At 42.9% G+C, this 71,577-nt stretch overlaps 2 protein-coding genes, 1 long non-coding RNA gene and 1 other non-coding gene across 5 annotated transcripts in view; 1 reads left to right on the top strand and 3 right to left on the bottom strand.

The window, feature by feature from the left end:
* The window catches only part of LTA4H (leukotriene A4 hydrolase), a 32,644-nt gene extending 11,673 nt beyond the window's left edge, over positions 1 to 20,971 (bottom strand). The window contains exons 1-11 of one of the 2 annotated variants that reach the window (XM_061125605.1): positions 20,728 to 20,971; positions 15,795 to 15,925; positions 13,882 to 14,002; positions 11,551 to 11,619; positions 8,726 to 8,830; positions 7,664 to 7,716; positions 4,722 to 4,794; positions 4,313 to 4,453; positions 3,309 to 3,332; positions 886 to 956; positions 331 to 442 (exon numbers count right to left, since the gene is read on the bottom strand). In XM_061125605.1, coding sequence (XP_060981588.1) covers positions 331 to 442; positions 886 to 956; positions 3,309 to 3,332; positions 4,313 to 4,453; positions 4,722 to 4,794; positions 7,664 to 7,716; positions 8,726 to 8,830; positions 11,551 to 11,619; positions 13,882 to 14,002; positions 15,795 to 15,925; positions 20,728 to 20,886 — 1,059 coding nt within the window. In that variant the 5' untranslated portion in view covers positions 20,887 to 20,971. The remainder of the gene's footprint in view (positions 1 to 330; positions 443 to 885; positions 957 to 3,308; positions 3,333 to 4,312; positions 4,454 to 4,721; positions 4,795 to 7,663; positions 7,717 to 8,725; positions 8,831 to 11,550; positions 11,620 to 13,881; positions 14,003 to 15,794; positions 15,926 to 20,727) is intronic. The other variant, XM_061125604.1, reaches the window with a different exon arrangement.
* A 402-nt stretch (positions 20,972 to 21,373) lies between these two features.
* TRNAD-GUC (transfer RNA aspartic acid (anticodon GUC)) lies at positions 21,374 to 21,445 on the top strand. The gene has a single exon. It is a non-coding gene; the product is annotated as a tRNA-Asp (tRNA).
* A 4,637-nt stretch (positions 21,446 to 26,082) lies between these two features.
* Positions 26,083 to 53,192, bottom strand: LOC133043133 (histone deacetylase 1-like). The gene is made up of 3 exons (XM_061123988.1): positions 53,107 to 53,192; positions 52,701 to 52,773; positions 26,083 to 27,957 (listed from the first exon to the last, which is right to left on the bottom strand). The coding sequence occupies exons 1-3, from the start codon at positions 53,190 to 53,192 to the stop codon at positions 26,518 to 26,520; spliced, it is 1,599 nt and encodes a 532-aa protein (XP_060979971.1). The 3' UTR covers positions 26,083 to 26,517.
* Positions 53,193 to 55,395: 2,203 nt separating this feature from the next.
* LOC133043367 (uncharacterized) lies at positions 55,396 to 56,263 on the bottom strand. Its single transcript, XR_009689693.1, has 3 exons — positions 56,214 to 56,263; positions 55,982 to 56,048; positions 55,396 to 55,753 (listed from the first exon to the last, which is right to left on the bottom strand). It is a non-coding gene; the product is annotated as an uncharacterized LOC133043367 (long non-coding RNA).
* Between the last annotated feature and the right edge of the window lie 15,314 nt (positions 56,264 to 71,577).

Here is a 71,577-nt window from a genome sequence, read left to right as displayed (position 1 = left end):
TAACATGTGACAAGAGAACATAATACCAGCATCTGCTTGCTTTCCCACACCAGTAAAAATGACTTTCTCATTGCCATTTAGTACAGTGTAAAGTAAAGCTGCCTTACAAACTGAATCTTTGAGTTTCACTTACACAACCTGGGATGGATGCTTTTATTTTTTATTTTTTCTGTCTTGATCATAATTTAATTTGAATCACTGTCCACGAGCATAAGTTAATACTGCTGTGTGTCTTATTTTGCATATATTTCCTACAGAAACATATCTATTTTCTTTTTTCTTCATTTATTTTTATTAGTTGGAGGCTAATTAGAAGTAGGACTCATTTACCGAATTCTGGAGTTCTCCCCATCCGCCCAGAGCGTGAAAATGTCTAAACTTTTCACCAAATAGTCGTCCACAAATGTGGCGTTCCAAGTATACGGTATGTCCTTCATTTAACCTGAAAAAAATTGAAGAATAAAAACACAGGCATGGCTGAGGAAAAAAGGCATGTGATCAACAAGATATTTTCTTTGTGGCGTTTCTACAGAGCAGGGCAATTGTATAGTGTGAAGACTCCGGCCTAAGCGGAGCGCTCTGCGAGGCCTCCTTGCATTCAGTTCCGAGCAGTGCGAAGCCCAGCCCAGAAGATGGCAGGGGGGAGTAAAGCCACGGCTCTGGTTTTATGTGTCCCTCTGTTAAAATGTGACCACGCCACGAACTAAATAGCATCGGCTGAAAACCTCTATTCTATCTGACACTGTGACAAATATTACAGAACTGAAAAAAAAAAACCCTATAAAGAGATGATAACAAAGACATACACATAATCCAGACAGGTGGAAGGCAGGGAAAGAAAGAAAAATCAAGAACCAATAAATAAGGAATAATAATAAATCTTACCAAAAGTGATCCCAAGTTTTGTTGGTCACTAGATTTCCTGTCCAACTATGAGATATTTCATGTGCTATAACCTAAAGGAAATAATGGAAGTGATTATCTTAACCTAAAATAATTCATTATGTAAGCATTCTACTTTTTTCAATTCCATGTTGTTCAGTTTATTTCATTTTCCCCCCACATTTTCAGTTTTTTTAACATTAGCTGAGGTTATTCAAGGAATTATTCAGTTCAGCAAAAAAACAAAAAACACAATTTAGCCAAACATAAAGTATTGTAGAGTTTAAAAAATAGAAATTAAACATTATTTTAAAATACTAAATAGATACATCACTCCATTAGAAAATATTTCATAAATATATGAAGAGGTCAAACCATAAAATGTTGTTAGCTCAGTTCAGTTCAGTCGCTCAGTCGTGTCTGACTCTTTGTGACCCCATGAACCGCAGCACATCAGGCCTCTCTCTCTATCACCAGCTCCCAGAGTCCACCCAAACCTATGTCCATCGAGTTGGTGATGCCGTCCAAGCATCTCATCCTCCGTCGTCCCCTTCTCCTCCTGCCCCCAATCCCTCCCAGCATCAGGGTCTTTTCCAATGAGTCAACTCTTCGCATGAGGTGGCCAAAGTATTGGAGTTTCAGCTTCAGCATCAGTCCTTCCAATGAACACCCAGGACTGATCTCCTTTAGGATGGACTGGTTGGATCTCCTTGCTGTCCAAGGGACTCTCAAGAGTCTTCTCCAACACCACAGTTCAAAAGCATCAATTTTCCAGCACTCAGCTTTCTTTATAGTCCAACTCTCATATCCATACATGACCACTGGAAAAACCATAACCTTGACTAGATGAAACTTTGTTGGCAAAATAATGTCTCTGCTTTTTAATATACTGTCTAGGTTGGTCATAACTTTCCTTCCAAGGAGTAAGTGTCTTTTAATTTCATGGCTGCAATCATCATCTGCAGTGATTTTGGAGCCCAGAAAAATAAACTCAGCCACTGATTCCACTGTTTCTCCATCTATTTCCCATGAAGTGATGGGATCAGATGCCATGATCTTAGTTTTCTGAATGTTGAGCTGTAAGCCAACTTTTTCACTCTCCTCTTCCACTTTCATCAAGAGGCTCTTTAGTTCTGCTTCGCTTCCTGCCATAAGGGTGGTGTCATCTGCATGTCTGAGGTTATTGATATTTCTCCCGGCAATCTTGATTCCAGCTTGTGCTTCTTCCAGCCCAGCGTTTCTCATGATGTACTCTGCATATAAGTTAAATGAGCAGGGTGACAATATACAGCCTTGATGTACTCCTTTTCCCATATGGAACCAGTCTGCTGGGCCATGTCCAGTTCTAACTGTTGCTTCCTTACCTGCATACAGGTTTCTCACTTGAGAAACCTGTATTTCCATCTCTTTCAGAATTTTCCACAGTTTACTGTGATCCACACAGTCAAAGGCTTTGGCACAGTCAATAAAGCAGAAATAGATGTTTTTCTGGAACTCTCTTGCTTTTTCAATGATTCAGCAGATGTTGGCAATTTGATCTCTGGTTCCTCTACCTTTTCTAAAACCAGCTTGAACATCTGGAAGTTCACGGTTCACGTATTGCTAAAGCCTGGCTTGGAGAATTTTGAGCATTACATTACTAGCGTGTGAGATGAGTGCAATTGTGTGGTAGTTTGAGCGTTCTTTGGAATTGCCTTTCTTAGGGACCGGGATGAAAACTGACCTTTTCCAGTCCTGTGACCACTGCTGAGTTTTCCAAATTTGCTGGCATATTGAGTGCAACCCTTTCACAGCATCATCTTTCAGGATTTGAAATAGCTCAACTGGAATTCCGTCACCTCCATTAGCTTTGTTCGTAGTGATGCTTCCCAAGGCCCACTTGACTTCACATTCCAGGATGTCTGGCTCTAGGTGAGTGATCACACCATCATGATTATCTGGGTCGTGAAGATCTTTTTTGTACAGTTCTTCTGTGTATTCTTGCCACCTGTTCTTAATATCTTCTGCTTCTGTTAGGTCCATACCATTTCTGTCCTTTATTGAGCCCATCTTTGCATGAAATGTTCCTTTGGTATCTCTAATTTTCTTGAAGAGATCTCTAGTCTTTCCCATGCTATTGTTTTCCTCTATTTCTTTGCATTGATTGCTGAGGAAGGCTTTCTTATCTCTCCTTGCTATTCTTTGGACCTCTGCATTCAAATGGGTATATCTTTCCTTTTCTTCTTTGCTTTTCGCTTCCCTTCTTTTCACAGCAGTGTAGTATATGGCTGATACATGTTGAGGTTTGACAGAAAACAACAAAATTCTGTAAAGCAATTTTCCTTCAATTAAAAAATAAATTAATTTTTAAAAAGCTGGATGGTTTCAGAAAAAAAAAAAAAACAGTGTAGTAATGTCTTGCAACAAGATAATACATTTTAACTTACATTGGAGAGTGACTTGTCACCAGCCTAAAAAAATAAAGAAAATTACCTTAGTATTTCAGAAATCAAATTACAGACTATATCTAAATGACAGCCTATGTCAAGACATATTCTTGCATTTATGGTTCACTGTATTTCTGCTATTGTACTCCAAATAGTTCAAATGCAACATGTATTGAGGAAATTTTTTAAAAATGCAGGACTAGAAAATAGCATTATTCTTTCTCTCCTTAATCTTGGGATTTTTCCCAATACCAGGAAGCAAGTACACTTGTCTCTAATTTCCCAGAAACATTTGTCCTCTTCCATTTTTTAAAATGTACCCTTATTTTCTTTCATTCTCTCCTTAATACCCACAGTATATTTAAGAAAATTTTGTAGTGTCCTGTGTCTACTATGGTGTGTTTTATTTATTTAGTTGCCAATCCATAACTCACTTGGTTCTAGGAAGGATTTAAAGTAGCTTGCTTGCTTGCTAAGTCACTTCAGTCATGTCCGATTCTGTGTGACCCCATAGACGTCAGCCCACCAGGCTCCCCTGTCCCTGGGATTCTCCAGGCAAGAACACTGGAGTGGGCTGCCATTTCCTTCTCCGTTAAAGTAGCTTACAAAGGCATGTAAAATATAGCTATATACTATGGGCTAATTCTTCCCTAGTCATGGTAAATGGAGTTTTGTTTTGCTTTTAACCAGAACCTACATGTCAAGTGTAAATGGTATTGTTTCTTTCTCTGGATACACAATCCATCAATAGATTGTTATTACACAACCCTCCAGTCCCAGCATCCCAAAGCACCTTGAACTTATATTATTTTCTCCCAAATGGCAAAGTTAGAAGTTGATATGATGATAGTAACTACAATAAACAATAAAATCAGAAACAAAAATTACATAAATGAGAAAAGACTTAAAAAAAAAAACAAGATTATTAGGAGCCGAAGTTTCTTCTTATCTAGGTTTATGTTTGAGGCAAATTCAACTTCAGGTGAAGAAAAATTTACACTCACCAGCAGAGTAGGAGTCACAAAAGTGAGGCATGGGTTTTCCATGCCGCCATAGGGAAAGGACGGCGGCAGGACCAGCAGATCATACTGCCCCCAGATATATGGGCCTCCCAGATCTTCTGCAATTTTAAGCATAGATTCAGTCTGGAAAATGAATGCAGAGATCTTTGTGCATCTTAATCACTGCGATAATAAATTTCTTAAAAGTATACATTGCTTTCTATGAAGGCTATGAGTTAATGATGCTATTTTAAATGAAAATGATACCCAAAAAATGCATCAACTGCAAACTCACATAAAATAAGATACACTATTCAACTCTTTTACCATATTACTTAAAACCATTCATTTCATACTCAAATTCTTAAATCTACTATCACTGTTATTAAAAAAGGGTAACTTTATGACCAACCTCAGAAAATTCATAAGCAGACTTCTCCACCTGCTCTTTCTCAGACCATACCAACGTCCTTGGGCCAATCTGCCTGCAAAAGGAAAAGGCTCAATAAAAATGAAATTCAGGGCAAATTACTCACCTGGTTCTAGGAAAGATTTAAAGTGTCTGCACACAAATCCTGACAGGAGTATGATTTACCACATGCTTATGGGGAGGAGGTGAGGCTAAGTGGTTTTTCTTTTTTTTTTTTTTTTCCTAAGTTACAAACCTCCTGTTGTACATGCGGCAGTAAATCTGCTTGTCTGTAAAGGGATGCAGTTTGAGCCACGTGAAAACCTAGACGCTACGCGCCCCCAAAGGTTAGCTCACCGGCTTGAGTAAGACCCTTAGGGATCTAGTTTTTTCCCTCAGTCTTACAACTGTAGAAACCCAGTCACAGCTCAATAAGAGATTATTCTAGAACAAGAGTGGATGTAAACTCTGTTATGCACTTAAAGGATGATCGCTTTCATAGAAGAAGAAACAAATAGAAAGAGAAGGAAATCCTGTCAAAGGCTGTAACACGGAGGAACCTTAAGGATATCACGCCAGATACAATAAGGCAGTTACTGACGGACACATACTCTGTGATTCCATTTATGAGGTGTCTAAAGTAGTCAAGCTCAGTGAAACAGAAAACAGAGCAGTGGTTACCAGGGACTGGGAGGAGGCGGAAATGGAGGTGTTGTTTAAAGGGTACAGAGGTTCCATTTTTCAAGATGAAAAGGTTTTGCAGATTTGTTTCATAATGACACAAGTGACTACTGAACTATACATTAAAGTTAGTTATTGTAATTTTGTGTTTTTCTTTTAAAACCACAATTTAAATAAAAGCAAGAAACAAATATAACTATATATCACATATAGGACTAGAACTCAAAAAAATTTTTTTTCATCTAAATTTCATCTTAAAAATTGTATGCAATGCAAACTCCAAACAGTAAGACTTTGCCTTGATATTCTTCCCCAGAAAGGCAGTGGATTCTAGGGCAGTGCCTCTCAAGCATCTATGTGCACACAGTTATTTGGACAGCTTATGCAAATACAAAGTTTGATGTAGTAGGTCTGGGATAGGACCCAAGGACTTGTATTTCTTTCTCCTTTTTAAAAATATTTATCTATTTGGCTGTGCCAGGCCATAGTTGCAGTATGTAGGATCCAGTTCCTCAACCAGGGATTGAACCCAGGCCCCCTGCATTGGGGAAACAGAGTCTTTGCCACTGGACCACCAAGGAAGTCCTTGGCATTTCTAACTCACTCCCGGGAGATTCCAAAGCTATTGGTCTGTAGACCACTGTGAGTAGAAATGGTAACCAGTGCTATGCAATATAAATTAACGAGAGCTGCAAATGTGAGCCACATGTGTAATTTTAAATTGCCTAGTAACCACTTTTTTTTTAAAAAAAGGCAAAATGAAGAGGGTGAAATCGATTTTAATGCTATATTTTGTTTAACCCAATATATCAAAAATATTATCATTTTGACATGTAATCAAGCATAAAAGATTATTAGTAAAATATTTTCCATTCTTTTTTTTCATATTAAGTCTTTAGAAATCCAGTGTATAGTTTCTACTTTCAGCACATCAAGCCTCATGTGGTTAGTGGCTGCCCCTCCAGACAGCAGAGTTCTAAGCTACAGGGGCTCCAGCATCAGATGGCCTAGGATGGGTCCCAGCTCTGATATTTTCTAGCTCTGCTACGCTGAGCCAGTCATTTAAACTCACTGAGTTTTTTTTATTGTAAAATGAGAAAGAGTAATTGTACTCATTTCACAGAGTTGTGAGGATTCAAGAGGATGATACATTGGAAAGTGAAAATGAAAGTCACTCAGTTGTGTCTGACTCTGTGATCCCATGGCCTATACAGTCCATGGAACTCTCCAGGCCAGAACACTGGAGGGGGTAGCCTTTCCCTTCTCCAGGGGATCTTTCCAGCCCAGGGATCGAACCCAGCTCTCCCTCATTGCAGGCAGATTCTTTACCAGCTGAGCCACAAGGGAAGCCTGACGCATTGGAGCTGGTACCTAATGAGACCTGCTAATTGGCAACTGCTATGACAATGATGATAATTATTATTTAATGAGTGCCTCCTATATGTCAGGAGCTTTACATATGTTGGGTCTATCAATCCTCACAAAAATCCTTTGAAGTACATATGATTATTTCTAGGTTTTAGGTGACAAAGATAAAACCCCAAAACCTTCAGCATCCTCTGAAGTGAGATGTGGGTATGTCTTGGTGAGTACTCATCCTGATGCTCACAGATGCTCATCCTGAGAAGTGAGCTACCCAAGGACGTTCATAGTTAACTTCAAGAGCTGGACCAGAAGCTGTGTTTGCCTGACATGTCCACCACGTCTACATTTCTGGCAATTTAAAGAATGTGATTACTATACAGCCATTCTTAGTTTTCAGTTGTTTAGAAATAAGAACAAAGAAGAAATTAAGAAAAGGGCACTCTAGCTGCTGGTAAAACTTTAACAAAATATCTTATATTTCTGTAATATTCCTAGGCTTCCAAGTGCTTTAAAATAGTTTATTTCATTTGTTGCACATAATCACGAAATGAGGTAGGAAGGGGGATGTTGTAATTTGAAGGATGAAAAAACGGAGGTTATGAGGATTGACTTGTTTAAACTTGTTTTAGACTCCAGATTAACAGTAAGAGTATGCTCATTCTCGAATACTTGGAAATCCCAAGGGGTGACTGGTAAAGATCTTTTAATTTAAAATTAATTTGTGATTCACATTTCATGATTAGATTTGAACATTTCATGATTAGATTTGAATATTTCTAGAGCTTTCAGCTTGTTATCTTGAGAAACACAAAAATGATCTAACAATAAATCCTGACAGAGGGTCAAGACACCTAAGATTTGATCTTTGTGTATACTTCAAAATGTGTTCAAAAGCTCACCTGCTTTCTAAAGCTCCAACAACCAAAGCAATCAGGTAGCAGGGGATTGGAACCTGAAGGGGCAAACAAGACACACAGCACATGCTCGAATTAGTGATTAAGAATGTTAACAAAATAAGACAATTCATATTCAAAAGAAAGTTTCCTTTCAAATCTCCAAACATTAGTGTAGATTACTTTCTTTTGGTACTTCTCAAATGGTTCCCATTTTTGAGGGGTCTAGCAGTTCAAAATTGCAATATAAAAACATTTCAAAACATCTATTTCCCTTTTATCATATTAGGAAGGAAAGCTTCTGAAATGTGAAACATAGGACTGCACAGTATTACAAGGTACATCTTAAGCATTTCACAAAAATTAACATGTAAGAAGGCAACTGTGCTTTCCTCTTTGTTTTCTCCTTTTTTCTTGAATTAAAAAACTTCATTTTAAATTGCTTTTTTGAAATCACTCCTGGCATATTTGAGAGACATACAAAATAATCCAGCAATGAAAGGATGCTAAAGGTTTTAGAATCCCAGAAGCTGGGGTGGGGGCAAAATTGTCCACTGTGATTCAGTTATAAGTTCTGCTAAGGAGGATGATTTTAAAAAGCATTAATGTACACACACACACACAGAGACACACACACAGAATTCATTAAAAGTCAAAGATAGAAGTCAAACTACCAGCTACCTAGGAATTGTAACTTAATGGACTATAACTGTTTTTTGGTCTAAGATAGCTCTTCCATCTGTGAACACTATGCCAACATATACCCACAGTTTGGTATCAGGGCAGGTCAAAGTAACTTAGAAACAAGAAACCTGCTACTGACTGAGATGAGCAAAAATGGCATTAGACATACCCCCACCATACCTACCCAGCACCTTCCTTCTTCAATACAACGTTGCAAGCAGAACTAAATACTTCAAAAGAGCAAAAGAAAAAGAAATAAAAAAAAGCAGAAGCTGCTTTCTAAATTCTGAAATATTTCAAAAGCCATTTTGCTTTTCACATGGGAAGAAGCTATTTGGAGTTCACCACCAACTAAAACACAAAATCTAGACCCTAAGATCTTACTTTTTGGCTGAATCTGTAAATTTTCCTGCTCGGGTCTTCTGGGTCAGGTGCTTCTCCATCACGAATGGCACTCATAAGTGCCACCAGTTCTTTGGGGACAGACACCTAATCAAGAAGAAAAGTCATTACCAGTTATAAATAAAATGTTCTATGTAAAATAACCTCTTCCGCCTTCTTGACTCTTGATCCAGTAGACTATGAACCCAATACAGTCATATGTATCAGTTTTATAAACAGAATTAGCAATATGTAAAACTGGCTTCTTTAAAAATGAATGTGAAATATCAACCTATTCATTCACCTATTCATATTGAAAGCATTTGGTAGAAACTAGATTAAAATCCCAGCTCCGCCATTTACTAACTGCGTGGACTTGGGTAAATAACCCTCCATTTCCTAAATCAAATGAGGGTCATACTTCATAGAATTGTTGTGAGGAATAAATAACCTAAATTTATGTTACTTACAAAGAACATACATTATTTATTTTAATCATTTACTTTTATTATGTTAATAATTTTTTTGACCACACCTGGCAATGGCAGTCACCAGGCCTGATCCCCTCTATACCCTCGGGAGAGATTCAAAAGGATGCTATCCTCACTTTAGAACAGAGAATTCAATTCTGAAAAATGTAATACTTAAAACATAAACTTAAGAGTTACAAAATTCTACTTTTAAAATATCTGAATTAATCCCTGCACTTCTGGCTGGGCTGGGCTTTCTCTAGTTACGTTCGGTGGGGGCTACTCCCCGGCCGCAGTGTGCGGGACTCATCCCGGTGGCTTCTCTTGTTGCGCGGCTCAGACTCCAGGCAGCAGGCTTCCGCATTTGCAGCATGCAGGCCCAGCGGCCCTGGCGCAGGCTCAGCTGCCACGTGGCATGTGGGATCTCCCCCGACCAGGGATCGAACCCGTGTCGCCTGCGCTGGCAGGAGGATTCTTATCCGCTGTGTCACCAAGGAAGTCCCAAATTCCACCTTTTTAAGGGTTTTGAGTGTAAGGAACTTAAACGTATTGCTGAGAAAGGTGAAATAATTTTCTCTGGAACCTTGTATGGAGAAGATCCTTATGAAGCAAACCTATGGTCACTGACGTGTGTACCCTAGCTCCATGATTCTGAAAGTGTTACTTCTAGTGAATGCCAGAATAAAGGACCATCCCCTGAGTATTAGTGACTTGGCAAGCACCCATTCCAATTCTGGACTTTCTTGTTCTGTCCGCACGTAGTAGTGTTAGTCGCTCAGTTGTGTCCGACTCTTTGTGACCCTGTGAACTATAGCCCACCAGCCTTCTCTGTCCATAGGATTCTCCAGGCAAGAGTGCTGGAGTGGGTTGCCATTCCCTTCTTCAGGGGATCTTCCCGGCCCAGGGATCGAACCCTGGCCCAGCCCTCAAAGCTGTTACTGCGGCAAGCACAGAATCAGGAGCTCCAGAACCAGTGCTGCTATAGCCCCAGATCCTGGAGCTAAGAGCCTAGAGACTACTGTGGTTCCACTTCCTCCCTTCATTTAGGCAGTGATATGTCATACAGATGAGAAAGCTGACGTAGTGAGGTCACAAGACTTGCCCAAGGTCATGCAGTTATTCAGCAGTGGAGAAGAGCCCAGATCCTGGGATTCTTGGCCTGCAACTGTAGTTTCTGCAGCGTTATGCTCAGGGTGGTTTTGTGGTGGGACAATGTGGGAATCAAGAAGTTTCCATAAATACTAGATAGTCATCAGTTCCACGTGCCTGGTCTGAGTAAGTCTAGCCTCTGGGATAGTATTTATTAATTATAGTCCACCTTTTCATAAAAGGGTTAGCAGTGCCTACAACAAGTTGGAAATGCATACAAATAAGTCTGTAATATACGCCCATTAGGATACCTAGATAGATATTTACATGGCTAGTTCCCAGGCGGTGCTAGTGGTAAAGAACTCACCGGCAATGCAGGAGACAGAAGGGATGTGGGTTTAATCCTTGGGTCGGAAAACCCCCTGGAGGAGGAAATGGCAACCCATTCCAGTATTTTTCTCTGGGAAATCCCATGGACAGAGGAGCCTGGTGGGCTATGGTCCATGGGGTTGCAAAGAGTAGGACATAACTGAAGCAAAATGCACAAAGTGCATTTATAGAGCATTTAATCGGACAAACTTTTTCACAGTTAAAGAGTTGCTCCCAAATCCCTGTTTTTAGGGCTAGACTTCTTTGTGTGTGTGTAATTTTATTTATTTTGGGCTGCACCTGGTCTTGGCTGCTGCGTAGGTTTTTTCTCTAGTTGTGGCAAGTGGGGGTTACTGTTGGTCGCAGTGTGCGGTCTTCCCACTGCCGTGGCTTCTCTTGCTGCTGAGCACTGGTCTAGTTGCGGCTCCCAGCTCTAGAGCAGAGGCTCAATAGCTGTGGCACATGGGCCTGGTCGCTCTGCAGCATGTGGGGTCTTCCCGGAGCAGGGATCGAACCCTGTACTGGCAGGTGGATTCTTCATCAGGAAAGCCTCTGAATTTTTTTAAAATCAGAATGATACTCATCTCCCTTTTTTACATTTATGTTTGAAACTGCCTTTGGGACAGAGGTTCAAAATGAGATCCATCTTTCTAACATATTTCAGGCAGAATTTAATTAACTAATTAAACTACTGTTAGCTAAAAAAAAATTTATTATCTCTGCTTATCATTATTGACTTATTTGGTTCATTTTGGAAAGATAATCTGTGTTCATGGATTGGAAGAATTAATATTGCTAAAACGTCCATACTACCCAAAGCAATCTACAGATTTAGTGTAGTCCCTATCAAAATACTCATACAGAACAATTAATTCAGCTAATAATTTCAGTAATAGTTACCTCTGCGCTGTAGGTTAATTTCACGGAAGGAGTGTCCTGGCAAGGAAGAATAGCTCTACAGTGGATGGCCTGGGAGAGAGAGGGAAAAAAGAAACAGCTGTTTCCCTGACTCATAAATCAAGTCATTAAGAAGTCATTACAATTGCAGCATTTTTCTTAGATGCGTTCTTTTTAAAAGTAAAAATGTCTCACATTTCTTCAGCTCTTTTCAAGTAGCAAAAGTAGATCTGTGGATAAAAAAAATCTAATTTCCCCTTTTAATGTATGCCCCGCCCTCACATTTCAGTTGGCGCGTGAAGAAACGTTAAACAATGATTCTGGAGCAACAGTAGTTCCCAGTGAGAAGTCGTTAGGTACCCTGTCGAAAAAGGGCTCTTTTGTGAAGTAAATTTGAGAACCATGGCATGTTACGTGCCTGTCTGGGAGAGTCACCAGGAACATTAGCCTTCTGAAGGCTCTAAAAAGACCTAGAGTAAGAAACATGTTCAAATTCTTATACTTATTTCAACATAAAACCCACTTTCTTTTGGTTAATTATTAAAGTCTAATGGGACACCAGTTTTCTGAGAAACACAGCTTGGACAATGTGGTTAAGGTCTTGACATTTTGATCTTGTGGCAAACTTTAAAGTAAATACTAGGAAGACAGGAGGGGGAAAGAAAAGTCTCTTTTAACACCATCTAGACATATCCATTCATCTAATATGTAGAGCGTTTCTTTGCTTCTGCATCCATCTGTCATAATGATCAATTCCATCAAGAAGAATGACCAGAGTACCTACGATTTCATACCCTGGCCTGTTGTCAGATAAGTCTGCATCTATTGCTGGTGAGCAAAGGGAACCCAACCTCACTGAGCTTGAAGGAACACTGACACTCACCTCTCTCTCTGAGGTTGTTATAAATCCCAGACACACTTCACACCTCTGCAAACTTCCTTCTATCCTCCAGACACCAGCTCTTTCCACTTCAGATCTAATACATTCTCCAAAGATACAGGAGTCCAAGTGACCTCACCTCTAGTTGGATTAAGCAGAACTAGAAGAACCAGATAGTCTGCTCTCCCCAAACAAGGTTCTAAGACCATGCATTTAGGGTTCCTTAAAGGTCCCTGGTTATGTGACTCCGCAATGCCAGGGGTGAGGTTTATGTGTATGTCACTGGATAAGACCAAACCCAGGAAAATATGCATAGAGAGCGGCTATAAGCAAACTCATCGAACAAAATCATGTCTATGTGCTTCCTATCAACTGTAGTAATTTAACTGAAATCGCTTTCCTCCATTTCGAAAACTGCTTCCAATAAGAAATGGAATAAGATGTTCAAAATTCACATTCTTGTGACTCACAGATCTTGCATTTCTTGCTAACTTTAGTTTACAGACATTCCATAATAATTACTGACAAAAATCAGATAAGAAATGGAGTGTATAATTGGTACATTCTTGCCTAGAACATGGTATCTCTTCCAGATTAGTGAACTAAGGGTCTCTTAGACAAAAAACAAAACTTCAACTGGCAATAAAAAGTAAACATTGCCAGCATTGCCTCCTTTCTGATAGACTTGTTTTCAAATGTGAGCCTACCATAGTGTCTTACACAGAGGAATATTTAAAGGATTAAATATGCAAAGTACCTTACACAATGCTTGGAAATAAAGTCAATGTTTAATGAAGTAAATCCTTTTAATTGTAAACTATTTGATTGCTAAAAGAATTAGTTTTGTTTCTTTCAGAAGTTTGACACTTATTACTCTTGTGACACTATCTCTAATTATGTTGTTTATTTTTAGTTTTTAAACAGAAAACAGATGTAGTCTAAATCATATCATCTTAAAGGTACATTAATATATATACATAATGTATACATTTGTAAACGTGTAAGAAAAATCCGGAGGCTACAGACCAACTCAGTTGTTATCTCTGGACAATAGTGTCTGGAGAGGAATGGGAAATCTGATCCTTCCCTTTATTGTTAAGCAGTTTTCATAACCAGTACATATTTTGTTTAACAGTGTTTTCCTTTCATTTTAAGACCATTTATTGAGTGCCCACTCTATGCCAAGTTCTATGGTAGGTGCTGAGGATGTGAATATATTAATAAATATGACCTAGATAGTCCAGTCTAGGTAGACATGTTTCAATGAAAGGAAGTTTCTTTTTAAAAGTAATATATGAATGTATTAATGGTGAGAGATATAAATGAAAATGTGTGGTCTTTATAAGATAAAATACTATCTTAGGTAAGACCCCAGTATCCGTAAGACCACTGTCCACTTTGCTTCATTCAGTTGCATGAGCTGGGAATAATAAACCATCCCAAGGCCTTTTTACCTGGCACTGACTGAAGAGATAGGGGTGCTCTTTGCCAGAAGTTTGTTCAGGAGTGAGCCACTGAAGAGCAGAAGATTTTGGAGATGTCTCGAAAGAAATCTCTATAACAATTTCTTGATTTCTATATGAGAGGAACAAATACATTAGTAGTATACAATTCAATCTAACTAAAATTTTAATTCATAGTACATAAATAACATGATATACACCAAATAATATAAACAGAATTTTATGAGGTCTCATTACTGCTTGAGAGTAAGTTCTAGGAATGTTTGCCTTGCATGTTCTTACCTGAATGTCAGCCTGTGAGTCTTTTTTCCTACATGGTAACTGCTTATGAAGATGTAAGAGGAACTGATATTAGGTGAACACCCCAGCTTTTTTCTGTGACACCAGGAAAGCTTTTACAGTGGTGGGGAGGCAGAAGAAATGACTTTGGAATGCTGATGCCCACTGCAGGGGTGGCAGAGCGCCACACAGGGCCATGCTAGCTTGCAAACTGTGACCCGAAGAGTTAAGTCAAGAACTCGAGAGTGAATGTCTGTTAAACCTATGATAAGACCATATGTGTTTGTATTTAATCTCTTCATCCTAGTAATTAGTTTTTATTGCATTTTACAAAAGTATTAGCCTGTGGTGGACTGGAACTAACAAAAACTGGGTCCTTCACCCAGATAGATTGAACAGCATTGTTAACGAGGAAACAGCAAGAGCCCTGGAGACCAGTGGCTGAACTTGAGTCCTGACTCTGCCACTGACTGTGAACTTGGCTGTGCTGTGAACTCCAGCAAATTATCTGACCTTCCCAAGCCACAGCTGCTTCATCTGCGGAATATGGTTAATGACATACCTCACAAATTACGTGCGTTTCCTTTCTTTTTCTTAAACGGGAAGAGAAGATAAGAGAACATTGGCTGCTGCAAGGTGGGACTAGATTGACTTTGTTCCATGCCAATGGTTTTCCACCATTTATTCCCTCCCCAACATACCAAGGAGTGGGATATACTCCCAATAGGACAGCTCTGGCTAACTTTCTTGAACAAGTTACCTTCTCTCTCTGAGGTTCCCTTTCCTCATTTGTCACTTGTATTAATCGAATAACAATGACAAACACATAACCATTTCACCTAACCATTTCTACATACTAATCTCGGGATAAGCGTGCAGATATACTCTTTAATCCTTACAGTGCATGCGAGCTAAGTTACTTCAGTCATGTCCCTTTGTGACCCCATGGACTGTAGCCCACCAGGCTCCTCTGTCCATGGGATTCTCCAAGCAAGAATACTGGAGTGGGTGGCCATGCCCTCCTCCAGGGGATCGTTTCATCCCAGGGATCGAACCTGCATCTCTTACATCTCCTGCATTAGCAGGCAGGTTCTGTACCAGTAGGGCCACCTGGGAAGCCCAAATCCTTAGAGTAACCCTTTGTAAAATGTAGATCATGCCACAAAGGGTTACTATAGGGATGAGAAGAAAGAATACACCTACAGCACTTATCCCAAGATTAGTACATAGAAATGGTTGTATGTTTGTCATTGTTATTCCATTAATAAAACTGGGCAGCCTCTGGCGAGCAGGTGAAAAACACACAGCTTGTAAGAGCTTCCCAGGTGACCCTGAAGTGCTTCCTTAAGGCATTCCCACCATCACTCTAGGTATTACTAACATGATGAGTGAAGAAGTAACAGTTATCAAGTCCTATTTTTGAGTATTTTACAGTGAATTTCTTTAGTAACTTAGGAATATATAATTTTCACTATAAGCTTCGATCTGAACAGCAGATTGGTAGGAGGGGTGTACCAATTACTACATACACACAAACTAAAAATAGGAAATGAAATAAAAAACTAAAATGAAAATATATATTCCCCTTATTTGGCCATAAAAGAGAAAGATGAGAATATCCATACTTGCACAGAGCAATAGGAAGAGAGATTTCCATTGGTGATCCTTTGTAACTTTGTCTTTCTCCAAGAGTATATTTGACTTCTTGTCCATTGATAACCACTTTTTCTATTGTGAGGTCCTTTGTATCCAGAACCTAGAAATAAATCAGTATTTTTAGATGATGAGAAAATTGTTTTATGCACTGGAAAAAACTAAATGTTAGTTACAATCTTACCACAATTTCAGTTTAGAACTAGTTTCTTTAAAACAGTAAGATACAGAGTGAAAGATAGGAAATAAAGGAGTTGACAGTTAGCATAGGTCCCAATCCACGTTCTCTAAACTTCCCCTCTACCATCTGAGCTACCAGGGAAGCCCTGGCATTAAGTAAAAGTCAGATCTAAATGAAAATGCCTTTGCTTCTATCTCCTAAAACTTAACTTCTATACTTTGAAAAAGCTTATCTATAACTTGTTCTTTCATCATGACTCCTCAATATATATTACCTTGTATTTCTTCCTAGAATTCATATAGTCCTACTGCTCTGTACTACTTTCATAGACCCCAAAATTAAAACAAATCTTGGTGCTTATTAGGCAAATAAGCAGACTGTACATCACTAGACGTACAACTAGAGATGTGTACACTAGATGTATCACTAGACTGTATCACACTAGACTGTATCACTAGATGTGTATCTAGACAAAGTCCAACCTGGTTGCGGCAACTGTGACCAAATGGCCCTACAGAGCAGTGGTCCCCAACCTTCCTGGCACCAGGGACTGGTGTCACAGAAGACAATTTTTCTATGAACCAGGGGGGTTGGGGGGATGGTTTCAGGATGATTCATGTACATTACATTTATTGTGTACTTTATTATTATTACATCAGCTCCACCTCAGATTATCAGGCATCAGACCCCAGAAGTTGGGGACTCCTGTTACTGGGAGATTGGGAGTGCATATCTACTTGCCAGGCAGATTACCTGCTTTGGGCAGGAAGGGAGTGGCAACAAGTGTCTGAGGATTTTCCACCCCAATATTCCTCTGTCTAAGCCCTAGAACCCATACCTTTTCATTATCTCTCAACTAATCTCTCGTTCTAATATCTAGAACCTTCCTGTGCCACAAGCCTGTTTCCAAACAACTTAAACCAGCTTCCCATATTAATTTTAAAACTTCACTCAATCCTTCTGCCCCCTCTGATAACTATTCTACTTTTCTCCTTCCTTCCTTAAACTCCAAGGGTTATCTATGGCTGCTGTTTCCACTTCCTCATCAATCTATCCTCCCTTTCTCCTCTTCAATCTGACTTCTAGTTTTTGTGCCACAGAAAGGGCAGTCCTGGTCAACAGGTCTCTTCTGTTCAGTAACCTGGACCTCTGCTGCTAATGGCCCCAGTGGACCGTACCATCTGTTTGAAGCCCTTTCCTTAGCTGCTTTGACTTCACACATCAATGATTCTCCTCTTTGTCTAATGCTTTTTTCCTCCCCCTCCTTTCTAACTACAAAATCTAGATATGTCCCCATGCACTAGCCTTGGGCTTTCAGTTTACTTACCATATTCTTCAATCCCTAGTTCTTGCTCATTCTCACATCTTCACCTGGAACCCCTGTGCAGGTGACTACCCATCTTTCGCAGCTGTCTCCCCTCCCCAGGACTTCAGCAGGTATTTCTAACTGCCTGGTTAACATTTCCAGGGGAAATAGCATCTCATATTCAATAGGCTTCTGAAGATTTTAAAAACAAAGCCACCCTTCTGTACCCTAAGTTTGCTCTCTATTCCGATGATGGAACTCCTCAACTTACCTAAGGTTCGAAACATTCAAATAATCCACAATTGGTCCCACTCCCCAATCCTGCATAGCCAATTAACAAGTTTTTCATTCACACTGTCCTCATACTTTTTTTTTTTCCTCCTACCACCACCCTAGGTCAGTTCCTGGACTTTCAGAACTGCTCACTATCTAACTTTCCTACCTCTGACATCTTTCCCTTGAAATCTGGCCTAGAATAGCATGGGAAATTAGACTGCCAAGAAACAGTCACTTTCCAGTTACCTCTTTTTTGGATCAGTTAACTGGGTGATAAGTTGAGGAAATTTCAAAATTTTATTCTTATCTAGAGTCAAGCATTTTTGGCTGGGAAGAAATTTCCATCCTGGTTTTATTATCTTTTCTCTTTCTTTTTCTTTGTTTTTTAAGAGCAGCCAAATTTATTATGAGTACCATCAGTTTTCCTTCCAATGGCAATTATTATTTTGGAGTACTCTCTCTTTTTGGGGAGTCCCTCAGTGGTTGCTCTTACTCTAAATTGAATTATCTTCCCACTCTTGCATATTCAGAAATACTGGATTTTATAGCTTAAGAACAATAAAGGTACTCCTCTGCTCATATTCCAGTACTTGTTTCTGAATATCTGATTTGTTGTAAAAACTGAATGGGAGTATATTATGTATATAAACTACTTATGTTTACACTACTTTTATAACCATAACAGTTTCCCTGATGGCTCAGCTGGTAAAGAATCCGCCTGCAATATGGGAGACCTGGGTTCGATCCCTGAGTTGGGAAGATCCCCTGGAGAAGGGAAAGGATATCCACTCCAGCATTCTGGCCTGGAGAATCCCATGGACTATACAGTCCATAGGGTCACAAAGAGCCAAACATGACTGAGTGACTTTCACTTCACTATAACCATAAGGGTGAATCATTTGGGTCATTTCCCAGTGGAACATATTCTATTTTCTGTATTCCCTAAACTTTTCAAATCTGTTCTGAATCAGAAGACTGTTTTAACTATTTTTCTGTGAAACCTTTTCTGTATCCTCTGTGTTTGTTATAGCAGCTGGCCCAGCTCTCCAACAGCACTGACTGTGCCACATTACAAGGATTTGTTTTATCCATTAGACTGAGGGCTCTTCAAAAGAAAAAGAATGTTACTTAGGCTTGCATTCCCAGGGTTTAACACAGTGCCAGAGAAACTGTAGGTGCCAATTAATGCACGAAACAAGTCCTGGACCAAGAGAAAACAGGAAATGCAATGTTTAAGCTGTGTATCTCAAGTCCTAACCTCAGCTAGCACTCCCAAATTACTTAAGAAATTCCCCTTCAAATTTCACTGATAAATGTTATTAAGCAATTGATCAAAAATAGAAATAAGAAGGAAAAACAAAGGAAACTGGATAGTTGGCTAGTTGGAATTAGCAATTTAAAAATCTTCTCTTGAGATATGCAGAATGTAAAAAAACAGGCAGGTTTTTAGACTGGAACTTTGTTTTTTTACTGTAGTCAACTTTTATTTTATTTTTTTCCATTTATTTGAACAGATGTAAAATTTAAGCATCCTAACTCTAGCTTACTCATGGAACAGAGGTAAAGGTTTAATTTTTATAAATAGGATTGCAAGGTCATATTAAGCAGTGGCAAACTATCAAAATTCACTTTCTTTTACTAAAAGGAGAGATTGCATTCAAAGAGGACTTCAGTTCAGCCGATCCTGCCTGGGCAAAGCTGTCTGCAATAATAAATGATAGCCTGGTATTTCAAGCAGACAAAGTGCAGCCTATAAGGAAATAGTTGTGATCTTGCTTATAGTACTTTGATTTATTTATTTCCTTATAGTACTTCTGGGGACTACAAATCAATACATAGAGGAGTCCACCGATTTTTCAAACCAGAATTAGTCTAGGAAAATGGTAAGTAACAAAGGTAAGAAAGTTAGGTGCTTTATTGGTTCATATCAATGAACTCAAAATACAGGTCTATTACTCAAGCAGGCAAAAGTCATAAAAGCCACCAACTCTTATCTAAACTTACTAATAAGCCCAATCAGTGGATTCCACTGATTTCCCCCTATCAAGCTTACAACATACCTTCTCTGTTGCTTATTGCTGGGTTGTAGTAACTAACACCACGCTATGCAATATATGTGGCTAGTTTTCTTGTTCCTTTTATTTGTAAAAATCCTTATCTTGGAAATTCAAATACTATCAGACAGCTTGAGTAAGAACACTGAAAATAGGCTATGTTGTACAGATAAAAGAACAACACTCCACGAAGCTAAACACGTTTTTCATCATTCTGGTGGCTAGAGAGCTTGGAGAAGTCCTTATTTTCTAAGAAAGTGCAATATTACTTGCTGCTGGGAACCAACTATTAATCAATTGTATTGAGACATCCTTATAAAGCTTGAATGTCCCCCCCCTCCTTAAATTTTTCTCAGAGAAGAGTGATAAGAAGCAAAGGTAGGAAGAACCATGAATCCGGAGACTGAAAATATTACATCAGGGCTCGGGATTCTGAGGGGTTTTAGAACTGGCAGGGAGATGGTGGTCGGTCACATCCTATAGACCCGCAGGTTGAAATAAAGGGGCCTGGGAGGCAGAGGTGGGGCTGAGAACCCGCAGGACAGAGGGCCTGAGACTCAGCTGAGAGTGTGGACTGAGCAAAGTGTGCCGGGGACTGGAAGAATTCTGGGGCCTGAGGAGGGAGTTCTGGGCGGCAGGCCGAGGAAATGGGGCGACCACAGGGGGCGGCTTTAGCGCTGGGAGCTAGGATTAGCGGGGAAAGGAGAATTCCTGCCAAGATGAAACTTAAGCGCTGGGTGAGGAGCGGGGCGTGGAATGGGCACCAGGATGTGTCCAGGAACTGCGAAGGAGGCTTTGGGGAAAGGAGTGGAGGAGAAGGCAGGTATACATAGTGGGTAAAGAAGGAACGCAGAGACTCCAGTTGGGTGGGAGGCATCGATATGGGATGCGCGTGGGCTGAAGACCGGGGCACTGAGAAATGAGCGGAGGCTGAAGAGGAGCTGCGGAACAGGGCTGTGGGCTGCGGAGGAGCACCTACGGATGCGCGACGCACGCGGGGCGGCACCGGGAAGGGGCCGAAGCGGGGTGAGAGACGGAGGACGGGTGGCCAGGGAGAGGCGGGCACCCGGGAGCAGGTCCCACCGTACCAGGCTGCGCAGACTGTCCTCCTGGGACTGCACGGTGAGCGCGGCCGTCCCGGTCAGTACCCGGCGAGCAAAGTCGATGCTGCAACGCAGGTGCAGGTGCTTGGTCTGGCAGACGGACGCCGGGGAGGCCAAGGAGCACGTATCCACTACCTCGGGCATGGCTGTGAGGAGTCCCGATGCACGCGATCTGCACCCCAGCTCTCAGCAAGCAGACTACTCCGCTGAGCGCGAGAGAAAGTGGGTGTGAGGTAAAGAGAGAAGGAGTTCGCGGCGTCTGCCGGGAAAGGAAGTTCTTTGAAGTCAGCAAAGAGTACGGTGCGGCATTGATGGAACTACAAGTCCCATGGTGCAGTGCGACAAGGCGTGCGCTTTGCTCTCTGGGAGTGTGTGTGTGTGTGTGTCGAGGGGTGTAGAAGTGGATCGATATTGCTCCCAAAGTGAGAGTGGGGGGAAAGGAGGGGAATGGAAGTTAGAGGAAGGGTAAGCAGATGGAAATAAGTGAACGCTTTTATTTTAGTTCCATTCAACTTCGATGAAAGTTGCAATAGCAGTGGAAGAAATGTCAGGCCTATTGGCGATTGTGGGTTGTGAGGGGGCGGGGTCAAAAGAGATAAGAGAACTGTCGGAACACTCTTGCTCGTGCAGTTCCTCGTTAGTATAGTGGTGAGTATCCCCGCCTGTCACGCGGGAGACCGGGGTTCGATTCCCCGACGGGGAGGCAGTGAAGTCTTTTTTTTTTTTTCCTTTGCAGGGTTCATGCAAGCATTTCAAAAGCTACTGTGAAAGAGTCAACATCAAGGTTTATATTTTAAAACCGTTTTGTGTCTGCTTTCCATGCTGGCAACCCAGTATGTACATTTCCAGGCCCTAGAGATCAAAACGAAAATAAACCACATTCTCATCTTAGAAACTTAGGACTATTACCTCAGTATACTGTAATGAGAATTCTATGATAAGAGTGTGCAGTGGGCGCAAGGGGGATGCAGAACTGGGGCATACTGGACGTGAGGAGGGGTTGAAGGATGACTTGCCTGAAAAATGGAACCTCAGAGTTGAAACTGGCAAAATTGGAGAAGAATGTGTCTCAACGGACTTTAAACAGCTGGACCTTTAATCTTGAATGCATGAACTGGGTACTCATAGAAAAAGTTTAAGCAAGGGAATTACATGGTCAGACTCATGTTATTAAAGGAACACTGGTAGCATTCAGAGAATGACTGTGTGTGTTAGTATCCTATCTGACTCTTTACGGCCCCATGGACTATAGCCTTCAGACTCCTCTGTCCATGGGATTCTCCAGGTAAGAATACTGGAGTGCGTTGCCGTGCCCTTCTCCAGGGGATCTTCCCTACCCAGGGATCGAACCTCGTGCATTTCGGGTAGAGTCCTTACAGTCAGAGCCACCAGGGAAACCCCGGAAAATGGGTATGAAGTATCAAAACCAGAGTCAGGAGATTTGGAAACTGCCAGGCTTCCCTGGTGGCTCAGATGGTAAAAGAATCTGCCTGCAATGTGGGAGAACTGGGTTCAATCCCTGAGTTGGGAAGATCCCCTGGAGAAGGGCGTGGCAACCCACTCCAGTATTCTTGCCTGGAGAATTCAATGGACAGAGGAGCCTGGGTGGCTACAGTCCATGGGATCCCAAAACGTGGGACACCACTGAGTGACTTTCACTTCACTGCTAAAATAAATAGTCCAGGAAGAAGATACTGGGGGCCTGACATAGGTATCTAATTGGTAGAGATAGAGGGGAAAGAATGGGAGGAATACTTAAGAGATAAGTGGTGTCACATTAAGAAGGAGGCTAAGATGATTTGCCAGATTCTTGGCTTCAGCGGTTGGGTAGTCATTAACCAGAAGAGACTATGTGAAAAGGAGAGACTTAGGTGGGAAAGATCTAAGTTGAACTTGGGACAAATGGAGTTTGAGAATGTATGGGAGTCAGAGTGGAGACATCCTTGAAACATTCTGGGGAAGGTTCAGGTAGATATGAGAGTCTCATCATGTGGTGAGTGAAACTATGGCAGTGAGTAATCTCAGCCCAGGGATCATGTGCAAAGAGAGCAGTGAAAACAGCTGGGAGGTTTGGAGTGTGCTAGAATTTAAGAACAAAAGCTAGAGGATGGGAGGAATCCTTTCACAGTGTATATGTATACCAAATCACCACGCGCACACTTTCAATATCTTAACATTTTATTTGTCAATTATACTTCAATAAAGTTGCATTTTTTAAAAGGTGGGGGATGGTGGTGCTAGAGTAAAAGGAACCCATGAAATAAACTAAAAAGAACCAACCAGCAATGTCAAATACAGTCTAGAGAGCCATTACAATAAGAAGTAAAAAGTCTTCCTTGAATTTGGCAATGGGACAGAGGTGGGAAGATGGTGGTTTTGTTGACTTCTGTAGTTTAGTTGAAGGTGGCTGACAGAGAGCAGCAATTGAGCAATAAAAAGAGTAGATGGGAAATAGAACAGAGGCTGCTCTCTCAAGACCTGTGGCCAATGTGAGAAGCGAAGCAAAATGAGGAATAGGGAGGAGCATGGGAGTGTGGTGCTGAGAAAACGTTTTGTCTTTAGAGAGAGGGAAACTTTAACATGTTTAAAGGTGAAAGGATTTCTAGAGAAGCTGAATTGAGCAGTTGGAGAGCACTGCATCTCTCTGTTCTGTATCAAAGTAATCTAGCAATTAAATTTGGCCCCAGCCACCGATAGAGAGGCTTTTCAGTAGGGTATCTTTGTGTTGGCCCCTGCAAGCCAAAGGAGAACAAAATGAAACCTCATTTCAAACTATGAAATCCAATACCTTACACATGCATAAATCCTAACTCCATAGAGCCTAAGAATCCATAACATGATTGGCATTTGCAAATGCATTTTGAGACCTAAGAAGTGTTCCTGGTGTCAGCAAATCTAGGGTAACAAATATGATACACTAGAATTGATTTAGCAAAAGAATATACAATCAGATTATCTTCCTAGTGGAGAAAGGATAGTTTGTTTTACTAAGAGAATGTCAATATCATCATCTTCCATTATTAATCACCAGGAACCCACAGAGTTTATGCCTCTGTGTTCAAGAAGAGATATCCACAGACAACCACATATGAATCCCTCAAACAGATTAATAGATTAATCAAAAGACAAATATACAATAGGAATTGTTTTCTATGATACCATGGACACCCAAATATAAAGTGTACAATAATAGCAATTCACAAATAGGAGTGTCATTCATATCTAATGATGGATTGAGTTTTTTAAATGAAGATTTCCATTGCTTTTCTAAAATAAGAATACTATGAAGGTGTATATGCAACAGGAGATTTACATTATATATGTATATATATATATATATTTTTTTTTTTAAGATTTATTTTATTTTTTGACTGTGGGAGGTGTTTGTTGCTGCAGGCACGCTTTCTCCAGTTGCCGTGAGCAGGGGCTGCTGTTCGTTGCAGTGTCCAGGCTTCTCACTGTGGTGGCTTCTCTCGTTGCATAGCACAAGCTCTAAGCAAGGAGACTTCAGTAGTTGTGGCTCTCAGACTCTAGAGCACAAGCTCAGCCGTTGTGGCACCTGGGCTTAGTTGCTCTGCAGCATGTGGGGTCTTCCCAGATCAGGGATTGTATCAGTATCGCTTGCATTGCAAGGCAGATTCTTAATCCCTGAACCACCAGGGAAGCCCTAATTTTATATTTTTTTATTTTATTGAGGTCATCTGGTCCCATCACTTCATGGCAAATAGATGGGGAAACAGTGGAAACAGTGGCTGACTTTATTTTGGGGGGCTCCAAAATCACTGCAGATGGTGACTGCAGCCATAAAATTTAAAGACGCTTACTCCTTGGAAGGAAAGTTATGACCAACCCAGACAGCATATTAAAAAGCAGAGACATTACTTTGTCAACAAAGGTTCATCTAGTCAAGGCTATGGTTTTTCCAGTGGTCATGTATGGATGTGAGAGTTGGACTATAAACAAAGCTGAGCACCGAAGATTTGATGCTTTTAAACTGTGGGGTTGGAGAGGACTCTTGAGAGTCCCTTGGACTGCAAGGAGATCCAACCAGTCCATCCTAGAGGAGATCAGTCCTGGGTGTTCGTTGGAAGGACTGATGCTGAAGCCGAAACTCCAGTACTTTGGCCACCTGATGCAAAGATCTGACTCATTTGAAAAGACCCTGATGCTGGGAAAGATTGAGGGCAGGAGGAAAAGGGGACGACAGAGGATGAGATGGTTGGATGGCATCACGGACTCAATGGACATGGGTTTGAGTCAACTCTGGGAGTTGGTGATGGACAGGGAGGCCTGGCGTGCTGCAGTTCATGGGGTTGCAAAGAGTAGGACACGACTGAGCGACTGAACTGAACAACTGACAGTTGGTTAACAATGTTGTGTTAATTTCTTCTGTACAGCAAAGTGACTCAGTTATATGTATACACACACACACATATATGCATACATATGTGTGTGTGTATATATATATATATTTTCATATTTTCCATTATGATTTGTCACAGGATATTGGATATAGTTCCCTGTGCTAAACAGTAGGACTTTGTTGTGTATCCATCTTACATGTAATGGTTTGCCTCTGCTAATCCCAAACTCCCATCCAAAGGCGATTTTACTAAGGATGAAAAAGATGATTTACGTAAAGTTCTATGCAAAGAAATGCACACGCATTCACAGCACATTGTGAAGAGTAGGTATTTCAGCTCTGCTGCTCTATGCCTCTACCTGGTGTTGTCAAGTTGCTACATTGGGACCACGTGCACTACAGCACGCTAGGCTTCCCTGTCCTTCACTATCTCCCTGAGTTTGCTCACACTCATGTCCATTGAGTCAGTGATGCTATCTAACCATCTCATCCTCTGCCATCCTCTTCTCTCGCCCTCAATCTTTCCCAGCGTCAGGGTCTTTTGCAATGAGTCGGCTCTTTGCATCAGGTGGCCAAAGTATTGGAAAGAACAATTCTAGGAGTAGAACACACACTCCTTAACAGTTTGCCTTGCTTCTTTCCTCTCAAGATTATACATCTGACACATACAGAACATTAACTATTCCCCAATATATATATTTCTTTTCATCTTTAAGTAGTAAAACCCTCAATGTTTAGATGGACACATGGCCTCTCAGAAGACTGCATTTTCCAGCCTTCTTTGAAGTCATGGCCATGTAACTAAGTTCTGGCAGAACTGTCAATTATGACTTTTAGGAAGTGTCCTTAACGGAGACTTTTTATTTTTTTATTTTTATTTTTTTATAGAAATGTACCATTTTATTACACAGATTCTCACAAAAATGAATATAGTATCTCAAAAAGGAAACTAGACTACCAATCTTCACCTGCAGAATTGGGGGAAGACAGAGACGGCAGGCATGAGAACAGAACCAATCTAAAACTGGCCAATGTTACCTTAAGAGCCTAAAAACAACAGGAAGTCCCTGAAGACCCAGCTACCCCTTCTCAAATGCTCAGTAAGGGCACCTTTTCAAAGCTACGAAGCAGGCACTTCAAGATTTTGTCCTATGGCTGCTTAAGCGGATCCCTTTCACCCAGTACCCATTAGGGTTCAAGAGTATGGGAGGGATGGGTTGCGAGGCAGCTACTAGAAAAGCTCACCTAATGTGTGCCCTGACCTCAGGGCCCTGGTTCCTTTCTAGTCCCTGGGGATATTTATATTTAATATATTTTTAAATAAATACACAGAGAAATAGAAAATATAAAATCTGAAGGGTTGTGGGATAAAGGTGGGGATTTGGCAAGAAGCCAGAACTGGAGAGGTCTCTTCAGGCGAATTTGACCTCTTCCTTGACCCCTTTGGCTTCTTGCTTCTCTTCCTTGGTTTTCTCCTCTTCTGTGACTTCTTTCTTCTCTTCTGGATCTTTCTCCTTTTCATCTTCTGTTTTGACTCTCTTGGCTTTCTTGAAGTTGGAAGAGTTCTTGCGCCCACCTTCTCCCTCCTCATCAGAGTCGGAGAACTCTTCCTCACAGGCAATTCGTTTGTCCGAGGAACAGATTGAGATGCGCTTGTCAGGGTCTTCTTCATCCTCATCGCCACTCTCCTCTGGAATGGCATCCTCGGGGATGGCCTGCATTTGGACCCCAGGTGTGTGGGGCAGCATTCTCAGGTTCTCAAACAGTCGCTGTTTGATCTTTTCCAGGTACTCATTAGTGTTCTGGTTAGTCATATTGGAAGGACTGATATGAAGTTTGAAATCTGGTCCAAAGTATTCGAAGTAGTCGTTGTATGGAAGCTCATTAGGGATCTCCGTGTCCAGGGCCACAGCTGTTTCGTATGTCCAGCATCGGGCGACATTACGGATGGTATAGCCACCTCCTCCCAACATCAGCATAGGCAGGTTGAAGCTCTTCACAAATTCCACACACTTGGCATGCCCTTTGATGGTCAAATTGAAGCAGCCTAACCGATCCCCAGACAGGGAGTCAGAGCCACACTGCAAGACAGCTGCACTGGGCTGGAACATCTCCATTACTTTGGACATGACCGGCTTGAAAATGGCTTCATAGGACTCGTCGTCAATCCCTTCTCGGAGAGGGTAGTTAACAGCATAATACTTGCCTTTGCCAGCTCCAATATCCCGTAGGTCCCCAGTTCCTGGGAAGTACTCTCCATATTTATGAAAGGACACAGTCATGACTCGGTCTGTGGTATAGAAGGCCTCTTCCACGCCATCGCCGTGGTGAATATCAATGTCAATATACAGCACCCTCTGGTGATACTTTAGCAGTTCCAGGATGGCCAAGACGATATCATTGACGTAACAGAAGCCAGATGCCTCGGACTTCTTTGCATGGTGTAGGCCCCCAGCCCAATTCACAGCGATGTCCGTCTGCTGCTTATTAAGATTCACGGCACTTGCCACAGAGCCACCAGTAGACAGCTGACAGAACTCAAACAGGCCATCAAATACTGGACAGTCCTCACCAACGTTGAATCTCTGCATCTGCTTGCTGTACTCAGACATGTTATCTGGGCGGATGGAGCATAAGAATTTAATGTAGTCATCGCTGTGGTACTTGGTCATCTCCTCAGCATTGGCTTTGTGAGGGCGATAGATTTCCATCTTCCGGTAGAGACCATAGTTAAGGAGTAAATTGTGAGTCATGCGGATTCGGTGAGGCTTCATTGGGTGGCCTTGTCCATAATAGTAATTTCCAACATCCCCGTCGTAATAGTAACAGACTTTCCTCTTGGTGCCCTGAGTCTCAACGGAGACTTTTTAAAAAACACTTTTTAAATTCTGTGTTTAAATGCAGACTTAATGGAATGCAGACTTGATGGCTGGCACTCTGTCATGTTGTATCATGAGGTTGGAACTTTTCTTGAAGGTGGGGGAGCTGCATCATAGACAGAGTTGGAAGTGTGGGCTGGAAGGAGCCAGTTCTCTGGTGATCATGGAAGGCCCCTGTGCACTAGATTCTTTTCCTTGAGAGAGAAATAAAATTCTGCTTTAAGACAGTTATTTTGGGTTTTCTGTCATCTCCTGGGAACTCAGTCTTTACCAAGACACCTTGTTTGCATTGGATGAGTTTTTCAGTTTTGCCCCAGATACTTACCCCTGTCCATCCATTTGTTACCAGTTTATTTTGAGCTATTACGTAAGTTTGAAAAAAGTGATCAAGATAGGCTTTCTTCCCTCTATCTTGCGTTTTCTGCTGCAGCATTTTTTTCTAATCATCTCACTACCCTGCTTAAAAGCCTTCAAGTTCCCATCAATGTCTGCTTTAGATATTCTCTACTTTTTGGTAGATGTGGCCTGGGTGTGGTTTAGTGAAGACAGCAGGGAACAGACACAAGAGGTGTGAGAGACCATGAAGAGGTAAAGACGGGACTGGAGTTCCTGAGGGGCCACGGGCAGTTGAAATCAAAGTTCAGAGCTGAAAAGATAAGGGGTTGGGTGTGGTCCAGGAGTCTGACAGAATAAGATTATGGACGACTGCTTGCAGATGACATGATCCTCTACATAGAAAACCCTAAAGACTCTACCAGAAAATTACTAGAGCTAATCAATGAATATAGTAAAGTTGCAGGATATAAAATTAACACACAGAAATCCCTTGCATTCCTATATACTAACAATGAAAAAACAGAAAGAGAAATTAAGGAAACAATACCATTCACCATTGCAACAAAAAGAATAAAATACTTAGGAGTATATCTACCTAAAGAAACAAAAGACCTATACATAGAAAACTATAAAACACTGATGAAAGAAATCAAAGAGGACACAAACAGATGGAGAAACATACCGTGTTCATGGATTGGAAGAATCAATATTGTCAAAATGGCTATTCTACCCAAAGCAATCTATAGATTCAATGCAATCCCTATCAAGCTACCAACGGTATTTTTCACAGAACTAGACCAAAGAATTTCACAATTTGTATGGAAATACAAAAAACCTCGAATAGCCAAAGTAATCTTGAGAAAGAAGAATGGAACTGGAGGAATCAACCTGCCTGACTTCAGACTCTACTACAAAGCCACAGTCATCAAGACAGTATGGTACTGGCACAAAGACAGAAATATAGATCAATGGAACAGAATAGAAAGCCCAGAGGTAAATCCATGAACCTATGGACACCTTATCTTTGACAAAGGAGGCAAGGATATACAATGGAAAAAAGACAACCTCTTTAACAAGTGGTGCTGGGAAAACTGGTCAACCACTTGTAAAAGAATGAAACTAGAACACTTTCTAACACCATACACAAAAATAAACTCAAAATGGATTAAAGATCTAAATGTAAGACCAGAAACTATAAAACTCCTAGAGGAGAACATAGGCAAAACACTCTCCGACATAAATCACAGCAAGATCCTCTATGACCCACCTCCCAGAATATTGGAAATAAAAGCAAAACTAAACGAATGGGACCTAATGAAACTTAAAAGCTTTTGCACTACAAAGGAAACTATAAGTAAGGTGAAAAGACAGCCCTCAGATTGGGAGAAAATAATAGCAAATGAAGAAACAGACAAAGGATTAATCTCAAAAATATACAAGCAACTCCTGCAGCTCAATTCCAGAAAAATAAATGACCCAATCAAAAAATGGGCCAAAGAACTAAACAGACATTTCTCCAAAGAAGACATACAGATGGCTAACAAACACATGAAAAGATGCTCAACATCACTCATTATTAGAGAAATGCAAATCAAAACCACAATGAGGTACCATTACACGCCAGTCAGGATGGCTGCTATCCAAAAGTCTACAAGCAATAAATGCTGGAGAGGGTGTGGAGAAAAGGGAACCCTCTTACACTGTTGGTGGGAATGCAAACTAGTACAGCCGCTATGGAAAACAGTGTGGAGATTTCTTAAAAAACTGGAAATAGAACTGCCATATGACCCAGCAATCCCACTTCTGGGCATACACACCGAGGAAACCAGATCTGAAAGAGACACGTGCACCCCAATGTTCATCGCAGCACTGTTTATAATAGCCAGGACATGGAAGCAACCTAGATGCCCATCAGCAGATGAATGGATAAGGAAGCTGTGGTACATATACACCATGGAATATTACTCAGCCGTTAAAAAGAATTCATTTGAACCAGTCCTAATGAGATGGATGAAACTGGAGCCCCTTATACAGAGTGAAGTAAACCAGAAAGATAAAGAACATTACAGCATACTAACACATATATATGGAATTTAGAAAGATGGTAACGATAATCCTATATGCAAAACAGAAAAAGAGACACAGAAATACAAAACAGACTTTTGAACTCTGTGGAAGAATGTGAGGGTGGGATATTTCAAAAGAACAGCATGTATACTATCTATGGTGAAACAGATCACCAGCCCAGGTGGGATGCATGAGACAAGTGCTCGGGCCTGGTGCACTAGGAAGACCCAGAGGAATCGGGTGGAGAGGGAGGTGGGAGGGGGGATCGGGATGGGGAATACGTGTAAATCTATGGCTGATTCATATCAATGTATGACAAAACCCACTGAAATGTTGTGAAGTAATTAGCCTCCAACTAATAAAAAAAAAAAAATTAAAAAAAAGAAAAAAAAAAGGGGGGGAAGGAGAATAAATATAAAATTTGCTCATATTCTGGAAGGATCAAAAAACTCATAGCATGGTTTGCTACGAGGAAGGGAAGTAAGGTGGCTAAAAAACAGAGGTGAGAGGTAGGTATTTCAAACAAGTAACCTGTTAAAGTGAAAGTTGCTCAGTCGTGTCTGACTCTCTGCAACCCCATGGTCGCAAAGCCTGCGAGTTCCCAGGAGATGACAGAGCCTGCCAGGCTCCTCTGTCCATGGAATTCTCCAGGCCAGAATACTGGAGTGAGTAGCTGTTCTCTTCTCCAGGGAATCTTTCCAACCCAGGGATTGAACCCAGGTCTCCTGCATTGCAGCCAGATTCTTTACCATCTGAGCCACCAGTGAAGCCCAAGTAACCAGTTAAGCCTTTTGAATTTTGATATATGTGAACATTCTACTTATTCAAAAAGGTTATTTGTAGACATTTTAATATATATATTATCACAAGAACTCAAATCTGCAAATAGAACCAGAAACAGCCTTCTGTGACTTTTGTTTCTGTGACGCTCCCTAGCGCTGGAGCCCTGCAGCCTCACCTCCACCTGCTCCGCTTCAGCCCTGCTGAACACGCCTCACTGGAGACCTCTGCTCTCCCTGGAGCCGGAGGCCGCTACCCCACCCCCACCCCCGACCCTCCACCTCCAACCCACCCCCCTCCATTGCTCCATGGCAGGGCCCTTCTTTTGGGAGCTAAAGGTGGCTGAAATCATTTCCTCGATTTTCTCACACACTGGGAGGATGTGAAGGGCATCACATACACCTGTTCCTCTGTTGTTCAGTTGCTCAGTTGTGTCCAGACTCTTTGCAACCCCATGGACTGCAGCATGACAGGCTTCCCTGTCCTTCACTGTCTCCCAGCATTTGCTCAAATTCCTGTCCATTGAGTCGGTGATGCCATCCAACCATCTCATCCTCTGTTGCCTGCTTCTCCTCGGCCCTCAGTCTTTCCCAGCAGCAAGTCTTTTCTGCTGAGTCAGCTCTTTGCATCAAGTGGCCAAAGTATTGGTGCTTCAGCTTCAGTCCTTCCAATGAATATTCAGGGTTGGTTTCCTTTAGGATTGACTGGTTCCTCAAGGGAAAGAGATTCCCCTGGACTCCCACCCAGATCCAGACTGGAGGGAAAGGAGGAAGAGTCTGGGGGGCAGAGGAGGGCCCTCACATGGCTGACTGGCAGGCAGGGTCTGGAGAACCTCACCAGGGAGCTGGGCTCCCACCTAGATCCATCTTTTGTTTCTCTGCGTGTGCCCTCAGAGGGACCAGCCTGAACAAGATAGATTGTCAAGCTGTGCCTGGGCTGGAGCCGGAGACTCTCTGCTGGTCACTCACCTAACTCACACAGAGTGGTTCCCGCACCAACAGACCTCAGCCACCACCCCACCTCCCCACAACACCCTCAACACCCCCCACTCCCACCTACAGGATGAGAATCTGCACCTCGCAAGATTCCCCAGGTGATTCACGTGCATGTTACAGGCTCAAAGGATACTTTGGAAGTCTAGAAAGTTCATTTCGAGAGTTAATCAAACTTGGCAAGACCCCTCCTCTTGGAGTTCACAGCCCTGGACCCCCCAGTCAATACTCCCCTCACACCCTATCCTCACCCCAGCACAGCACCTCCCACCTTGCGTACAACTGTCTGTTTACTTGAGTCCCAGATGGTATATTTTCTCTCTCTGAGCATGTTTGTGGTGTGATGAACACCTGTGTGAATGAATGAGTGAATGAGATTCCGTATGAGGCTCCAGGCATCCTTGTACTCAGGGTGTTGATCTGTGTTGACTCTGGAGCAAAGAGGGCTCCCTGCCCTCTGAGGCCTTCCTTGTCCTGTGATATCACCAGGCAGAGTGTTTGCTTGCAACAAATGAACTTCCTTAAATTCCAGAGTATCTTTTGAGCCTGTCATATGCACATGAATCACCTGGGGAATCTTGTGAGATGCAGATTCTCATCCTGTAGGTGGGAGTGTGGGGTGTTGGGGGTGTTGCGGGGAGGTGGGGTGGTAGCTGAGATCTCTTGATGCCTGAACCAGTCTGTGTGAGTTAGGTGAGTGACCAGCAGTGATTTGCTTTACCACCCTCTTGCTAATGGTAAACACTTCGAAAACACTTTCCTTGAAGCAAACTGTCCATTCTTAAAAGCACACCTATCGTAAGTATATTATTCTCTGAGCAGCATTGACATACATCCACTGTATGTTCAGATGTAAAATAAACAGCCAGTAGGGAGCTGCTGTATAACAGAGGAGTCTACTCAGTGCTCTGTGATGGCCCAGAGAGGGGGCAGGGGTGGGTGGGAGGGAGGGCCAAGAGAGAGGGGATAACTCAGTGCTCTGTGATGTCCCAGAGAGGGGGCAGGGGCGGGTGGGAGGGAGGGCCAAGAGAGAGGGGATAACTCAGTGCTCTGTGATGGCCCAGAGAGGGGGCAGGGGCGGGTGGGAGGGAGCGCCAAGAGAGAGGGGATAACTCAGTGCTCTGTGATGTCCCAGAGAGGGGGCAGGGGTGGGTGGGAGGGAGGGCCAAGAGAGAGGGGATATGTGCACACATAGAGTTGGCTCTTGTTGTTGAACAGCAGAAACTAGCAGTGTTGTAAAGCGATTAGACTTCCATTAAGAAATTAAGTACATTACCCTCTGAGCTGGAACTGAACACACCCAGTGCAAACAGCAGCTAGATTAGACCCAGAGCCTGACCACTGTGCCCCTGCCCCGCCACTAGATGCCTGGTCAAATTCCCTTCCAGCCTCTATAAATCTCACTCCCCAGGGGTAACTGCTGCCTGAACTGCAAGAACTCATTCCTTCTACTGTTGAGCTCTTTATATTTCCTTTTGTTGTTTAGTTGATAAGTCGTGTCTGACTCTTTGGGGACCTTGGGGACTGCCAGGCTCCTCTGTCCATGGGATTTCCCAGGCAAGAACACTGGAGTGGGTCGCCATTTCCCTCTCCAGGGGATCTTCCCAACCCAGGGATCAAACCTGCATCCCCTATGTTGGCACTCGTATTCTTTACCACTGAGCCAAATGGAGACATGCAGGAGAGGCCCTCTTTGAGCCTGACTCTGCAGCTCGTATCTGTGGACCCTCCACACTGTTGTACATTCTCATTGTTGTGTGGTATGACACGTGTGGACAGACCATGATTTACTTATCCATTCTACTATGGATGCACATTAGAGTGATTTTCAGTTCTGGGACTTATATTTCTTGGGACAATTCCAGAACATGTCTCTGGTGAACACATTATAGCTAAGTTTTGATGTACTGCTTTTAAGTTTGGACAGCATTTATCCAGAAACTTCCTGTGGGACCCTTGCACCAAGCCAAAAATCAGTCATTAGGGCAACCCAGGACCTCGACTCATGGATTAGGCATGGGGGGAAGGTGTTTTCCAGTTACAAGAAAAAGATTTTTTTGCAAGTGAGACAGGCTGGAACTCGGGACCCTTTGCTGCAATGCTGCAAAGCTTGCACCTGTACATACCTCTCCTTGAGCCACAAAATACAAAGAAACTATAGGGGACTAGAATTAACTCTGCGCACACAACTGAGGCAAATTCTGGAGCAAAAGATCCAAAGACATTTCTGAAGATCAGGGTGCAAAATATGGGTAGTGTGAATGTCCCCCCTGCATACAATACTACCTAAGGGGTGTGCAAACCAGCTAAGCCACCCCTCCAGCCCGAAAGCCTTGCCTGAATTTCTTGTCTGGCCTTTAGCCAATTTCTATTGATTGGAGAAGGCCAAGAACCGTGGTTGATATCACAAGTACTGGATCAGATCATACTTCACGGTCCCCTCAGTCACTTGTTTCTTTTCTAGGTGTGACTGATGGCAAAGTTCAGCTCCACTGGAATTTTTCCTGACTCAGAGATTCCAGGTCTAGTTATACTTTTCCGACGAAGTAGCCCATGGTATTTCATCAGAACAGGTACTTCCACCTTTTGTTTTAAAGAATGAGTGGGATTTGACAAGTGTCTACAGGGTCATGTTTTCAAAAGCATAATTTTGAAAGTGTTTCTGCCTCTTATTGGTTGACTTTGAGCCCATTTTCTCTTGCTTTGCCAACAGAGCACGTTATTACTACCTGCTGGTGAAATATGTGTTCAGCAAAGACCTTCCCCCATGCCCCCAGAGGCTTTCCTCTGAAACATTTTTCTCATCTGCACACCTGTGTTTGAGGAAGTAACTCTCATTTTGCCATCTCTTTTAAAAGGCCTCTCTTATTTAGTATTTGCAGTTGAGCAACTCAAGTAAGCTCCCATAGTTGACTCGCTTTTCACCTTCTCCAGCAGAGGTGCCTCGGTTACTTCTCAAGCTGAGGCACGGACTTCCTCCTCCTCTGGTCCCCACCACCCTTCCAAGCCGCTTCCTCTTGGGCCCTAGACAGGCCTCACCGCTTAACTGTCCTCATCAGGTTCCTGGAATATCCCCTTCTCTCACCTCTCTTCACGATCCACTTCCTCCACGAATATTTTCCCAAAGTCTCTTCCTTTCTCTTTGGGTCCTTACATTTTCTCAGTGCCAGTTTTACACACACACACACACACGCATGCACGCACACACACACACTCACATAGTCAACCCTCATTAGTGGCAGATGTCGTGTTTCTGAATCTGTCTACTCACTAGAATGTATTCTTTACCCCCAAATCAACACGTGTTGTCATCTGTGTGTGCCCAGAGCTGTGGAAATTTACGTTGAGCAGCTGAGGTTGAGCTTAGCCTTCTTGCTTCTGCTGCTTTTCTGTGAACACGTGTTGGTTTCGTGGTCTGTTTAATGACACGTTTTTCACATTTTCATGCATTTTGTTGGTGATTTCACTATTTAAAAGGTCCTCCAAGCCCATGCTGGAATGATGTCTGGTGTCCCCATCCATGAGAAAGCTGTGATGTGCCCCACGGGCGACGTACATAGGTTAGCTTCACTCGGGCCTTCGCTCAGCGCAGTTCAAGTGCCGTCAGCTGTTAGTTCAGCGTGAGTGAAGCTGTGTGGTATTTGTAGGAGCACAGGTGCCTTTAGACAAAAACACACCTAAAGCAAGCTTACCCACTGACTGACTGATGAAAATGTTATGGTCCGAGGCTCTCGGGACCCTATTGCATTTCTCCTGGGAGCCAGGGATCGGGATTCACTAATTCAGTACTTGAGGTAACTTTACGAAATGTAATTGCTAAAAATAAGGGGAATCAACTGCATATAGTGCCTGTCCTTCAGTTAGTTTGCATTTGTTTCTTTCAATCTCTCGCCTCTGTTCCCAAAGTAATTCAGGTGGCAAGCTTCTTCCAAGTCTACCTTAACTGTCTTGAAGCACCAGCTCAGTGCAAAACAGCAGGGTGGGTCCTCAGGAGGTGTGGGCTGAGTAACAAAAGCTAGGGTACTGGGGTGGGGAGGAACAAAGGAGAAAGGCAGGAACAAAAGCCCCGCTCATAGAAGTGGAGGTGATTGCTTTGGCTAAGACGGTTTGGGTTTCCAGAATTTTTCAATCTCTCAGTCCTCAAATACTTCCTCTTTATTTCTGAGCAGAACATTAGAATAATATAAAATTAGAAATTAAGTGATATTTTGTGATAGATTTGATGTATGGAAATCTTAAAGCCATCCTTTTCTGATCTTTAAGGAGTCAAACAGAGCAGATCATCCAGATTCTTTTGCGTGTTTTTCCATTTTTCTTCTCCTCACTCCCTCTCCCTAGGGCTTCCCAAGAGGCTCTTGTGGTAAAGAATCTGCCTGCCTTCCGATGCAGGAGACTTAAGAGACTCAGTTTAGACCCCTGGGTTGGGAAGATCCCCTGGAATAGGAAATGTCAACCCACTCCAGGATTCTTGCCTGGAGAATCCCATGGACAGAGGAGCCTGGTGGGCTACAGGCCACAGGGCTGCAGAGAGTTAAATAGGACCGGCTCAGTCTAAGCATGCACACACACCTTCCCCAACCCCCATCTTGGTCTTCACCTGGAGAGAGATAACCACCGAACTCCTAAACTTGGGTGCTCACAGAAGGCATGACCACAACTTGGCAGCATCATCAGACACCTTTCGTGGGAATCAAGCCTCATGGATGCCTGCTTGTGCCTGGGAAGTTAATACACCTATTGGGAAAATGGAGACGATAAAGTGAAACCACCAGAGATCAATGTGGGAGACTGACTAATTAAAGGGCACTCAGATGGACCAGTCTGCAAATGCTGTAGAATTCAGTAGAAAGATCAGTGGGCATCTTCCTGGAAGCAGTGAGTCTTGCATTGAACCATAAAGCAGGGAACTCTAAATTTTTAAATTACTAATAACAATAAAAATTTAGGATAGACCTTCAGTAAATATTTATAACTTCTTTACATGTGTTAATATAATTAATAAATATCTAAGGTACAAAATGGGGCTTTCCAGGTGGCTTAGTAGTAAAGAGTCAGCTTGCCAATGCAGGAGAGTATGTTTGATCCCTGGGTTGGGAAGATGGAGGAGGAAAAGGCTACCCATTCCAGTATTCTTGCTTGGAGAACCCCCATGGACATAGGAGCCTGGCAGGCTACTGTCCGTGGGGTTTCAAAAGAGTCAGACATGACTTAGTGACTAAAACAACAACAAAGGCACAAAATACATCGATGGCAAGGTTCATTGTTAATGACCATGAATATAAATAAAATAGCCATCTTAATAATGTTGATTTGGCATGGTAGGGGGCTACCTTCTTATCTGACTAATCATCATTGTTTTGTTCATCAGATCAGCATGCCCACTTTATCCTGGAATAGGAGAATCTTTAGTTCTGTCATCTTCCTGTTGCTCATTTATGCTACATTCTACCTTCTGTGTTGAGGTTGCAATTTGTGAAATGTGATTCTAGAACTCTGAGTGACTTGAGTGTCCAGAAAAGTCATGAGCCTGCAGGAGGTTTTAACAGGGGCGATACTACCCCCTGAAAGAAGTTATAGCAAGAGTAGAAGAACAGAATATAATTGCTCATGATCATATCTCAGAAGTCATGCCTGTGAAACAGAGCAGATACATAAATAATATTCGAGATTTACTATTTTCTGCCCGAACCCACATGATTGCCGTGTGCATGTGTCCAGCCCACTCTGGAAACTCCTTCCTGGATGAATGTGTCAAGTTTGGAAGGGAGATTGAAAGGGAAAAGACTCCCAATGAGGGTGGTGGTTAAGAGCAAAGTCAGATACCAAAGGCAATTTCAGAAAAATAACTCACACTTCTTGAACCCCTAGATATATTTCCAAAGAATGAGTCCACTGCGTTTTACACAAGATGCCTGTGTGCCCTGGGATGGTCCACTCCACTTTGGTCTGATGACAAAGGCAGGGACTCAATGAGGTTTCCTGTCCCTTAGAGGAAGAGAAATTAGCAGCTACGGGACAGCTGTCTTCCTAGCTTTAAGCTAGCATCATTGAGCCTTGAAGTACCACCACCCTGCAGTATTCGACTGGTCACATAGAAAACCCTGATGTGATGAGGGAGCCACACAAAGCCGCAGAGCAGGAGGTGGGGGTTGTTGGGGACTGGCTGCTACCATGAGGTCAGCATTATTATCGCCCCTGTTTTACAGAGGAGCAAACGAGGCTCTGAGAAATAATTTGCTCAAGTCACTCAGTTTGGAACAGGCAGAGCTGGGGCTCAAACCCAGACAGTGTGACCCCAGAGCACATCCTTTTTTGAGCGCTACCCTGTACCTTGGCCACACCACAAGCCTGTTTCTGACTTCCTTTCTTTCCCCCACTGCACCAAGCCTTGCAAATAAGGTATATTTCCTTTTGCTTAGACCATTTGGAAGGTCTTTGTTTCTTCAGGGTGGAGCTTGGAGAGTTTCCAAAGAAAGAAATACAATGAGAACATCTGGCCAAAGTCCCTAATGTGTATACATTTATTAATTAGTTAAGAAGACATAACACAGAGACTGCAAATAACAAGACCATTGACCCAATTTCAGAGCCTGACATTTACAAACCGTACCCAGGCAGAGTGGGTTGTCTGTACATTCTCTTAAGCTCCTTTTCTTTGTGGTTGTTTGGGTCAGATTGTGGTCTCAGGAGGCTGGGTGGGCTCTGCTGAGCAACAGTTTGCTGAAACAAGTCTGCAAGATTAGATCTTAGGAAACAAAAGCCGGAATGAGAAACTACATTTCCTATAAAATGCGTAACCGTGGGATAACACATTTGACAACAGTGTGACTGGATAGAGGCCAATTCGTTTATGAGAAGGGATGGGATTATATATGATATGTAATGTCACCTGTATAAGTGATCACGTGAAAGGTAAAGCTTTATTTCTTTGTTTGTTTTTTTAAACCAAATTTTTACTGTGTTAGACATTCCCATCATAAGCCCAAAGCTGCCAGCAGCCTTCTTGTCATCATGCTATGTTTGAGAATGACACCAAAATAAAGAAAGTAAGAAAGGAATGAAAGAGAAAGGGTCTGCTGGTGACATTGTTTGACCTTCTGGATCACACCCCACTGAAATCCAAGAAATACTCATGGACTTCATGTGCCAGTGAAGTCCCTTTTCATATTATGCCAGTTGGAGTTTTCTATCATTTGCAACCAAAGGAACACTAACCAACAGGTATATTCCACTATATATCTACATGTCTATATCTATTTCATTATATGAATATGTCTCCCTACTTGACCATGATTCTTTGAGGGCAGTCGATGCTTAGTATTTGTTGAATGAATTTAGTCGAAGAGTGTTTTGAAGGGGACTGAGCCTAGAGCAGGGACATCTTTTTTTTTTTTAATTGAAGTGTAGTTGTTTTATATATGTATATATTCTTCAGATTCTTTTCCATTATAGGCTGTTATGAAATACTGAATATAGTTCTAGAGCAGGGCCATCTTTAGGGGAGAAAATGAACTTGGTGCAAGATGTGATCAAGGGATTCAGGTTGGAGTGGGATTGAAGGAGAAGGGACAGATGCCAAACAAGGAATTAGTGAGGCAGTGATGAGGAGCGGGGCAGAGCAGTGGCTGGCTTAGGAGCTACCGAATTCTGTGTGTTTGTGTCTGTGTTGTTTTAGTAAGGCTCTCTCTAGACTAAATTAAAATTGGATTTTACCAGCCTGTCTGAATCATCCATCTCCACCAATTTATCACGAGTGGGGAAATTCATATTGGAGAATCAGAGGCTCACGTATGGGCAAGTAAGCAAGATGGTCACCAGAAAAAGAGCTGTTCCTAGACAAGCACCATCAGGTCTTCATAGGGCACGACCGGAGCTTCGAGGCCTAAGCAGCTCAGTTTGCAGTGACAGGCAGCTTCTGGACCACTCAGTGGAGGGCCGACTGCAAGCAAAGGCCCCCGAGCGAAGTGGGGATTGGGAGGCGAGGTTCCACTTACCTTCTAGACCCACCGGCCAAGACGACTTGTGGAAGGAATGAACAACAGACCCCCAAACCAGCTCCAGGACCCAGTGGAAGGGAGGAGCAAGACCCCCTCTTCCTTCCATCCCATCACCTTAAGAAGGAGTTCTGTTGAGATTTGACATCTTCATTTTCAGCCCAAGCCTGGTAGGGTGAGGAGGAGGAGAGGCACTGTCTGTTTTGCTTTGAGATTATTGCTCTTCTGTTCTCTGACTTTGTCACTGATCTACAGGCTCCCAGCTGTGAGGTCACTGTGTGACCCATGCTCAGGTCATCCTTGGGGAAGACCCCGCTCTCCAGGATAAGGGATCTGTAGCATAACTATCCGATGACGTTTTCTATGATGATGGCAATGTTCTGTACCTATGCAGTCCGTGATGGTAGCCACATGTGGTAACATCAGCCACATGTGGCTATTGAGCACCTGAGATGTGTTGAGTGTAATTTTTAATTCAATCTAATTTAATTAGCTAAAATTTAAGCAGTGACTAGTGGCTGCCCTGTTAGATAATTCAGTTCTCCAGTTTCTTTCTCTCTCTCCCTCCCCTCTCCTGCTCTGCCTTCTACTTATCTCCTGACCTATCCCTCTCCCTCTTGCTAAAATAGCTCCTGTGGAATGTGGACTTTCTATTTTTTAAAACTCTTCCCGTCTGGACCAGTGCCCTAACCCAGTGCATACACAATGAGTCAGTTGAATGTGACGAGGAAGATTCTTGACAGTGAAACAACAATAGAATCTATAAAGAATAAAACAACATGCTGACATTTTTTATTATAAGAATTTTATGTTGTTGCTGTTATCGTGTTGTTCAGTCACCAAGTTGTGTCTGACTTTTTGTGACCCCATAGAATGCAGCACGCCAGGCTTCCCTATCCTTCACCATCTCCCAGAGTTTGCTCAAACTCATGTCCCTTAAGTCGGTGATGCCATCCAACCATCTCATCTCTGCCACCCTGTCTCCTTTTACCTCCAATCTTTCCCAGCATCAGGGTCTTTTCTAATGAGTTGGCTCTTCGCATCAGGTGGGCAAAGTATTGGAGCTTCAGCTTCAGCATCAGTCCTTCCAATGAACACCCAGGACTGATCTCCTTTAGGATGGACTGGTTGGATCTCCTTGCTGTCCAAGGGACTCTCAAGAGTCTTCTCCAACACCACAGTTCAAAAGCATCAATTCTACAACACTCAGACTTCTTTATGGTCCAACTCTCACATCCATACATGACCACTGGAAAAACCATAGCTTTGACTCTATGGACCTTTGTTGGCAAAGTGATTGCTCAGCTTTTTAATATGCTGTCTAGGTTCATCATAGCTTTCCTTCCAAGGGGCAAGCGTCTTTTAATTTCATGGCTGCAGTCACTGTCCACAGTGATTTTGGAGCCAAGAAAATAGAATCTGTCACTGTTTCCACTTTTTCCCCTTCTATTTGCCATAAAGTGATGGGACTGGATGCCATGATCTTAGTTTTACAAATGTTGAGTTTTAAGCCAGCTTTTTCATTCTCCTTTTCACCTTTAAGTGGCTCTTTAATTCCTCTTCACTTTCTGCCATTAGAATGGTATCATCTATGTATCTGAGGTTATTGACGTTTCTCCTGGCAATCTTGATTCCAGCTTGTGCTTCATCCAGCCCAGCATTTCACATGATATACTCTGCATAGAAGTTAAATAAGCAGAGTGACAATATACAGCCTTGACGTGCTCCTTTCCCAATTTTGAACCAGTTTATTTTTTCATGCCCAGTTCTGTTACTTCTTGACCCACATACAGATTTCTCAGGAGAGAGGTAAGGTGGTCTGGTATTCCCATCTCTTTAAGAATTTTCCAGTTTGTTGTGATTCACACAGTCAAAGGATTTCATGTAGTCAATGAAACAGAAATAGATGTTTTTCTGAAATTCCCTTGCTTTCTCTGTGATCCAATGAATGCTGGCAATTTGATTTCTGGTTCCTCTGCCTTTTCTAGATTGTTTATCTCTAATAAGCAAAAACTGTAAGGGCCGAGAACATGTCTACAAAAGGTCTGGAGCCAGAATCCCAAGCTCAAGATGACAGTCTCACTTTTTAGCTGAAGGCTCTTGGGCAAGTTACTGAATTTCTCAGTATTTCCATTTCCTCCTCCGGGAAAGAGATAATAATACCCAAATGGTTGTGGTGAAGCTTAAATAACTTTTCTTTGTAAAGCAATGAGACAGAGCTTAGCACATAGTACGTGTTAATCAGTATTTACTAATTTTCTCTTGTCCCAGAACAGGGAGGGGCTCAACAGAAATTAGCTGAATGAGTGAATGACTGGTTAAGTGCGTGGCCACCAGGTGGCAGTAAGTGCCTTTCTAATAGAGACAGCCACCACCCAGGGTCTGCTTTATAGGAGATTCACCGAGCCTCCCTCCTGGAGTCCCAGACGCTCAGCATGAAGAACTGGTTCCATCCTTTTGACCTGATTTAACCATAATCATAATTTAATCATAATCCCTAAGGGCCATATCCTCAAATACAGTCAACATACAAATTTTGGGGGTACAGGGACACAATTCAGTCCATCAGTTCAGTTCAGTCACTCAGTCGTGTCCGACTCTTTGCGACCCCATGAACCGCAGCACGCCAGGCTTCCCTGTCCATCACCAACTCCTGGAGTTTACCCAAACTCATGTCCCTCAAGTCGGTGATGCCATCCAACCATCTCATCCTCTGTCGTCCCCTTCTCCTGCCTTCAATCTTTCCCAGCATCAGGGTCCTTTCCAATGAGTCAGCTCTTCACATCACGTAACCAAAGTATTGGAGTTTCAGCTTCAACATCAGTCCTTCCAATGAACACCCAGGACTGATCTCCTTTAGGATGGACTGGTTGGATCTCCTTGCAGTCCAAGGGACGCTCAAGAGTCTTCTCCAACACCACAGTTCAAAAGCATCAATTCTTCGGTGCTCGGCTTTCTTTATAGTCCAACTCTCACATCCATACATGACTACTGGAAAAACCATAGCCTTGACTAGACTGTATGGATCACAATAAACTGTGGAAAATTCTGGAAGAGATGGGAATACCAGACCACCTGACCTGCCTCAGGTGAGAAACCTGTATGCAGGTCAGGAAGCAACAGTTAGAACTGGACATGGAACAACAGACTGGTTCCAAATAGGAAAAGGAGTACGTCAAGGCTGTATATTGTCACCCTGCTTATTTAACTTAAATGCAGAGTACATCATGAGAAACGCTGGGCTGGAGGAAGCACAAGCTGAAATCAAGACTGTCAGGAGAAATATCAATAACCTCAGATATGCAGATGACACCACCCTTATGGCAGAAAGTGAAGAGGAACTAAAAAGCCTCTTGATGAAAGTGAAGGAGGAGAGTGAAAAAGTTGGCTTAAAGCTCAACATTCAGAAAACTAAGATCATGGCATCTGGTCCCATCACTTCATGGGAAATAGATGAGGAAACAGTGGAAACAGTGTCAGACTTTATTTTTTTGGGCTCCAAAATCACTGCAGATGGTGATTGCAGCCATGAAATTAAAAGACACTTACTCCTTGGAAGGAAAGTTATGACCAACCTAGACAGCATATTAAAAAGCAGAGACATTACTTTGCCAACAAAGATCCATCCAGTCAAGGCTATGGTTTTTCCAGTAGTCATGTATGGATGTGAGAGTTGGACTATAAAGAAAGCCGAGCACCGAAGAATTGATGCTTTTGAACTGTGGTGTTGGAGAAGACTCTTGAGAGTCCCTTGGACTGCAAAGAGATCCAACCAGTCCATCCTAAAGGAGATCAGTCCTGGGTGTTCATTGGAAGGACTGATGCTGAAGCTGAAACTCCAATACTTTGGCTACCTCATGGGAGGAGCTGACTCATTGGAAAGAACCCTGATGCTGGGAAGGATTGGGGGCAGGAGGAGAAGGGGATGACAGAGGATAAGATGGTTGGATGGCATCACCGACTCGATGGACATGGGTTTGGGTGGACTCCAGGAGTTAGTGATGGACAGGGAGGCCTGGCGTGTTGTGATTCACAGGGTTGAACAGTCAGACAAGACTGAGTGACTGAACTGAACTGAACTGAGACAAATGGTATAATGTAGACAAAAGGGAGTCTTTTTCTGATTCGCACGAAGGGTTGGCTTCCCTCATTTCCCTCCATTGTCTTTCTTTCCTTGGCTTCCCTCCTTCCTTGCTCTCCTCTTCAGGCTGAACCTGCTCCGTGTTCATAAAGAGATGATGAAATTCATCTCAGCACACATTTGCTCAGTACCCTGGGGGAGCTGGGCTCTCTGTGAGTGCCAGATGATGCACCCTGCCCTGGCGCCTTTAAACCAGCCAGTCCTTCTACATCCAAGAGACTGTTACCTATTGGAATGAGCCATTCAAGGCCTTCTCTTACCTTGCAGCAGACATTAGGACCCAAACATGGGCTGGGAGATGGAGGCATATAGTATTGTGATATAAACTAGCATTTACTAAACACATAACGTGCTGCACACAGTTCTAGACCCTCTCTATGTATTAGATTTAACATTAAAACCATTCTCTTATTTTGTAGATGAGAAAACTAAGCTGCAGAGACCATGGCAGAGACTTCTGATTTCCCACTTCTCTTTCTTGAAATAATAGAGCATGAATTTTGGCTGAGCCCAGAGCTCCCCAAGAATAGTCTCACTTCTCAGCCTCCCGTGCAGTTTGATGTGGTCATATGACTCAATTCTGGCCACTTAGATGTGAGTGGAAATGACAGCTGCAGGTTCAGGGTTCCCATTCTTGGAAGGAAGCTTCTTGCTCTCTGCGTCCTCCTTTCTCTGTCCCCAGGCTTAGACAGCGGTGGGGCAGCAGTGAGCCAGCTTTGACTATAAGAACAAGACTGTGAAGGACATAAAAGGAACCTAGGTCCCTGGATGAGTTTATGGGACAAAGGCACGTGCCTGCCCTAAATCTACCTTCAGATTATTATGTGAATATGAACTAACCTCCTATTTTGCTTGAACTAATGTATTTCGGGATGTCTTCGTTACAGCAGCATAGCCTGTATTGTAACTAATATGAAGAGGTTAAATAACATGCCTAAGACCACACAGATAATAAATGCTAACCAAAGGATTTAAACTCAGGCAGGATTTGAATCCAGAGCCCAGACTCCCAGCCATTAATTGGATAATAATGTCTTATTCCTGCAGAAGTTTATAATCTCTAGGAAGACAACGTCCTGTGCTGAGCTTTGAAGGACAGTCAAGTGGACTCTGAAACACCATTTTTACAGCCTCCTCACCGAGTATCTGAAAGCCCTATCATTATCATTCTCTTCTTTGAGGCATTAGCAATCTGGTTAAAATGTAAGCACGAGCTGTGAGCAGTACAGAAAGCTATTATCAGTCCTATCCAACTCTTTGTGATCCTGTGGACTGTAGCCCACCAGGCTCTTCTGTCTATGGGATTCTCTAGGTAAGAATACTGGAGTGGGTAGCCATTCCCTTCCTTCTCTAGGTAATCTTCCCGACCCATGGATTGAACCCAAGTCTCCTGCATTGCAGGCAGGTTCTTTACCATCTGAGCCATCAGGGAAGCCCCTTGGGCCATTTGGTACTAGTTAATTCCTCAGACTTTCTAGTCTCCTAGAGTTGAGATAAAGTAAGACATGGGACAGATACAATTTAATGGAACGCTGTGAGGGAGATAGGTATCACTAAAATAAGAGTATAGGGGAATCAAGTATAGGAAAGAAAAACAGAGGGACCCTTTGCCTTAAAGGAAGATGTGGTACATAGAATAATATCCTTCCTGCTCCAGAGACTCCATGTTTAATCCCTGGAACTGAGAATATGCTAACTTGCAGATTAAGGATCTTGAGATGAGGTGATTATCCTGGATTATTTGGACAGGCTCAACCTAATCTCTGGAAGCCTTACTGTCAGCAGCAGAACAGCAAGTCCTTGGTTCTTGTCTTCTCAAAGAGAAAGAATTTAGTTGAGAGACATAGAGCAGCTTTAAGTAGGAAGAGTTTCATTAGGCAGAGCTAAAGTACACTCCTGAGAAAGAATGAGAGTGAGCTGTCTGGAAACCAGAAGCAGCCTCACAACAGGGTAGGGTTGGGTTTTGTAGAGTGGTGGCCGCTCCTTGTGTCCTGCATCATTTAACTGACAGATTGATTGACAGTTTTAGGTTATATAGCTTTTCTCCTGGTGCACAGGCACTCACCATAAACACCCAAGCAAAACCCAAGGGGAGGGGGGTACAGAACCACAATGCTAATTTATTATAATTATGGTGAAATGAACCAACCACAGGTTACTTTGAGTTACCTTTTAGGTCCTGGTACCTTTGTGCCAACCTGTGCTGGTGGTTTTATCTTGCTTGGTATTGATATGGCTGGACACCTAGTGGGTGGTCCTTGGCTACAAGAGGGAGGGTCTCTGGGTATGTTCTGATCACCAGTGTCTGGGTGGGGGGGGAAGATGACCCCATCCAGGACAGGGCAGGGACCCACTCATGTCTGACTAGCTACCTAAAGTTATAAGGGAAAGAGGGAAGCAAGAGAGAGTCAGTGAAGGCAATATGGCAGCAGAAGCACAAGTCAAGAGAGAGAGGAAGAGAAATATGAAGATGCTACACTGCTGGCTTTGAAAAGGGGGGAATGGGCATGAGAAAAGGAATGTGGGCAGTCTTTGGAAGCTAGAAAAGGCAAGGAAATGGATTTTTCTCTTAGATCCTCCAGAAGAATGAAGCCCTGCTGACACCTTGATTTTAATTCAGTCAAACTCATTTTGGACTTCTGACCTCCAAAGCTGTAAGATAATAAATACTATCAACTTTGCAGTTGTGATAGTTGCAATTTACAGGAAAAATGTTTATTTGGTCACTCATATCACCAAAATATATTTCTTATATACATTTGGTCTTCCTCCACAGTTCCTGGCTCACAGCTCCTCAAATCCTATGAATTTCCGAAGTGCAAGTGCGGGAATAAAGGTGTCTTTTGTTATGTGAATGAGTGACTTTTGGAAAGTACCTGAGGATGAGCCAGTAGAGCCAAGCTTGTGATCAGAGGGTGGGAACTTTCAGCCCCATCCCTACCTGCAGGGAGCGGGAGGAGCGGGAGGGTGAACCAGTCATGACTATAAAATCCAAAAGGACCAGATTTAGAGAGCTTCTGGGTTAGTGAGCATTTGGGAGACTGGGGAGGGTGGGGCCTGTAGAGGGCATGGAAGCTCCGCCCCCTTTCCTCATGCCTGGATCTATGCATCTCTTCCTTCCGGCTGTTTCTAGGTTATATCTTTTTATAATAAACCTGTGATGTAGGGACTGCCCTGGCTGTCTAGTGGTTAGGAATCTGTGCTTCCACCCAAGGAGTTATGGGTTTGATCCCTGGTTGGGGAACTGATATCCTGTATGCCATATGGTGTGGCCAAAAAACAAACAAACCAAAAAAACCTGTGATGTAGCAAGAAAACTGTTTCTCTGAGTTCTGTGGGCTTCCCTAGCAAATTAATCAAATCTAAGGAGGGAGTCATGGGAACCACTGATTTGTAGCCAGTTGGTCAGAAGCCCAGGTGGTAACCCAGGCTTGTCACTGGCATCTGAAGTTGGGTGGTCAGTCTTGTGGGACTGAGCCCTTAACCTGTGGGACCTGATTCTAGTTCTGCTTAGCTAGTGTCAGAATTGAGTTGAATGGTAGGACATTCAGCAGGTGTCTGGAGACTTGCTTGTTGGTGTGGGGAAACCACCTTCCCTCCAGTATACACACATTGAAATTGGATCTAGGAACACATAAGTGAGAATTTGTTAGAATATCAATAGGAAATAGTACAAGGAATGTGGTGGTGGTCAGAGTCCCTGCTGGAAACAAGAGGCATGCATATAGGGCTTAGGTATCAAGAGTTTAACAGATTATGTCTTATGCAGGTATGGACAGGTTTAAGAGCACAAAAAAGGGTGAGGAGGCTTTAAGCAATTAACAGTAGAGGAGAGCTGATCCCATCATGAGGCCTGAAGGACAAGGTGTTACTGGGGGCCAGTGAGAGCTATGGTCACAAAGAAGATGCCCAGCAGAAGCTGTGGCCACAGAGATGGGGCTCTGGGTGGCAGGTCTCCCCAAATTTTCCATTATGTGTAATAAATTCTGTCAGTGAAGAATTCTTCATAAAAGACTTTTGTCCCAGAGATTTATAATGAATTCCTCACTCATCCTCTGAGGCCAAACCAGATGATGTTAACAGTTGACTTAATGAGGAAGAAACTCCATTAGACCTGCTTATTTGTGTAATTTAACTCTTGTACTAGGTTTTACTTTGTTTTGAATATGTAAAAATGCTCTTAGTGATTATGATTTATGCTCCTTACTTCAACAGATCTTCTTAATGGAAAAAACATATCAGTGAAGCTTAGGGTACAAAAGAAATGCAGCTATCCACCCATGCAAAAGCTCATCTAATTGGCAGAAGCTATAAACTGAGTACCACTGTGCATCTGGGGGCAGTGACCCATATTTCAGGCAAAGCAACAAGGGGAAAATGTAAAGTTCCTCTAGTTTTAATATAGTAGTGGTTACCCTAATCTCACAAATCATACCCAGAATCAACTGGGAGAATGTGCAAGGGGAATGGGTACTTTGATCTTTTCATAGTTTCCTTCTCGGTAAATAAACTTATATTTTCAAGCCAAATCTCATCTTGCAATTTCCTGCCAACTTCAGTTCTCTGTGTAGCTTACCTTTGCTTTTTCCACTTCTGGCCTCCGGCATTCAACAAACACTTTGCTTTTTTTTTATTTTCCCAGATTTAAATTAAATGTTTTAGAGAAACGAGGCATGTGACAACAGTCCCTGCAGCTCTCCTCTATGGTATGACATTAATTTGGGCCTCTGTTTTCTCTCAAACTTTCAATTGCCCCCTGACTTGTATTAAATACAGCTACCCTGAAAGATTTAGAGGTAAGTTAAGTGGAAACAGCTTGAGTCTCTAAAAAAGTACATATTGTAAAAGTCAGAATAAAATAATTACAAGCAAATTGAAAGAACAGACTCAATTTTGTCACCAATAATTTTTAGAATTTGTTAGATTGTCACTTGTTATTACTGTTTCCACTTCTTCAGCCAAAACAAGTTCTAACAAATCTGACTATTTTTGTAGATGAATTCAATAAATTTCACATCACTTGAAAGAAATTGCAGAACAATTACATAATGGAATCCAATTCATTTGGATCCTACCTATATTTGCCATGATTTGGATATGAATTTGTTCAGAGTTTACTTTTCCAGTCCATGGGGGGAAGAGTTTACTAGGAAAATAATGTAAATAAGATTTTGATCTATTTAAGAAGTCAAATGGCTTCCAAGTACTTGAAGAAACTTTGAGAGTGTTAATTTGCATATAAATCAACTGTTTTGATAATGACTAATGATTATCAATGTCCCTGACATCACTGACATTTAATTTGAATTTGTAGTTCAAAACATTTTTGTGAATCAGAATTTTTATTCTCACTGTATAGAGACATTCATTCAACAAATATTTTATTGTGCATCTGGTATGATGCCAGGCTTTCCTTATATGGGCTTCCCCATAAGTCATACCCAATAAAGTATAGGCTTCCTGAATGGCTCAGAGGGTAAAGAATCTGCCTGCAAAGCAGGAGCTGCAAGAGACATGGGTTCAATCCCTGGGTCAGGAAGATACCCTGGAGAAGGAAACAGCAACCCACTCCAGCAACCCACTCCAGTATTCTTGCCAGAAAAATCCCATGGACAGAGGAGCCTGGTGGGCTACAGTCCAAAGGGTCGCAAAGGGTAGGACAGGACTGAGCGACTAAGCATACATTCAAGCATGGTGCCAGGCATTGATCCAAAAGCTGACAAGAAAACTGTAGGCCTAAACCAGAACCTGTACCTAGGTTATATTCATCTTCCCACTCACCACCCCAGGTTTTCGGGATGGGCAAGCTTCCCTGGTGGCTCAGATGATAAAGAATATGCCAGGAATGCAGGAGACCCAGGTTCGATCCCGGGTCGCGAAGATCCTCTGAAGAAGGGAATGGCATCCCACTCCATTATTCTTGCCTGGAGAATTCCATGGACAGAGGAACCTAGTGGGCTACAGTCCATGGGGTCGCAAAAGAGTTGGACGTGACTGAGCAACTAACAAACTCCTTAGATTATCTTAAAAGGAGAGCTAAGACTCTTCCCTGGAGGTGATGGGAAATCCCTTTGTTCCCCTCTGGGCAGACAACTGAGAGAAAGGCCTCTGCTCTCTCCCTAGGGGTTCTGCCTTCTACCATCTGTGCACCAACCCCTGAAGGGCAAGTTGGAGGTGAAGTTCCATTCACTCGCTTCCAGCTTCCCACTCCTTCATTTAGACTCCTCTTGAATTCTTGCCAGACCAGCCCAATTAGTCTTAAAGCTTAAAGTCACCCTTCCTAAAGCTTTTCAGGGATGCAATATCACAACAGCGACCCCTCATTATCCCACTCCTTCTAAACTCTATGATTCTAAGAGCACCCCGGGGTGGAGGGGTGGGGGGCGGGAGGGCAGAAGCTAATTAGCACGACTCTTTAACCCTTCCTTGAAAGACTTCTATTACACACACACACACCCCCAAAACAAGGTGAGAGGAGGGGGTATTCAAGAATGCATTTAAAAGTGAGACAGAGTTTCAGATGGATTGTAAGTAAAAGAGAACACAACTCTATTTAAGTACAACGTGAAAAGTAAAGCACAATGCCTTGTTTCCTGATTCTCACCACAGGATGCAATGAAGACTTTTCTAATTTACGGGTTTGTTAGTATGAAAGAAATCTCATGAGCATACAGTCAAATTGTTCACAAATTATCTTATTAGAAAGGAGTATAATTACATTGTGGGATCCTTCATCCCCCTCAAACACAGGGTGAAGGGTTACCTTCCAGGCTGGGCCAGCTCTATTCATGGAAATACAACCGTGTGATTTGCACTAGGGTTTTTCACCTTTTCATCTGCCTGATGTCCAAAGTAGATGTGCTTGTTCAGGATATCCATTTAAATGCTGTGTCTTCTCTGATGTCTCAGCAAAATGTCCAGAGCATAGGCTGGAGGGAGTGGACAGATGCTCCAACTCTGTGGACTTTGGAGGTGTTTGGAGGGTGAAGGTTTCTGTGGGGCGAGCTCTGTGCACAGAGGGGTAAGCATATTTGTATTCCTCCACTTCTCTGCTGTCGTGACCTCAACTTCTTTGCTTTCTGTGATTACTGTTTATGCAGGAGAGTGAAGGAAGGGGTTTGAATTCTCACTGATGGTTATATTACCAAGCAGGGATTCATGTACCGGGAGACACAGAAAACTAAAGTCTGACAACAAGTGTTTGCCGGGCTCCAAGCTCATGCTTCAAAGACCCAAACTTCTTGATGATTTTCAGGCAAGGGTTTTTTGTTTTTTTTTTTAAATTTATTTAATTGAAGGATAATTACAGTATTGTGTTGGTTTCTGCCATACATCAACATGGATCAGCCATAGGTGTACATATGTCCCCTCCCCCTCGAGCCTTTCTCCCACCTCCCACCCCATCCCACTCCTCTAGGTTGTCACAGGGCCCTGGTTTGAGATCCGGAGTCACAGAGCAAATTCCCACTGGCTATCCATTTTACGTATGTTAGTGTGTACAGGCGAGAGTTTTTAAAGACAGTGTCAGGATGAGTGATAGGCTCATGGGCCTTCTTCTGACTGGTGTGTGGTGAGGTCATAGAGTGTTGTTTCTGGGAATCTCGGTCGTCATCCTTCTGGTTCCTACCAACCTGGGGTCCACGTGCTTGTGGTCAGCATGTAGTCACCCTCCTCCACCTGGGTGAGGCCTCAGTTTCTGCAGAACAGCTCAATGATACCCATCAGATTGCCTCTCTGTATCCCATCAGGAGGAACTGGGAGTCCTGTGACTATTGTCCTAATCATTAGCTGCTTGAGCCTGCCCTCTGGGAAGGCCTAGGAGACTAAAGCCCTTTCTTTTCTATCAACAAGAAATGGGGAACACGGAGGAGCTTTTGTACCCAGGAAGTGCCTGCAGGATCTTGTTGGGTTTCAAACCTCCCCCTTTTCTTTGATACGTCTCAGTCTTGAGGGGAACAGGGGTGGGACAAGAAAGGGAAGAAAGTTTGGGATAGAGAGATTAATCATAGACTCAGCAAGAGAACTTGATTTGGCTTTGTTTTTTGGCTGCTCCACATGGCAGCAGGATCTTGATTTCCTGACCAGGGATGAAACGCACATCCTCTGCAGTGGAAGTGTGGAGTCAGTCGCTGAACCACCGGGGAAGTTGGGAACTCAGTTTTAGGGGGACTCGGCTTCATTTGGGGTGGTGGATTAGGCCTGGCCCCAGGAGGAACCATGTTGTAGGCAAGCCCGTTTTAACAGAAATAATCGCAGGACTGTGGTACTTCAATGAGTTAGTAAAAGTGAAGCGACCCGGTACACAGGACACCATACCCAAAGCTCAGCGGTTACCCCCTGCGTTCTAGTCCAGTGCCTCAGGCAAACACACACTCATTGCGTGTTTGCTGAATGAGTGACTGTTACACTCTGTGCCACCCTGGCAACTCCAACAGTCTCAGGATGGTCCTCCTCTGGGCTCTTCTTTTTCTTGCATCCTCTACAAAAAAGGGCATGAGCTCACGACCTGACCCCTACATCTCGAACAAAGGAGCCAACCCTCCCACCTCTGCTCAAAGCTGGGAAGCTTCTGGTTTCGCGGTGAGTGAGGGACCCCTGTTGGCAGTGAAAGAATAAAGGTAGCAGGACCCAGATGGGTAATACAACTGCTGCAAGTCACTGCAGGAAAGAGCAGTTGTCTCTTAAAAAATGCAGTTGCACCAGATTTTCTAAACAATAAGGAGGGTCAGTCCCTCTTGAGAGGAGAGAGTCAAGGGTTCCTCTGAGAAGGAACCAACTCTCTCAGTAAATCAGGAAACCTCAAAGCACTCACTGCGCCCAGCACCTCCCCGAGTGATTCACTTGCTCCCACTGAACCCGGAAGCTCGAGCCCAGCTGGACCCCTTCCTGGGAACCCATTGCTCCCTCTTCTTCCCAGGAAGCAGGTTTGCACCTTTCACAAGCCATCCTTCCATGCCCAATGACTCCTTTCCCCATTGATTCACAGCCTGGCAGCTCCTGACTCCTCCTGGTGAATCCTGGCCTAACCGGCACCCTCTTCCTTCACTTGGAGCCACATTTGGCCTCATCCCTGTCCCTCGGGAGACTTTTAATTGTGACGCCTTCCATTTTATAAGCCAATGAAAGGTGCTGTAAGGCTCATACTTGTAAACAGGTCCTGTGCGTGGACTCCACCGAGAGTCCCTCCTGCTTTTTCCTCCTTCCCTTCACCCTGGCCTCTCAAGAGAGAAGCGCACCATTTTGAAGAGATCAAAAGTAAGTTGCTGGGGTGGTTTCACCGGTTTGGGGCTGTCTTTGAGGTGATGAAATAGCTTTGGAACTGGATCGAGGTGGTGGTTGCCTAGTATCGTGAGTAAACGTAATGCCACTTTAAAAGGGCTAGTTTTATGCTAGCCCTCAATAAAAAATTAAATTGCTTTTACCACCAAATATTGGCCCAGATTCTCAGGCAAATGGGTTTAGGGGAAATACTGTAAATGAAAGAATGGGGAGCTACTTCGGAGACAGCAAAGGAGGCTTGCCTTTCTCAGGCTCCAAGGCAGAGGCTAATAGGGTAAGAAAAACAGAAAACAGTCTGCTGCCCTGCATATGCATTCCCTGTGGTGCAGAAAGGGCTGGGCTGGGCGTCACTAAGGCGTCAGTTTGCCCTCGAGATAAGGTTACTTGAAGGTTTAAATTTTTTTCCCATTTTCTTTTCTAATTGACTTTTTAATTGGAGGATAATTGCCTTACAATGTTGTGTTAGTTTCTGCCATACAACATGAATCAACTTTTGTTCAGGGGTTCAGTTGTGTCTGACCCCGTGGACTGCAGCACGCCAGGCCTCCCTGTCCATCACCATCTCCTGGAGCTTGCTCAAACTCACGTCCATTGAGCCAGTGATGCCACCCAACCATCTCATCCTCTGTAGTCCCCTTTTCCTCCTGCCCTAAATCTTTCCCAGCATCAGGGTCTTTTCTAATGAGTCGGCTCTTCGCATCAGGTGGCCAAAGTATTGGAACTTCAGCTTCAACGTCAGTCCTTCCAATGAATATTCAGGACTGATTTCCTTTAGGATGGACTGGTTGTATCTCCTTGCTTTCCAAGGGACTCTCAAGAGTCTTCTCCAGCACCACAGTTCAAAAGCATCAATTATTAGGCATGCAGCCTTCTTTATGGTCCAGCTCTCTCATCCAAGAATCAGCTACATGTAAACGTGTCTCCCCTCCCTCCTGAACCTCTCTCTCCCCACCCCTGCCCCTCCAGGTCATCAGAGAGCACCAAGCTGAGTTCCCTGGGTTCTGCAGCAGCTTCCCACTAGCTAGCTATCTTACACGTGATAGTGTATATGTCGATGCTACTCTCTCAACTAATCCCATCCCTCCCTTCCTCCCAGTGTCCACACATCTGTTCTCAACATCTGCAATTTCATTATTATAGGACAACAACATTTCTTTTTTGTGAAGAGTCCCTTTGAGTTGGTGATAATTGGTCATTCGAGTTTGCTGTACTAAATCACTCATCCCTTAAACAAACATTTCTTGAGTCTGAGAACCAACCCTTAGAAGAGTTCAAAGGCTAAACTATTAAATAAGGAAGGCAGACTTCACAGAAAGATTGCCTTTCACTTCTGCCTTCAGTAGAAGCTTCTGGAGGCATCCTGTACCTGGGTTCAAGTTGCCAGAGAAAATATTAACACAAGGTACCCATCAAATTTGAATTTCAGATCAAGAAAAAATACTTTTTAAGCCTAAGTATCTCCAGTGCTGTATTTGGGCTATAATTATACTAAAAAAAGAAGAGTTCATTGTTTATTTGAATTTCAAATTTAATGGGATGTTCTGCATTTTTATGTGCTAAATCTGCTAAATCTGACTTCTAGGATTACAGATGACCCAGGCTGAGAGTTTGGAGAATGTATGATCTCCTCTAGGACATGCACTCCCCCACTTTAGTCTTCTCTGCTCTGAACATTCAGGCTCCCCAAATGATTGTGCAGTTTCAAGTACCATGAGCCTCAAATGTGTAACAAATGCCCAGTGGCTACTTTGTTTGTTAATACCCTGCCGGTGGCCACAGTAGCCCTTACAATTTGCACCAGCAGCATCAAACCTTCCAAATGGAAACAAGTTGTTTGTGATCAGATGGGACATGAAGAAGGTGGAGCTCAACCCACTTTGAAGCAGCAACCTAGGTCCATTAAGGAGTGCTTTGTCCTGGCCTCCCCCATTTCTGGTGGAAAAGTTCCTGGGGAGTTGCTTCAAGGTAGGCCCACTGGATTTTGTCATTCTCCTCCTGCTTCTGTTCTCCTGTGTTAAGCTTAAGCCATGAGGGCTGCTTGGTGATGTGAGGAAGAAGTCTAGCTGCAGTGTGAAGTTCTTGTAGATAGGAACTCAACAGAGCTTGGTGATGGTCGGTCCCCTGCTGAAAGCTGGACAGCCCTTCTGAAAGCCCACTTGCCGCAGCTCTGACCTAGACCCCTGGAAAGTACAAGAGAAAGAGAAGAAATCACTGTCGACTTCTAACCCCTGCAAATAGTTGACAAGATTGGTAATAGACAGCACCCTCCCACATCATCAAGCCCACCATTCAGCCCCAGTGCTTCACTTGTTTGAAGACTGAAGGAGAAAAAAAAAAAAAAAAAAGGTTTGGCTCTCATGATGGAACTCACCCACAAGCGCATCCACCCCTGAAAAGTTCAAACAAACCTGCTCCAGGCTGGGGCGGCGGTCTTGTCATGGAAGTCTCCCTCGTGGAGGCAGTTGGCCAGACCCCCTGAAACACACAATGCTTTGGCCCCGGCTCAAAAAACACCAACATTCATTGCCGACAACGTTCCCACCTACCACCCGTCCCCACCCACCCCTTCCTGGAAAGTGTGATGCAGGGTGGAGGTGGGGGGGCAACTCCAGCACCACCACCTGGGTCCCCTGAGCAGACCTGGACGCCGGCCCGGAAGCAGCCCTGGCCGGCTGGGTGCACAGACAGCTCCTCCGGGCTGTGTAGGGGGCGGCCCAGCCTTATTCTCACAGTTTTCACTTCCTGCGGGGCTGTGCAGTCACGTCTGTTGGCTTGGGTCTCTCTGACCTTGGATGATATGGGAAACGGGGGGCTGGTGGGTGAAATTGGGAGGCCGGGCTGTGATATGCCACCATCCGGCTTAGGGTGGGACGCTTTGTCCCCGAAGAGGGAGGGTAACTTCCCACCACACCCAGGCCCAGCACAGGCTTTCCAGGGTCACCGGCCGTCCCCTTCTCTCCATGCAGCCCTGAAAACACAGGCCACAGACTGTGGCCCAGTCACCGTCAGAGGTAACCCGAACCTGGCGGAGTGGCTAACACTCGGTGCTTTGTCTACTGCTGCAGGAAGTCCTAACTCCCTTTAGGATAGCTGAGTTTTGGAGACCTGTGGAGGAGGGGTGTGGAAAGTATAAAAGCATACTTTCAGAGGTTTGCTCACAAAACAGTGTAGTGCTGAAAACTTCTAGTGATTCCAATGGCACTGACTGAAATCCTACACTCCCATCGATTTCCACTAATCCAGAAATCTCATCAATGTGACATGTTTTTCTCAAATGTTTCAAACTGGAACTAGATAGATGGACTCTATCACATCTGCTCAGTCAGACACAACACCCGGCGGCCTCAGCTAGATCCCGAAGGGAGAAGAGTATAGATGAAATCTGACTCACTCAATGGGGTCCTGGAAAAGAGGACACAAAACAATCGCTCACAAGTAGGAGAACCTGATGATAAGACAGACCTTCCTCCTTTCAGACGCTGAGGAGTCACTGAATTTCCTACTCAACACAATTCAGATTACTGAAGTGATGCAGAGAGACTATTCTCAGGTTTTCTCCAGCCAGCCTTTGTGGAGGGTCTTTTATGTGCGTGCATGCTAAATTACTTCAGTTGTATCTGACTCTGCGACTCTAAGAACTGTAGCCCACCAGGCTCCTCTGTCCAGGGGATTCTCCAAGTAAGGACACTGGAGTGGGTTGTCACGCCCTCCTCCAGGGGATCTTCCCAACTCAGGGATCGAACCCAGGTCTCCTGTGTCTCCATTGGCAGGCGGGTTCTTTACCACTATGGCAATCTGGGAAACCTCTTGTATGTGCCTCTTATCAGGTTTCTCCTCAGCTTGGGGCTCCCTATCTGTCATTCCCCTGCCTAGGAATGCTCCAGCCTGGAGGATGTTCAATCCTCAGGGTATCTATCCCTTCCTCAGAAATGTTTCTAACCACCTCTTTCAACCTTAGCTTAGCTTCTCCCATTAGAATCTGTTATTCTTCTTGTTACCGTTTGAGCACTTACCACAAATGGTATTTTCATATTTAATTGTGTGATGATATATTTAAGATAGAGCTCCTTCCTAAGCTAAAATCTCTGTAAAAGCAATGTTATGGGTTGAGTTGTGTTGTTGCTATTGTCATTATTATTATTACAGGTTGAGCAATGGCCCCCCAAATATGTTCTGTCTAATTTCTTGGAACATGTGAGCACTACCTTGTAGGTGTGATTAGTGGGAAAAAAGTGAAAGTGTTAGTTGCTCAGTCGTGTCTGACTCTTTGCAACTCCATGGACTGTAGCCTATCAGATTCCTGTGTTCATGGAATTCTCCAGGCAAGAATATTGGAGTGGATACCCATGCCCTTCTCCAAGGGATCTTCCTGATCCAGGGAACAAACCAGGTTTCCTGCACTGCAGGTGATTTCTTTCTATCAGAGCCATTAAAGATCTTGCAATGGAGAGATTTTCCTGGGTTATCTGGTTTGGCTCAATGTTATCACAAGGGTTCATATAAGTCAAAGAGGAGAGGCAGGGTTAGATGTGACAGTGGAAACAGAGGTTGGCATGCTGGGATTGCTGGCATTGAACATAGAGAGAGGGGCCACAAGCCAGGGGATGCAGGCGACCTCTAAAAGGACTGGTGACAGGTTTGCCCCTGGAGCCTCCAGAGGGAACATAGCCCTGTGACTACCCTGACTTCAGCCCAGTGAAGTTCGTGTCTGATTTCTGACCTACAGAACTGCAAGGGAATATATCTGGTTTGTTTTAAACCACTAATTTGACTTATGTGGTTATTTATTGTAGCTGCAATAGGAGACCAATACAGTTAGTATTATTTAACATTTGTATGCTGTTGAATCTAAAACTTGACCTGAGGAGGTTATGGACTTCATTCAGTCTTATCTGGCCACCCAACCTCATCATCTGCCCTGTCACTTACTTTAGGTCTTGTCTCTTCCTTAAACCTCTTCAGGCTTTCGATTTGCCATTCCTTTTGCCTGAAATGCTCTACCCCCAGCTCTTCATATGGCTTATTTGAAGCATTTGGGTCTGGAAATAAATGTCACCTCCTCAGAGATTTTCTCTGACCATCCTTCTAAACTTTCCCTCCCCACCCTTCTCTCTCTCATTACCCTATTTTATTTACTTCATAGCCTTTGTTACTTTAAAAGAAGACTTCATTTTTTAGGATAGCTTTAGATTTACAGAAAAATTCCAAAGATAGCATGAAAGTCCCCGTGCACTCTACTCCTGCCCCCAGTTCCTGTATTATTAACAGCTTACACTAGTGTGGAACATTTGTCATGATAAATGGACCGGTATCGATACATCTTAACCTAATGTCCCTTTTCTGTTCCAGGATTCCATCCAGGACACCACAGTACATTTAGTTCTCTTCTTGGCTGCGATAATGTTTTTGATGACCTTGACAGTTTTGAGGAGTACACGTCAGGTGTTATGTAGAATGTTCCTCCACTGAGATCTCTCTGATGTCTTTCTCATGATTATTCTGGGGTTCTGGAGTTTGGAGGAGAAAGACCACAGAGGTAAGTGCCATTTTTGTCACATTATGACTTATGATCTGGCTTGATTTATGCCCAAACATTTTAAAAAATATTTTAAAATTTTATTTATGGCTGCACTGGGTCTTCGTTGCTTTGCTCCAGCTTTCAGTTGCAGCAAGTGGTTGCAGCATAAACTTCTTATTGCCGTGGCTTCTCTTGTTGAGAAGCATGGGCTCCAGGCACACAGGCTTCAGTAGCTGTGGTTCGCGGGCTTAGTTGCTCCAATGGATCCCAGACCAGGAATTGAACCCATGTCTCCTGCATTGGCAGGTGGATCTTAGCTACTGTGCCACCAGGGTAGATCTGGTTTGATTTATGAATGTTGATGTTGACCTTGGTCACCTGGCTGATGTAGTGCTTGTCAAGCTCTCTATAAAATTACTCATTTCCCTTCGTTTTGATAGGGATGGAAGGAAGTTAGCACACACAGTCCACACTGAAGGAATGGAGAGTCAAGCCCTTGTTATTTTTTAAGTTGTTGTATTTATTTGTTCAATTATGTGTTTTGGACGACTCTGTTTCTGGGCTAATCCATAGCCGCTCTCAGCTGCCTCTTTAACTTGCTGCTTCCAGGCAGATGTAGGAATGTCAGAGGCCTATTTTCCTGTCTCCCTCCTCACAATGAAACAGAAGGAAGTCTGGTATGTTTGGGGGGAAGGTGTTTGCTTTCCTCACAGGAGAGATAGACACAGTTATTCTATTGTTTCCTTCTTTCTGCCTTGAAAGTGGAATTCTGGAGTTGCCGTGGCTGTCTTGTGACTATGAATGACAGGCATGGTGGCAAAGTCAACATGCTAAAGATGCCAGAGCAGAGAAATAGAAAAAGCTTGGGCCAACTTGATGACAACTGATGCCAACCACTGCTTATCTTTGGATTTCCTATTATGTGATGGGAGTTTAAGCCACACCTAGTGGGGTTTCCAATTATTGTTCAAAATGTTCTTAACTGATAAGGTAATTCTTTCATATCTTCTTCTAAAGGTGAAGTTCTTTAAGGGAGGACAGAGACCTTGTCTGTCTTACTCATCTTTATGTTTCCAGTGGTTGAATTAGGCTAGATCCTCAGTGTCTTTGGGCTGTATGAAGAGATGATGATAGTTTAGGGGAGAGGTAGGATCTCAGGGGATATTTCTTCTAAGAATTAGGGAGACAGGAAAATAGTTGTAGGATAATGAGAAGGCAACAGAAGAGAGAGGGAGATGGAAGGTATAAAGGAGAGAGAGGGAGAAGATAACTCATAAAGGATGGTCTCACAATAGGGAGAGGGGATGGGATGCCATTCCCTGATGGAAGTGTGTGTTGGATTATGAAAGGTCAAAAAAAATCAGAGAGAGGCTGTTAATCTCTTCAACCTGGGTGCATTTGAGAATCAGCCAGGAAGCTATGGAGATTCTCCCTGCACAAAATCATGTAGTCACATGGACATCATTTTACCTTTATTTTTCATGAGGTTCATGGATGCTGTCCCCCCATTCCATATTTGCCATAATTTGCATTATGAAACAGTTGCAATCTCTGTCTTTTCATTAAAGAGTGGTTATTTTAGGTTCAAAAAGGCAGGAAGGAGCAGATCACAAATGGTATAGTACTTATTATTTATATTGAATGCATTTAACATCAAGTTAACTTACTGAATTTCCCTTAATAGAACCATAATACAGGTTTATGGTCAAACAATCTGAGCTCAGCCTTGCTTCTTATGTGTTGCGTGATATTGGGGAAGTTTCTAAACCCCTCTAAGCTTTGGTTTCTTTAGCAGCAAAAGAGGAGAAAACAGAACCTAACTCGGGGTTGTTCAGTTCAGTCGCTCAGTCGTGTCTAACTCTTTGAGACCTCATGGACTGCAGCACGCCAGGCCTCCCTGTCCATCACCAACTCCCGGACTCTACTCAAACTCATGCCCATCGAGTCGGTGATGCCATCCAGCCATCTCATCCTCTGTTGTCCCCTTCTCCTCCTGCCCCCAATCCCTCCTAGCATCAGGGTCTTTTCCAGTGAGTCAGCTCTTCACATCAGGTGGCCAAAGTACTGGAGTTTCAGCTTCAGCATCAGTCCTTCCAATGAGCACCCAGGACTGGTCTCCTTTAGGATGGACTGGTTGGATCTCCTTGCAATCCAAGGGACTCTCAAGAGTCTTCTCCAACACCACAGTTCAAAAGCATCAATTTTTCGGTGCTCAGCGTTCTTCACAGTCCAACTCTCACATCCATACATGACCACTGGAAAAACCATAGCCTTGACTAGATGGACCTTTGTTGGCAAAGTAATGTCTCTGCTTTTTAATATGCTATCTAGGTTGGTCATAACTATCCTTCCAAGGAGTAAGCGTCTTTTGATTTCATGGCTGCAATCATCATCTGCAGTGATTTTGTAGCCCAGAAAAATAAAGTCTGACACTGTTTCCACTGTTTCCCCATCTATTTCCCATGAAGTGATGGGACCAGATGCCATGATCTTAGTTTTCTGAATGTTGAGCTTTAAGCCAACTTTTTCACTCTCCTCCTTCACGTTCATCAAGAAGCTTTTTAGTTCCTCTTCACTTTCTGCCATAAGGGTGGTGTCATCTGCATATCTGAGGTTACTGATATTTCTCCCGGCAATCTTGATTCCAGCTTGTGCTTCTTCCAGCCCAGCGTTTCTCATGATGTCCTCTGCATATAAGTTAAATGAGCAGGGTGACAATATACAGCCTTGACGTACTCCTTTTCCTATTTGGAACCAGTCTGTTGTTCCATGTCCAGTTCTAACTGTTGCTTCCTGACCTGCATACAGGTTTCTCAAGAGGCAAGTCAGGTGGTCTGGTATTCCCATCTCTTTCAGAATTTTCTACAGTGTATTGTGATCCACACAGTGAAAGGCTTTGGCATAGTCAATAAAGCAGAAATAGATGTTTTTCTGGAACTCTCTTGCTTTTTTGATGATTCAGTGGATGTTGTCAATTTGATCTCTGGTTCCTCTGCCTTTTCTAAAACCAGCTTGAACATCTGGAAAATAGGTTTGTAGTGAGAATTAAATAAGATCATGTCAGTGAACCCATCCTAACACCCAGAGATAGCCAGTTAGCTTTCAGGGAAGGATCCTTCTAAATATGGGTGTGAAAATGATTATATTAATAGATATAGCTAGAAACAAACATAACCACACACACAAACCAGATGCTTGAGCGTAACTCTTTGTACTCTGCTTTCTCCCCCTCTTAATAATGGACCATGAACATCTTTCTGGTCACTGCATATACTATAACATTATTCTGAGTGGTTACACTGTAATCTATAAAATGATATAGCTTCATTTATCTATCTGATCTTGTTGGACGTTTAATTTGTAGGAATGCCTTGTTTTATTTTGCTTTGCTTTATTGAGCTTCACAGATTTGCTTTTTTTTCTTTCAAATTAAAGATTTTTGGCAACCCTGCATCAAAGTTGATCAATGCCATTTTTCCAAGAGCATTTGCTCACGTCCTGTCTCTATGTTATATTTTGGTAATTCTCACAGTATTTGAAAATTTTTCATTGCTGTATTTGTTGTGGTGATCTGTGATCAGTGATCTTCATTACTATTGCAAAAAGATATCTCGCTAAAGGCTCAGATGATGGCTGGAAATTTTTAGCAATATGATGTTTTCTAATTAAAGTATGTACATTGTTTTTTACAACACAGTACTGTTGCACATGTAATAGACTATAGTGCAAACATAGCTTTTATATCCACTGGGAAACCAGAAAATTCATGTGACTCACTTTACTGCAACATTTGCTTTATTGTGGTCTGGAAATGACTGTGCAATATCTATGAGATGTGTCTTTACTCCCAACTTTTACCAAGATAAACAACTCTGCAGTAACCCTCTTTCTAACTAAAGTTTCTGATAGCCATGATTGTTTCCTAGAAAACAATTACTAGGTTAAAAAATGTTATGTCAAAGATATACACTGTTTAAATTCATTTGCTTTATAAAGCCACATTGACCTCTAAAAATGTGTTAATCTAAAATTGAAGAAAATAGGGAAAACCACTAGACCATTCAGGTATGACCTAAATCAAATCCGTTATGATTATACAGTGGAAGTGATAAATAGATTCAAGGGATTAGATCTGATAGATCTAATCAAGTACTTCAGTTCTAGAGAGCCTGAAGAACTGTGGACAGAGGTTTGTGACATCATACAGGAGGCGGTGATCAAAACCATCCCCAAGAAAAAGAAATGCAAAAAGGCAAAATGGTTGTCTGAGGAGGCCTTACAAATAGCTGAGAAAAGAAGAGAAGCTAAAGGCAAAGGAGAAAAGGAAAGATATATCCATTTGAATGCAGAGTTCCAAAGAATAGCAAGGAGAGATAAGAAAGCCTTCCTCAGAGATCAGTGCAAAGAAATAGAGGAAAACAATAGAATGGGAAAGACTAGAGACCTCTTCAAGAAAATTAGAGATACCAAGGGAACATTCATGCAAAGATGAGGACAATAAAGGACAGAAATGGTATGAATCTAACAGAAACAGAAGATATTAAGAAGAGGTGGCAAAAATACACAGAAGCACTATACAAAAAAGATCTTCACAACCTAGATAATCATGATGGTTTTATTTTATTTATTTTATTTTATTTCCCCTAGAGCCAGACATCCTGGAATGCGAAGTCAAGTGGGCCATAGGAAGTATCACTAGGAACAAAGCTAGTGAGATGATGGAATTCCAGTTGAGCTATTTCAAATCCCAAAAGAGGATGCTGTGAAAGTGCTGCACTCAATATGTCAGCAAATCTGGAAAACTCAGCAGTGGCCACAGGACTGGAAAAGGTCAGTTTTCATTCCAACATTACTTTACCAACCAAGGTTTGTCTAGTCAAAGCTATGGTTTTTCCAGTGGTCATGTATGGATGTGAGAGTTGGACCATAAAGAAAATTGAGCACCAAAGAATTGATGCTTTTGAACTGTGGTGTTGGAGAAGACTCTTGAGAGTCCCTTGGACTCCTAGGAGAGCCAACCAGTCCATCCTAAAGGAGATCAGTCCTGGGTGTTCATTGGAAGGTCTGATGCTGAAGCTGAAACTCCAATACTTTGGCCACCTGATGCGAAGAACTGACTCATTGGAAAAGACCCTAATGCTGGGAAAGATTGAAGGCAGGAGGAGAAGGGGATGACAGAGGAAAAGATGGTTGGATGGCATCACCAACTCGACGGACATGAGTTTGAGTAGGCTCTGGGAGTTGGTGATGGACAGGGAGGCCTGGTGTGCTGCAATCCATGGGGTCACAAAGAGTTGGACACGACTGAGCGACTGAACTGAACTGATACTTCTTATAACAATCTATAAAAGCGCCTATTTCTGAACTCCCTCGTAGTACTATATATTTTCCACTTCTAAATTTTTTCTTTTTTTGAGAGAAGAAATATCGTATCTGCTATTTTAACTTATAGTAACATGATTATCAGTAAAAATCAATTTTTTCAAACATTTATTGACTTAATTGTTTTGTGAATTTGCTATTATATCTTTTACATAGTTTAGAAATATTTTCATTTTCTTATTGACTAGTAGAAATTTTTTATATAATAATGCTAATCTTTTGTCATTCAATTCTATGGCAAAAGACTAGATCATTTATGTTCCTGAAACCTAAAGAGAATACAGTGAATGACTTTGACCATTACCTGGGACTTTGAATTGGGAAGGGGAGCTTGGTGGTTCTAACTGTAGAGGGCAGTGAGTAAACCAGATCAGAGCTGATGGCTGGGTGAATTGGGAGAGGTTGTCCAAAGACCTAAAGAAGGCCTTGGGTGCTGACAATAATCTTGTCCTTTCATAGAATTGGAATCTTTAACTCAATTCCTTGCGGTCTGATCAAAGAATTTTAGATCCACAAACAGCTGTCATTGACTGACACATTGAGCTGACCACAGGACTTTAACATTGTTCTTGTTTCTTATGTCAGTAGCATCTTCCTTCTGTAATAGTTCCCTTTCTGCTTATTCACATAGTACAACATTCCTTATAGCACTAGTAAGCATATTGGCTATTAGAAACAATATATTCTGTAATTATCATGATCTTTTGCAGAAATGCATAAAAACAGCTATGCACCAATGTATGACAAAAACCACTACAATATTGTAAAGTAATTAGCCTCCAACTAATAAAAATAAATGGGGGAAAAAAAAAAAACAGCCATGCACGTGCTAGGCCCTTAATTAGTATTTGTCACACTGAAAGAAATGAAATTTCTCAAAATATCACAAAGCTACAATTCTGATATGAAATAGCAAGTTTTTCTTAAAAAAAGGACAAAAAAAAAAAAACTTGTTTCAGAATGTAAGCAAAATGTGTCGATAATTGACTTTGCTTTTAGAATGTGGTCAGAGAGATTATGGCATACTTTATCTTTTCTCTTTCCTTCTGTTTTAAACCTTAGGTTGGTAGGGGACCAAACGCAGCAAGTTCAGCAGCTGTGGGTAGAAATGGGTTTCCACTTTCTGCTGCAGTGGCAGGCAGTATTGGATGTATTCACCTTTCTTTCAGTTCTGTGAAGCTAAGTGTTTTAAGGTACTTGGATATTTGCATAACACACATTGTCCTGGGTTTGTTTGAGGGATTGTAAAGTAAATAGTTTTTTTGGCTTTAAACTTACGTGGCACTAAAGATGTGGAAATTAGGGTTGGCTCAGGAGACAGATTAGACTAGATATTATAAATACCCAGTATGTCCCTGGATTAGGGTCTGCTATTATAGACTCCAAGACTTTCTGATTAAAGTTAGGAATACTATGCTGAATTATGTTGCTTTCCATTGGTGCCGCTGTTTTCTGCCAAGCCATAGTTCACGACAAATGTTTGCCTGTCCTCAAGCTGATGAGAGGAGTCAAGACTTGTACAATACCCTTTTCCATATATTTGGTGCCAGGAGCCACTTTTCATATTAACTCACTCAATCCTGATAACGAAGCAATAAGATAGGTTGATGAGGGCAGTGAGAGTTGCTGTAACAAAAAAAACCCTAACTTTTTATTGGCTTAATCTAAGAGATGGTTATTTCTCATCCCATAAACTCATCTACAGGTATTTGATAAGGAGGTTCAGGGACCCAAACTTCTCTCCTCTAGTAGCTTTCCAATATCCTAGGAGCCCCCAAATCCTTCTCTTCCAGCTAGCAACTGGAGAACGAAAAAGGAGATTTTTTTTGTTTTTAATTGATGAGGCCTGAAAGCAGTGTGCATCTGCTACGACATTTGCCAAAGCTCAGACATATGGCCTCATCTAACTGCTCATGTTTAAGAAATATGGTCTAGCTGTATTTCCAGGTAAAAGAGGAAATGGTCTTGGTGAACTATGTATCTGCCACAGCCTGTCCTTTGGTTACCAAATAACCTCACTCACCTAACCCCTTTTCCCACAGATGACACACTCATCCCCTCCCCAGAGGAGACGACCCAGTGTCCTTCACAGTCATTACATTCAGCTAAAACTTCAGGATTTCTGGGTGGAATGGGGACTTTTCCCATCAGGCTGGAGTGTTTGCCTCATTGTCCATCCACCTCTGACTTGAACGGACACGCTGCTGTCTCTGCCCCATTCATATCCCATATAAAGTGTTGGGTGAGAATGAGATAAAGTGATACACATGCCCATTTGGAAAGGAAAGAGTGGGAGACACACCGCACACATCCCTGGTGATGGTGGCGTCCTGACGTGAGCACGTTGTGTGGTCACACCGCGCACATCCTCGGTGACGGCGGCGTCCTGACGTGAGCACGTTGTGTGGTCACACCGCGCACATCCCCGGTGACGGCGGCGTCCTGACGTGAGCACGCTGTGTGGTCACACCGCGCACATCCCCGGTGACGGCGGCGTCCTGACGTGAGCACGCTGTGTGGTCACACCGCGCACATCCCCGGTGACGGCGGCGTCCTGACGTGAGCACGTTGTGTGGTCACACCGCGCACATCCCTGGTGACGGTGGCGTCCTGACGTGAGCACATTGTGGGTGGCCCCATCCTGGGTGTGAGAGTAAGTTCCTTGGCTGCACCCTTCTTGTCACACCCTTCCCTGTCCCTTGCTCTCTGTGGCCCACCTCTGCTCTCTGCAAGGCTCTTCCTCAACTGTTATCCTCCATGGCCAACCAATAGGAACCTATGGGACTTTGGGGAGCCCATCCTCTTTGAGGACTGAATGGCTTTTGAAGCCCACTTCCTGCTTGAACAAGTTTGCAGACTCAAGGGTTGCTTCAAGGCCCTCACTGTCAAAGACCTTTAAATCTAGGCTCATTTTTTCATTGACAATGTGATTCCCTAAAAACTTAGAAACCTCCAATCTTTGCTTCTCAATAATTCCATGATCAGAAGTTCATACAAAAGTTTTTTCCTATATAGAATTTTTCAAGTTTCATCTGTTTCTTTGCTTCCTCATTCATGCCTTTCTCCTGAGTGGCTATCTTGAGAGTATCTGAGATAATAGGCAAATGGGAAAATCACACTCTTACTCAGATCTTTGTCAGAGGTGTGAGTCACAAAGGGCCTTTGCCTCTCAGCTAATCTTACTATATGGGATCCAAACGTAGTGGGCTTTTATATCCCTTGGGATCCTGTGTTTCTGGATTCTCAAGCCTCTTTCTCTTCTTTCGAAAATCAGCTAGTCATTCCTGAACATACTTCTTTCCTGTGATTCACTGTTAAGAGCAGAGTTGTGCAAGTAGCTGCCACCTTAATCTTGGGCCCTGGATGCCTCACTCACCTCATCCTACTCCCTGCCCTGCGAAGGGTCAACACACCCTTTTACTCTGACTCTTCCCAACAACCTCCCCTGAAACTAAAGGGTTAGCAGACATGCTGTCTGCCACTGAAGGCAGCATTTTATAAAACAAGCCTCCTTATTTCCAGCCTATTACGTCACTTTCCTCACCAACTACCACTCAACTGCTAAGTCAATAGGATATTATTTTAGGTTTTTATTGTGGCAGTCCTCCACTTCTAGGTACCAGTGGTGCATTGCTTGGCACAGCTCTAGATGCTATAACAAACCTTGGCATTTCAGTAGCTTAATCCAATAAAAGTTATTTCTTCTCATAGTCAAGCCAGTGTAGGCATGCTTTACATGATGCTTCATGGCCTCAGGCTACTGCCATGTAGAGTTCTGCCAAGCCTTGGGCAAGGAATCCTCAGCTTCCAAGCGGTAGATGAGCAGAGACACAGAGGATCATCCATGGAAGGGTTTTAATGGCCAGTCCTGGGAGTTCAATTCTGTCCACATTCCACTGGACAGAACTTAGTCATGTCCACATCTAATACAAAGGGAGCTGAGGGATATCATCTGTAGTTACATGCTTGGTGAGAAGGACCAGGCTTTGGTGAACACAGAGCAAACACATACAGCACCAGAACTGAACCACCAACCAGGTTGTCCTTCGTGTCTTCACAGCAGGATGATCTCCGTAAAGTACAGATGTGTCCTTAGAGAGGTTTAAATGCTTGATCACACCTGAGGGTGAAAGAACAGAGTAAGGTTTCGTGTGTGTTTGTTTTGTTTAAAGGTAATTTACTGCGACCATTTCTTGGGGGCAGTTTCTATAAAGATAGAGACAAACCTAAAGTAAACTCGACATGTAACTTCCGCCTCCACTTTTTGTCTCTGAAGATGGCTCAAGGAATCCTTCCCCCACCATTGATGTGTCTGATGCCAGGGAGCTGGGGCTGATAGACCATAGGGAAGGTGTGTCTGGATGGGAGCATATCAAACTAAGGGGTCGGGCAGCCATCCCTTTAGAAATGCTGAGTGGTGGTGGTTTCCCCCAAAGCAGGACTTGAGTATATGTAGTTTGGAGGAGTGATCCAGAAGGCCCAGTCAAGGAAGTAGGAGAGCTAAGTCAGGGCAGAGAGAAATCCCCAAAACAGGTTATTGTCTGGGGAAAAGGCATTCAGTTCCAGTGGGGACCTTCTGAGAAACAAGTGGAACCTGCCTCAGCACTGTACCCCTGAAATCGAGGAGGCTGGGGCATTTCCCCAGTAAGTCCCATTTGTGTGGCTGACAGTTGGCCCCAGAGCACTAAGCATCTTCTCCCCCATCTATGGGTTGTGTTTACAAATAGTCTAGTGAGCTCCTGGGACAGGCATGAACAAAGACCTCTCTAGGCACTTGAGATGCGAAGTGGTCGGCTGGCCCAGGAGTTGTCCACAGCTGCAGCGGAGCTCAGGTGGGCCAGGGAAACTGGGGCACCTGCTACCGGCCGAAGAGGCACAAGCAGTGAGAAATAAGGACCCTGACATATCACAGCCTCTGAAAACCCACCTAGCAGACATGAAATATTGTGTATCTCTCTTTTGGGTGGAACCAAACTCTGCGTCCGTGTACTAGCTGGTATTCGCAGCCAGCACTGACTGAATATTCATCAGGTGCCAGGAACTATAAAAGGGCTTGACATAGTCATCTCATTTTAATACTTATCGACCATCTTCCATGTTCCATGGGAGAAGCAAGAGCAAGTAAGCCTTGACTCCCTGCCCCTAATTTAAACTCTGGCAGGAAGGCAAATCTTGGGTTTTGTGCAAACCCAAGATTTGGCACAGCAAAGGCTATAAGGACAGCAGAAGGATTACAAATAATGAAACTAACTTCTGAATGGTGGATCAGGAGTTCTTAAGGAAGGAGGCACTTGCCTACCCTGGGAGGATAGGCATATTTGGGGAAGTACGTTTGTAGACAAAGCTTCAGAGTGTTTGGGAAGGTGGAGGGGAAGGAGCCAGGACGAAGGGTGAAAAGGAGGACAACACGGGCATTGCCAGGAAGCTGTCGGAATACGATCATACCCAGGAGTGAGACAAATCCCTAATCCAGATGTGATGTGAGGGTTGGAGGAAGCCAGATCAAGCGTGAAACTGGCGGGTGGAGAACATATCCATTGGAAAGCATGTCGGAGAGGAGAAGTTTGGGGGAGGAGTGAGATACAGTGGGGTGGAGGCAAGTGATTCATTCAGGAACAGTGCTGTGATTGCTAAGTGTCTGTAGCAATCCATTCAGTCACTCACTACTGAATTGTTCATTCATTGTTTTCATGCATTCAACAAGTATTTATTGAATATCCACTATGTTTCAGATACCCATTTAAATAATGGGGATGCAATATAAAACCTCTGATATCATGCAGACACAGACAATATCATAGAAATAAAATATCTATCATGTCAGATGATAGGTGGTATGGAGGCTAAGTTGGGGAAGCAGGTGGGCAACAGGAGTGCTATCTGGAGAGAAAAGTTGGTATTTTAGAAAGAGTGGTAGCGGGTGGTCTCGACAGGAAGAGAGACACTTGAGCAAAGACCTGAAAGAAAGGGAGTGAGCCATGTGGCCCCCTGAAGAAAGAGTGCAAGGGCAAAGACCCCAGGAGGGAACATGCCTTACGTGGCCCAGAAACAGTAGGGAGAACAAGTAAGGCTGAGCAGAGTGAGTGAAGTACATAATGGTGTTGAGGTCAGAGAGAGGAAGGCAGACCAGACGGTGAAGGTCACTGGTCTTCACTGGGGTAGTACCATCTCATAGCTAATGTTTTTTGAAATTCATGGAGATGTTTTCCACTTACAGTGTAGTTTCCCCTGAATGTTAAAATACATATTTTCTTACAGAGTACTTTCTCTGAATTTGTGCCTTATTTATTTACATTGAAAAATACTTGACATGATATTATGTCAGTTTAAGGTGTACTCATAAGTGATTGGATATTTACGTACATAATGAAATGCTTTTTGTTAAGTCTAGTAACCATATGAAGTCTGTTACTCCATACAAAGTTCTTAAAACATTATTGACCATATTCCTTATGGTTTATTCCAATTCCCAAGGCTTACCTACTTTATAACTGGAAGTTTGTACCTCTTAGTCCCCTTCTCCTATTTAACCCTCGCCCCATCTCCCTGGCTGGCAACCACTAAACTTTTTCTCTTCATCTACAAGTCTGTTTTTGTTTTCTTTGTTTTGTGTTTTAGATTCCACTTATGAGTGACTCCATATGGTATCTATCTTTCCCCCGCTGCCTTATTTCACCTACAGTAGTACCCTCTAGGTCCATTCTTGTTTTTGCCAATGGCAAGATTATATTTACAGTTGGGTGATATTTCATTTTGTGTTTGTGTGTGTATGTATAAAATATCAAGTCAAAATGGAATAATCACCCTTATTTGCAACCATAAAATTATTAGAGTAACTATTCAGATCTTAAACAGGGATTTCTTTTAGTCCAGCCTAAATATTCTTAAAAGACTGTAGCATCTCTAGGTCAAAGAGTATGTTTAACCTCTGAATCTGCAGGGCATAACATCTAGGAGGTATTTGCAGAATGAATATTTGTTAAATGAATACATTCTATTATATTTTTTAGGATATTTTTATTAGGTATATTTTATTGTGGTGTAAGCACATATCCATTTCATTTATTTCCTAATTTTTACTTACTATTTTATAATTATATATAT

Source organism: Dama dama, chromosome 22 (genome assembly GCF_033118175.1).
Source record: "Dama dama isolate Ldn47 chromosome 22, ASM3311817v1, whole genome shotgun sequence".
In the NCBI taxonomy this organism is placed as follows: domain Eukaryota; kingdom Metazoa; phylum Chordata; class Mammalia; order Artiodactyla; family Cervidae; genus Dama; species Dama dama.
This window is presented reverse-complemented; position numbering and strand designations above follow the sequence as displayed.

Excerpts from the sequence above, each read along its gene's own strand:
- LOC133043133 (XM_061123988.1), bottom strand. The coding sequence starts at position 53,192 with ATGGGTTCCCAGGAAGGGGTCCAGCTGGGCTCGAGCTTCCGGGTTCAG. Across the intron at positions 52,774-53,106 it reads TCGGGGAGGTGCTGGGCGCA|AGGATGCAAGAAAAAGAAGA; the intron begins GTGAGTGCTTTG and ends CCTTTTTTGTAG. Across the intron at positions 27,958-52,700 it reads TTGCCAGGGTGGCACAGAGT|ACTCAGGGCACCAAGAGGAA; the intron begins GTAACAGTCACT and ends GTCTCCGTTGAG.